The 70,369-nt window shown below is 45.4% G+C and overlaps 2 protein-coding genes across 2 annotated transcripts; both read left to right on the forward strand.

The window, feature by feature from the left end:
- The first annotated feature begins 1,226 nt into the window (after nt 1-1,226).
- On the forward strand, nt 1,227-16,120 carry TNNT3 (troponin T3, fast skeletal type). Its single transcript, XM_075427588.1, has 10 exons — nt 1,227-1,302; nt 5,310-5,328; nt 6,119-6,164; nt 6,995-7,111; nt 7,453-7,530; nt 7,775-7,888; nt 8,084-8,193; nt 10,035-10,125; nt 10,819-10,859; nt 15,721-16,120. The coding sequence occupies exons 1-10, from the start codon at nt 1,242-1,244 to the stop codon at nt 15,767-15,769; spliced, it is 726 nt and encodes a 241-aa protein (XP_075283703.1). The 5' UTR covers nt 1,227-1,241; the 3' UTR covers nt 15,770-16,120.
- A 1,267-nt stretch (nt 16,121-17,387) lies between these two features.
- On the forward strand, nt 17,388-28,676 carry MRPL23 (mitochondrial ribosomal protein L23). The gene is made up of 5 exons (XM_075426013.1): nt 17,388-17,459; nt 17,559-17,681; nt 18,545-18,627; nt 20,438-20,511; nt 28,327-28,676. The coding sequence occupies exons 1-5, from the start codon at nt 17,434-17,436 to the stop codon at nt 28,489-28,491; spliced, it is 471 nt and encodes a 156-aa protein (XP_075282128.1). The 5' UTR covers nt 17,388-17,433; the 3' UTR covers nt 28,492-28,676.
- Nucleotides 28,677-70,369: the final 41,693 nt, after the last annotated feature.

A 70,369-nucleotide genomic window follows, 5' to 3' on the forward strand; every position in this document is an offset into this window, starting at 1 on the left:
AAATCTGCCCTGCAAATCTGCATTGCTGATCTATTCTTGCTTTGCCAAAAAAGCAGAAGAATGAAATGTAGACCTGCGCAGACTTTTAATGCATCTTTTCTTCCTATGAAGTAATCCGTTTGTAATTATGCATTGCAAAGGGATGTGAAGGACAGCAGTAGATTTAGACAGCCGTAGATCTACAAAAGAGAACTGAGCTTCTTCAGCAGTTAGCTGAAAGTTGATGATGAGTTACAGCAGGTATTTCAGTAGGTTTCTGAACCACGGTGTGTTTATTTCAAATGACTGAAATACTGCTGTAGAAAAGGACAAATCTAATAGTGCTTTGAGACTGCTGACCATGTTCATGTGCATATTTCAAATCAAGGTAAACCTTGGTACACTGTGCTGTCAGGATGTGCTTTATGTCATTTAATGCTTGTAATTTGTTTTTTAAGCACTGCATATTTTCATAAATCTGCCTGTTTCACCTGACTGAATTCCTTTCCTCTCCTGTGGCTTCTGTTTATATGCTATTTCAGAAGTAATTAATTTATTTTACCTCAGGTTTACTTCATAACTTTGTCCTCCTCTCCCCTTTTCCTCTCTGCCCCTCCTCCCTCTTGGCTCAAAAGCTTTTTTGGTGTGTGAAATAACAGGTTTCTCGTTCTCATTCTCTTATTTTCCATCGCATCTTGTTCCATGACACTTCACACCTGAAGTTCATGAGCCAGGTATGTGACATGACTTCTGATTTACTCCACCTAGCTGCAACACAAGAATGTGTGTGTGCGTGTGTGAGAGAGAGAACAGGAGTCCTGGGTTGGTAGAAGAGAACAAAACAAGAGAAACAAATATTAACCACAATGATCACTTGCAGCCCTTTTCTCCTTTAATCTCCACGCTTACTACTACTTTAACCTTACAGCATCTTTAACTCCTGACAGCCTCTCCAGATACCTACCCTCCTTGCCTTAAATCACTAATTCCTTTATTTCCACCCCCTTCATGCATTACCTGGTCTTTTTCTCAGGCTTCCAAGAGCTTTAAATATCTGTTCTCTGTTTTGTTTTTTTTTTTCCTATTTCCTGTCTTTCCATCACTGCTTGCACCATGACACCATCAGAGGAAGCCCATGAAGAAGGTATGTGATGCCCCTAAAGAATCTCATCCTTTTTTCTCTTTCAGTGCTGGGGAAACAGTGTTAAAAACACTGACCTTGTTCAAGAGTAGAGAGCACGAGAGGGAAATGGTCTCTCTGAATGGCTTTGGATGAACATGGAGAAAAGGGCTGTATGTTTGCCAAATCATATCACCAAAAAGGTGGTTTTTCTTCTTGTTTGATCTTTGGAGTGTCTGAGGCTCCCAGCGTGGCAGGGAGGGAGCGGGGACAGTTGTTCTTAGGAGAACAGCGCTGGTTGTGGATTGATTACTGTGCTTCTTCTCTTTTGCTTTTATCCTTCAACCTACAGCTGATGAAGGCGGCGAATACTATGATGGTAGCTCGATGTTGTCTTAGGACAACAAAGTGATCTTTCTAACATCTCACTCTTTTTTTCTGTTTTTGTTTTTGTTCCTCACTTGATTTTAAACTCACAAACTGGGCCAAAATATCTCTGCCACAAAGAATCGCTCACTGTGCATATCCAGTCACCCTTGGGCGGTCACTGTTGTGTTGAGAAGCCTGTACAACCTCAGTAGGATAGCAGACAGTGAAAGCCAAGCTCTAGAAGCTTGCTCTGCACTTGTCTTGTAGCTAGAACCTGTTGTGTCCCACCTCCCATCAGCAAACCTTCTCTATCCCCAACAAATCAGGGAAGTATCTCTTAAATCACAGTGGCATGCTTGAAAATGTAGCTGAGCCCTGCATAGACGTGCCTTCCTTACCCAACTTTGGAAGGTCATGGTCTCCAGGCTTGAATCTGCAGATATTTAAACTTCTGCTCCAGCCATGCACTTAAAATTGTGCTAAACATCAAGCACGTGAATGAATTTATTCAGATTGGTGGGGCAGGCCATGGGCTGAAGACAGTGTGTTTGCAAAACTTGGCTGTGTGGGCACTGGAGTACATGGGTGGGACAAGACGCATGTGAAAGGACCAAATCTAAATGTATGCAGGGTCAGTTGTGCTCTTTTATGTGGGCAGGATAACTCAGGCCCCCTGGACCAAATTCAAAACGAGTTTAAATGTATAGAAAGACTCTCACAGACTTTCACAGGCCTTTGAAGTCGCTTGGTTGTGTTCTGACTGCCCCCACCCCTAGAAAACCCAGCCAGCTTTTGAAAGACAAAGCCCAACGTCAGTTAAAATGACCCTGCATTTTCTGTGTTTCCTTGTTTTGTTTTTGTAGATTTTTTTTTTCCTGTTCGTTTGTTTTAACATTCTTTCTCACTTTTCAGGCTTTTTTCTTATTTAGGGAAATACCCTGAGGACCTTTCTAAGCCCCTTTCTCTCCCTTTTGTCTCTCTTTCCTTTTATTTTTAATGGCATCTTGATTTTTTTTTTTTCAAGGACACATTGTGAATTAGAGATGTTGCTTCTGAGAAGTGGGATTAAGAGAGGGTGTTTAGAGATTTCTGAATGAAGTAAAGGCAGCTCAGATGGATTCGCAGGAAGTGGGAGCACTGTGTGAATATCTCATAGATCAGGCAGGAGAAAGCAAGACTGTATTTATGGTGGTGTGTTCTCTCCCTGTGCTAACCTTTTTGGAAACCAGAAACTCAGAGACTGTATCTCTCATCACCAGGGCAGTGAACTTGGATTTCCAGTGGCTCTTGCCTTCTTTTGGCAGGGTTGTACGTGGGGATTTTGTCACAGCCCCATGGTCCATGGGCAGAATGACCAGAATGTCAGTCAAAATCCGCCATAGGAACAGGAATTTGCTATGACAAGTCCTGTTCGTCAACAAATTTTGGCCCAGTTCCTTGATTCTGTGTCTTGAAAGAAGGGGCATTTCAAAACAAATGACATCCATGGGCTGCTTTGGGTGCATACAGTATGGACCAATGCTGGGTCATGCACTTCAAAGGACAGATAGATTACTGTTCATTTTTTAACAAAGGGTCCTATTTCTTTGTTATCCCCCTTTCTGGTTTTCTGGAGGTATCTTGAAATATTCTAACTACAGTTTCTTATTTCAAGAACAACTAACCTTCCTTTTTCTTTTTATTTTTACAATTGTTTGTTGGTTTAATTAAGCTTAAAGTGCTGAGCTGGTGGCAGCCGAAACCAAATTCACACAGTTATTGACAGACAGGTGTCGATCCTGGCAACGAAGGTCAACAAACCAACCCAGTCATTTCCTGTCTACTTCCCGCCCCCCCCCCCCCTCCCCCCCCCCCGAAGTGTTACTAACTGTCGGTTTTAAGCTAAACACGAATGTTTCTGAAAATTGTCTGGGTATGTCATAAGGGAAGGGAATCCTGTGTGAATAACATCCCTGATAGACTGGTTAATGGTGATTACTTTTCCTTTCTCCAGATAAAAAAAACCCAATTTAAGTAATGTGTTAATAAGCTCACTGGCTATTTGAAAAGAAAAACAATTAAAAAAAGACCTGGAGAAAAACAGAAGTACACTGTTGGCTAATGGTATTTTTCTTCAGGAGTGATTTGTGGCTTCCTTTATATGTGTGCTCTAAAACACTTTTCTAATTACATGCTATTTATTAGCATTGCTCTACCATCTGGAGGCCTCAACTGAGATGTGTTTTGGTAGGCAGTGTTCTTGCAGTAAATGAGAAAATTCTACCCCCCAAAATTTCATTACTGAAATGGGTATGGGAAAGTGTGAGAGAAAGGAAAGGTTGGTTTCTGATCTCTTTCTGATCTCTTTTATGCATCTCTTATGTCTTTTCTCTTAATTATCTCAGTAACCCATTTCCAGCCACTTTCACAATTTTTTATTGTCATCCTTGCAATTGATGTCTCTACTAAATATTTTCCAGTATCAGTTATTGCTACTTTTTTCTTCTTATAATGTTTCATTTTATTTTATCCTACTCTATTCCATTTGCTATTCCCAATTTCCTCCATCAGTCCCAAAACTGCAGGCTGCAAATAAGCATCTGAAAAAATACAATATAATAGCTTTCTGTATCATGATATGGATAGCAGGGCTCATGCACCCACTCCTGAGGGAGCCTGTTGTTACTTTTACTTTACAAAGATGGTTTTTTTTTTTACTAGATTCAATAGGCTGTGAGCTTTTATCCTCAGTTCCTTCCACTGAACCAACATAGGGAAAGTCTTGTAGTGCAGAATCCAGCAGCATCCCTGAAAGTTCAAACGTAGTGTGTGGTTATGAAAGTCAGCCTGGGTCCTTGTGAGACTGGGCCAGAATAAACGCATAGGTTTAATTTACTTCTGTTTGTGAGAGTAACAGTGCTGAACTTACTTGCATTACACTGCAGTTAACTAAAGTTTAAAAAGCATAGCAGGGAGGGGATTTGATCACAAACACAAATGTTAAGCAAGTAACTCGTAAGACAGGACATTTCTGAGAGCCAGGAAAGGTCACTTGTTGCAGGGGAACACTTGTGCCTGCCAGAGGGCCCAAGCTGACAGACTCTGTGATGGTTTAGCCTGCCCATCAGGGCATTAAACCTCTCCTGGAGATGCAAAGATCATTCCCATTAATGCCCATGGGAATCTTGCATGTACCTCAGCAGGAGAGGATGCTGGCTAAGACAGGATGGCCTCTCCAAGCTGGGTTTGAGGACCACCACACAGTGCAGAAGAATAAGCATCTTCCTCGTGGCAGCAATGCATCTCAGGGACATGTGCCCTAAGTTATCTTGGGAGTCAAAGAACTTGGAGAAAATGTGTGTCATGAAGCTTTTTCTTCCTGGCCTTCATGTGAGGCATTTGAGCAAAACTGGCAAAGCCTAGTTATCATTGACACAACTGTGAATTCAGGTTAACTTTAGCAAAAGAAGTGCTTATTAAAAAAGGCAACCTCTTCTTCTACCTTCCAGCCCAGCTGTCCTCCTTAGAGCTTTGGTCAGGATGGTTTGAGAAAAATGATTTTGCATTTACATGAAACTATTGCTTTCCAGATGCTATGTTTAGGACTTTTATATAGTCTCTTGATTCTTTTATGCCAAATTCTCTTTCAAGGGTATAAAGAGATTCACTCCTAGCAAAAGGGGTGTGTGAGTGTGTGTATTTCTTTTGGAAGTGCTTGAGATTTAACCAGTTTGTCTGGATGTTTCCCCCAAGATTAAATTTCCCTTCCCTCCTTTTATTTTAGCAGCTGGCACAATTCCTGTTGTTCTAACTGTTCTCCCTCTTTTCCCCTTCCTGTTTTGCTCCATGTTTCCAAATACAGAAGAGAAGCCCAGAATAAAGTAAGTATGAGGAGCATGGAGTTTCAAAACTCTGGGATCATTTTTCTGATCTAGCAGAAGCCCTTAGATTGTCTGTTAGGCAAATGGTCACTAGAAGCCTTTACCCAATCCTCCCTTGTGCAACGTCCAGCTGTTCCTGCATGCCTTTCCAGGATTTCTGCTTCTGCCAGAGGATGCCTTAGCAGTAGTTACTGGCCAGCATCTTAAGACCACTTCCTGATAGAGTCAGAGGACTCGTGAACTGTCCAAGATACAGTGGTCTGATAGTACCCCAAGATACAGGCAGCTCAACAGTAAATCCTCTGTGAGAGGCTGTGGCTGAGAAAATACGCTTCCATCCAGGGTCACTGACAGCAGGAAGCAAATGTTGGGCTGGGCTGGCTTGAGCTTAGCTAAGGTTTCGTATGGATCTTCTGGCTCTGCATCCCAGCACCTTCCCTTCCCACTCCGCCAGCTGCCCAGAAGGGACTGTGCAGAACTGCAACAGCCTCGTGGAAAAACGTCTTTCTGTGTGGTAGAGAATGACCATAGGCTTTGGGAATGAAAAGGGTTTTTAGGATAACTCCCTGCACTGCATGTCCTTTTGTGAAGGACAATGGTCCTTCCACTGCTCTGGAGTAGTTTCCATTGATTTTCTCTTTCATCCCTCTGTATCTCCATCAACATTCCTCCTCATAAGCATGGTTTCTGAGGGCAGGGCAGGGCAGGACTTGCTATTTAAAAAACTGCCTGTTCTTTAAGATTAAAATCCTTTTTTTTTTTTTTTATTTTTATTTTTGACTCTCTGCAGACTAACTGCTCCTAAAATACCAGAGGGTGAGAAAGTAGATTTTGATGTAAGTATTCCTGGGACTGGCTGTGCTTGTCTGTCTGTACCTGAGCCATACACATGTATGCAAACCCATATAACTCCTCCTGTATTGGATATTGCTGAGAACAAAGTCAAGAACAAAAGTATGGATGCCTTGCTGCCCGTATTTAGTGAAAGGCTGCTCTCTGTTCCCTGAAACTCTCTGTATGCATTAATTGCTAATGTGACTAAGCTAAAATCATGTGTTTCTTTTTTTTCTCCTTGAATCTTTGAAGCCAATATATGAAGAAAGGAGAAAGTAAGTGTTTTAGGAGATCTCAGATCCCCTGTCCCATTGTTGTAAATTGTTTGAAAGTTGCAGGTTGAAATAAAGCAGGCCTATAAGCATCTGTTGCTGAGAAACACTACCTAAAATGACAACAGAATTTTCATAATAAACAGAGATCCAAATACCTTCCTAGAAAGTTGATAGAAAAATGAAGAAACTCTGGTGTTGAAAATCTCCACATAAATATCTGCTTTGCCCAGAAATGCAGGAGTATTTTCTAGGTGAAATTCATATCCCAGAGCAAAGAGGAAGCATCTAAGTATATGCAAAGAGGAGGTAGCTAAGCAAAGCCAGGGATAAAATACAGTGTAGAAGAACGGGAGATGTGGATTATGTTCCATTCTGGGGTCCTGACTGTCACCTGGACGAAGATGTGTCTCACCTGCATCAACAGCCATTTAAACTAATCCCATAGATTTCCATGGAAATCCACAGACACATTCTGCTTTTGTTTCTGTGTGTAGGCAGGTGCTGGGAATGTCCTAGAGTAATATGGGTTTACTTAATGCATTTTCCTGCTCTCCTAGGACATCCAAAAGAAAAGGCAGAACAAAGACCTGATTGAACTGCAGGCCTTGATTGACAGCCACTTTGAAGCCAGGAGAAAGGAAGAGGAAGAGCTGGTTGCCCTCAAGGAGAGGATTGTGAGTCCTTGTACTGCCGTTTCCCTGTACTTGATTGAGAAATCCTCTGTAGATAAGAAGTTGAATCCATTAGTCCACTGTCAGAGTTTGGCAGAAAGCTGTATTGCCATGTACAGAAGTGACTGCTCAAGTCACCACCAAATGGCTTCTTTACACTTCTGTCCCCTCCCGCAGTCTCTTGTTTTACACCTGGGAACTGCACATGAGACCCTTCTGCATGTTCTGGCAAGCGAGTAGGTGGCTCACCGTCTATGAACTGAAGCTCTTGGTGGTGGGGCGTAATACTGGAGGTAGATAAAGCCACAGTGATGTCTCAATGCCTCTGCCACTGCTTCTTGCAGGAGAAGCGCAGAGCTGAAAGAGCAGAGCAACAGAGAATCCGGGCTGAGAAGGAGAAGGAGCGTCAAGCAAGGCTTGCGGTAAGTGTCTTTACATCTCTCTCCTTGTCTCGGCATCAAAGTGGAGATCTCTAGAGACAGAACAAACGCTGCAGGTTCTGCCTGTCTCAGTCCAGAGAAGAAATGAAAAGCAAGGGCAGGGAACAGAAGCTGCCAATTCTCATCAACATGCTTATCTGATCACATTCTGTGCAGTGACACTGGCTGCTGGGGAAGCTGTGAGTCTCCTCTAGAGTAACGTGCTTCTGTATGTCATACTCCACAGGAGGAAAAGGCACGGAGAGAGGAAGAAGATGCCAAGAGAAAGGCTGAGGATGATCTCAAGAAGAAGAAGGCTCTGTCCTCCATGGGTGCCACATACAGCAGCTACCTGGCTAAGGTAAAAAGCGTGGATCGGTGCATGAACATTAAAACATGGGGTTGACTGGGAACAGTCTTTATTACAAGTTGAGAAAACAGCTCAGCTTTCCTTCTTCTGGATCCCTAGCACCTTGTCGTACATGCTCTGTCACTGAAACTGTTTCATTAAGCCTGAATTTCTACAGTCTGATGCTAAATGATGTTCTGAAAACAGGCTGATCAGAAGAGAGGGAAGAAACAAACAGCCAGAGAGACAAAGAAGAAGGTCCTGGCAGAGAGGCGCAAGCCCTTGAACATCGACCACCTTAATGAAGACAAGCTGAGGTAATATGCTTATCCTAACTTACCGAATGTAATCCACTGAAATTTGGTTTTACTGTCCTCGAGACTTCTCTAGTGAAAAAATGAGGTAGAGGAGAGGGCGTTCCTTAAAATTCATCATGGGACAATGTTAAGTTGTGCCCTTCCTTGATCTGGAGAATGGAGGGGAAATGAACATGTGGGGAATTGCTGAAATGGTTTGGTAGCCGTCCAGCCATGCTCCTGGTATAGCTCCGCTAGCCTCTCCTGCTAATGAGGATTACTCATCTACGGGACTAGGTACTAGCTTTAAACCCAGCTCTGAGATTAGTTGAATGAACCTACGAACTGGCATCTGTAGCACTCCCAGGGATGAGTGAGAGCTGCTGAGCTATGAGGACGGATCTCTGCAGAGGCTGGAGGCTGAGTGCTTTGGTGCAGAGCAGTCATCAGATGATAGTCTGGACTCCACAATTTGGAGTTTACATATGAGGCTGGCTCATGTCACCGAATCACAGAATGGTAGGGGTTGGAAGGGACCTCTGTAGGTCATCTAGTCCAACCACCCTGCCGAAGCAGGGTTGCCTACAGCAGGCTGCACAGGACCTTGTCCAGGCGGGTCTTGAATATCTCCAGAGAAGGAGACTCCACAGCCTCCCTGGGCAGCCTGTTCCAGTGCTCCGTCACCCTCAGAGTGAAGAAGTTCTTCCTCATGTTCAGACAGATCTTCCTGTGCTTCAGTTTGTGCCCATTGCCCCTGGTCCTGTTGCTGGGCACCACTGAAAAGAGTTTGGCCCCATCCTCCTGACATCCACCCTTGAGATATTTATAAATATTTATTAGGTCCCCTCGGAGCCTTATCTTCTTCAGGCTAAACAAGCCCAGATCCCTCAGCCTTTCCTCACAGGACAGATGCTCCAGTCCCCTCATCATCCTTGTAGCCCTCTGCTGGACTCTCTCCAGTAGCTCCTCATTGTTCTTGAACCAGGGAGCCCAGAACTGGACAGAGTACTCCAGATGGGGCCTCACTAGGGCAGTGTAGAGGGGAAGGAGAACCTCCCTCGACCTGCTGGCCACACTCCTCCTAATGCATCCCAGGATCCCATGCGCTTTCTTGGCAGCCAGGGCACACTACTGGCTCATGGTCAACCTGTCGTCCACCAGGACACCCAGGTCCCGCTCCACAGAGCTGCTCTCCAGCAGGTCCGCCCCAAGCCTGTACTGATGCATGGGGTTGTTCCTCCCCAGGTTCAGGACCCTGCACTTGCCCTAGTTGAACCTCATCAGGTTCCTCTCTGCCCAACTTTCCAGCCTGTCCAGGTCATGCTGAATGGCAGCACAGCCTTCTGGTGTATCCACCACTTCTCCCAGTTTTGTGTCGTCAGCAAACTTGCTGAGTGTACATTCTAACTCTTCATCCAGGTCACTGATGAAAAAGTTAAACAAGATCAGGCCCCGTACTGACCCCTGGGGGACACCACTAGTCAGCCCTCAAACAGATAAGACTGCATAATGGCAGCTGCTCTGCTCACCTGGGTGGCCTTCAGAGCCCTCCTTCCTTCTTGTCTGATTCCCGTGGACTCTCTTCTCTTATTAAGAGTTAGGGGTAAATCTAAATCTGTAGAAAGTACATTGGTGTGTGACACATGCACGAGTGCAAGTCTAAAAGGCTCTTAGGTGAGAAGGTGAGAAAAATGTGACCTTGAAAATGGTGTGTAGCTTTCAGAGGATGGAAAGTGTTTGCAGGAAGATATGTGAACTCTATTAAATAAAATGTAAAAAGCCTCATTACTACTGATGTGAAAACCATAAAAATATATGATGCAATGTGTTTCTCCCATCTTCTTTTCCCTGTAAACACACAGGGACAAGGCTAAGGAACTGTGGGACTGGTTATACCAGCTGGAGACTGAAAAGTATGATTTTACAGAGCAGATCAAGAGGAAAAAGTACGAGGTGAGTTGAAAAGCCATTTTGCTAATGGCACTGGGTCTGAAATGTAAAAATCTCTGTGACTCCTCTGCAAAAGCCAAGTGGTGACACCGTTTGGGTCTCCAATGCCCTTTTGCAATATTTAAGGAGCAAGACACCTGGAACTGCATTCTGATAATATATATGCTTGGACTGGATTTCACATTTTAGGCTGAAATTGAATAGACCACTCTCAAGTCTTTCCGTGTCCCATGGAAAGGCAATCCCAACAGGAAGTAGACTCCCCGCCCTCTGCCCAAACAGATCTTGTTCGTTCTTCCTTATCTATAGGTAACTGTGGCCAGAAAATTCAGCAACTCTCAATTGGCTCATCTCCATTACAAAGTAATACTTTTAAACCCATCTTTGATTTTACACTTGACCATTGTAAGTTTTATTCCCATCCCAGATTCGCTGTGGACTGAGCTCTCTGGAGTCACTGAAAACTGTCTCCAGACAGGAGCATCTGACTGAAGTGTCATATGGTAACAAAAAGTGGACGTGTTTGCTTCACAAAGAGTCCACAGGACAGGGCTGTACTCACCTACGTCAGGTTTTAGTGGCTGAGAAATCCTGCTGGATCTCTCTCCATCTCGCTCTCCTTTTAATTCCCAATAACACAGACACATGCTGACAGGGAATGAGCAACACCAATGTAATTGTCTCAATCTCTCTTAGATTTTAACACTGCGTTGCAGGCTGCAGGAGCTTTCCAAGTTGTAAGTACAATGAACTTGCCTGTGTAACAGCAGCAGCAAAGGTTACCAAATGCATGAGCCTGCCGCATGGTCAGAGGCCAGGTGCCAGACAGAAACTGGAAATTGGCTCCAAGTGCAGAGAGAAAAGGGAAAACTGGATCTTGTGTCTCTCAATTCACTTCCTTTTTCTCTCCCCTTCCATTCTTTGAAAACAGATAAAGCGGTACGTTAGGAAAAGTCAGGGTCTAACAGGGATGTTGCTCAAGAACTGAGCACATAACTCACTCAGAATATCTCTAAAATAATTCCCTGTCCAAACCTCTGGTATTATGTGTGTGCGGGAGTCCCCCGATGCACCTGAGATAGATGCAGAATCTTAGGGATGCATGTGTAATAGCTTGGACTTCACAGAAAAGAATGTTATGGGGTTTGGAAAGATTCTCCACCTTGTGGCCACATGCTTATCCAGACTCAAAATACTGGAGAGGGTTAGCTTCAGGATAACAGGTCAACTGGATGTGGAACAACAGGAATTAAGGCAGTGCCAGGGGAGACGTATGTGCTATGGTAATGAAACCTCTGCATAAACAAAGAGATGGGTGGCTGCTGATGAAAAGCAATCAGAGAAAGTACAGATTATGAGCAAAGTAGAAGGCAAATGCACAGCTGAAATGGGAGAAGGAAACTGGAAGAACAAAGGGAAAATGATACCAGGAAAAAAGTGATGAGAAAGGTAAGTGAAAACAGCAAAGGTAATGAAGTGAACAGAAGCAAGGATGCAAGGGAGAGACAAAGGAAGGAACTGGGACACACAGGAGTGGAGCTGTTATTCAGCTCTAGTGTCTGTTGCTCTTTGGTGCTTCATTGGAGAGTGAGTGTTACAGTCACTATCATGTTATCAGTGAAGGTAAGTCTTAAGTCCTTAGGTCAAACTGAAGACAGCTGGTTCTCCTCCACACTTGGGAAGAACACTCAATTGCAAAAAATAATTTAAACCGCTGCTACAGATATTAAAAATTCCACGAGTAAGTACAAAAGTAAGTGATTTGCTGATCTCTCCTTCCTTGTCTTGTCCTGTTCCCACTAATGTTTCAGTCTCTTGTTTCTGTTTGCCATGGAAAGACAAGAGCCAGAAAATACCGGTTGTTGGGCCAGCCTGAATGTATGACTTTTTTTTTTTCTTGTTTCACACATGGGGAATGTCAAGTGCCACGTTAAATATTCAAATATTGGTTCATCAGTTCTTGGACCTGCAGAACCAGTGAAAAACTTTGAATTACACCAAAAGCAGAAGCAAATCATATGTCTTGGCAAGTGCATTTTTCTACCCCAGAAAAACTAGGTAGAAGCTTGACTTGGTTACAAATGAGAAGGTGAAGGGGCAAAAGAGGCCTCTCTGTCACATCCTAGTTCTTGTGGGCTTTTCCAGTACCTAAGCTGGAAGAGTCCCACGATTTCAGTAGCAATTCCAGGGCTATGGGCCAGGACTTAGGTGCTAAGTCAGGCCATAAGCTGCTTATCCTGTGCAAGGTAGGTGTTTGCTTTCCTATGCATCATGTTGAAACATGCAGTTCAGCCACAGCTAAGCAAAGAGGTGATTTGTCTTGTAGGACAGACTTTCTAGTAGCTTGCACTCATCAACAGAGCTTGGGAAGGTATTCAGAGCCCCCACTCCAACTTTTTCCTCTGTGGGTGCTCAAGCTCTCCTTGAATATTTTCTTCTTCAGTTCCCTTAAAAGTTTTTTTTCTCTTATTAGATGAGTGGTTGGGAAGGTGGTGACGGCTGCAAGCTCCTCACCTCCTGCTCTTCCAGCCAACAAAGGTACTCCAGCAGAACATGTGATCCCTCTTCTGTTCTTGAGGTCCCCACCCAAAGTCCACTGAAGCTCTTTGAGCTTGTACACTTCCTAATGTGTAGGAGTAGGGGAGGAGTGAGAAGATGAGGCTGACACATACAGGTGGATGGGGCCATGCAAGAGCTTCCCAACTGACCAGGGTGACATCCATTTCAGTTCACTTGCCTGCAGTTTGACATGTGAGTTCATAGGAGACTAATTTGTATACACAGGATCTCTTCTAATAAGTTTTACACAATTCTAGCTCTTCTTTCCCTTGGCATATGAATTTGGCTTGCAGATTTATTGCCAGGGAGCAACATTTCTCTCCTTCAAGCAAGGATGCACTTTTGTTTCAAAGGAAGTATTAATCTCTACCATAAGCTCCTGTTTCCAGCATTTCAGCAGGTAGAACTCCTCTCTCTGTAAGGGAACAAGGTTTCTTTGCCTCTAAAAATCCTGGTCATGTATGTTGTTTGCAGATTGTCACCCTCAGGAACCGGATCGATCAGGCTCAGAAGCAGTAAGTACCTATATCCCCTCCCTAGCTCCTGGCTTGGGGATATCTTCTCAGTGTTCAAAGTAGTCACTTCAGCCTCAACACCGACATTTTCTTGTTGCAATAAAATGATGCTAGAGATGGAAGGGCAACTCCCATCCTGCTTCACATTGAGAAAATGACGGGGAAACTGAAGTGAACGTAACAGCTAACAAGAAAAAATCATGTGTCTTCATATCATGTCTGCAAAATTTCCATCTGCTTATTGCTGGGGTTTTCAAACACCTGACTGAGGTGCTTTGAATACTTGAGGGAATACAACCCTTGTTTATGAAGGGTAAACAAGTGGTTGCTAAGATTATAAGGAACGGTGTGTAACAAGACTAACATCATGGGATTACTGTTGTGAGTTCTTTCCACTCATCATCTCTCTCCCACTTTCCTTCCCCACAAGACTTCTATTTTATTAGATTTTTTGAGTCTTATATCTTTAACTATTCTAGGTGTTTACAGTGACCTTAAGAGAGACCAGGACTAGGCAAAGCCTAGGGCCTATGGCATGTAGAAAACTGACAGAGGCAGAGAAGAAACTACACAGAATCAAGGGAGGAGAGCTCTGCGCGGTGGGGTTTAATCTTCACTGTGCTTCTGTATCTTCTTAGCAAAGTGATGCCGGGAATGAAGTGGTGGCCTTTGGTGACATCTTTGAATGATACGAGTCACCAGACACTGCTTTCCCACTTCCCCAAGCCACCCTGTCTTATCAGATGAATGTAACACTGCAGGCTCAGTTGTCTGTAGATGTCAAACGGAAGGCTTGACCTTCCCGTGGTATTTTCTGTACAAAGCTGTAGGCTGATAAACCTTAGCAGAATGTGCAGCTGCAGAAAGATGCCATGGGTTGTCTGGGTGTTGCTGCTCTTCTGAGGGGCACTACCACACCACCCACAACAGGCTGTACCATCACGACATGCTTGTTCCCCCAAAAGACATGATCGTCTCTCAAGACACCATTTGAAAAGGTTGCACTCTTGCACTCGGAAACCCACAGATCATGAGGTTTCTGTGTACTTAAAATTTCTATCCACACTAGACTGTATCATCCTAAAGCAACGTCTGCTAATGTGTTATACAAGGATCAGGTGATCCTTTCGCTTCAGACTTTATTAAGCCTCCTTACACACACTTTAAAGGTTAAGCATAACATTAAACATCACAGGCGCTTGTGGAGGTAAAAGGGCGCTGCCTTCCTTTGAGGAGCTACACAGTTCCTATACTGGGTTTTGAACCTGCAGAAAGGCTGGCAAAAGGGACACTGAGACGAATTTAAGACAAGCAGAAAACACTGCTCTCTCTCATGCGAAAGGTCAATTTTTCAAACAGACCAAGTCTAACTTGGTCAAAAGGTAAAGTATCCACTATGTGTACGTCTGTGTCACTGTGCTATATAATTCTGTAAATATGGTTAGTGCTCTTGAACCAATCCATGGGGCAGCACCACAAAAATCTCCCCAGATGTGTCATCCACATTTTTTTCTGCTCCCTGGAGGAACCGGTGGTTCTGAAGAAGGCCTCTCTGTTGATAGCAAGGCCCCACCACGTTCTGCTTGGCCCCCGACCCCGTGCTCTGCCATGTCAAAGAGCTGCCCCCGGTTTGCATGTGCTTTGGTTCAAGAAGCAGCCTCACCATCATGTGTGTGAGATGGAAAGGTCTGGTGGTGTGCTGAGCCCCAAAAGCCAAGGTGATGCCTACGGGAGCCAGTGCACAGTCTAACTCAACTAACTTCACGCCTGGGCCCTGTCTGACTCCAGGCGTGCCTGCTCCTCAGTCAGAAGGTAAGTGGCTTGCATGTAGGATTGACCTTCTGTGTGCAAGAAAATACTGTTTGGAGAGAGTTTGCCTCAGGTGCTTTGTGTGGGGAGTGTAGCTGGACTGCTCCACACACACCATGAACAAGACAGCAATGCTGATACAAGGGGAGGCCTAAAAAGTTATTTGGATGGTTTTGGAGGCTCTTACTCTCATGATATAAGGAAGAAGCCACTCTACCTTTGCTACAGCAAAGCAGTTCTTAGTTGTATTTAAATCATTGCTCAGCTTTTTGCCTCCACTACTAGATGATTAGAGCACCTGGGAAATTTGACCAGAGCTCCCTGATAATGAGGAAAATTTCTCCAGAAACAGCTCTAAATCCTAAAATCCAAGACCATAGCAGATTTGAATTCAGAAAGCATCAAGTCTGTGGCTGGACAGGCCCGTCACTTAGTTTTGAGACCACCTGGACATCTGTCCTGATAATACAGAAATCTGGAAGGGCCCCCATCTTCCAGGCATGCATAGTCTGGTCTTTCATTAAGAGCCTGAGGAGGAATCTCCTTCCACAATATCAACAATGTTTTTCTCAGGATGTGCTCTATGGCAGGTGTGCCCAACATGTTAGAAGTGAAAGCAGTTTGATCCTAATCTGAGAGTCAGAAATGTGCAGCGGTCACAGAGCCCCACAGCTTCCATCAGGCTCATATATTTTTCTTTCCTTTTGTATTGTAGCAGCAAGAAGGCAGGAGCCAAGGGCAAGGTTGGCGGGCGCTGGAAGTAAAGAACCAGGCAGGATGGCCCTTAGTGGCATGCTGAAACTCTGCTGGTCTCCTCTTTCTTCCTTCACCAATCACTTGTGTTCCCACGCCTCGACGATAACAAAAATTGCAACATCAGCCTGCGTTGGCTATTGCTGCTGCTGTTCTTCTTTTTCTTCCTGGAGGGGTCTGGCGGCTTCCTCTGTCAAAAGGAAGCAGGTTCCCTGCGGAACTGAGACGACACCTTGCTGGCATCTTCAATTCCTGCTGAGCATGTCCTTTATCCTCCTGATACCAGTCCTATGCTATCCTATAGATTGCTGTGTACAAATCTCTGGATTTTGTAAATAAAGCACGACCAGTACCCACTCCAATGACAGCCCTCTGGAATGGTGTTTCCTACTTTATCTAATGGCATCCCATTTTGCAAGGATTTGGGAGTTGGTCCAAATCCTTGTTTAATATCATTTGATCCAGCTCCACAACTGGGTATGAGGCTCAGTATCATCAACAAAGACCCAGGACTGGGGGCCTGTTTTGTAGCCACCATACAGGCAGATAACAAAAGCCAACTGTTCCCGGAGAGCTCATAATCTGGATACCAAATGCAGTTGAATTGACTTAAAAGTTTGAGTGATGAACGGAATCAAAGACTTGGGAATAAAGGAACAAATCCATTGAAGTGGTAGTTTTCAGCACACAGCGTTTCTTCAATGCAAACAAGTCACAGTGCAATATAGAGCATGATTCATTCAAGTTACTATATTAAAATGTTTACTGAGGCAGTTAGCCTACATGTAAGACGTGTGAATTACTTGGTTAATTCAGTGTAGATGTCAAAGCACAAACGACTGTTACTAAATTTGGGATGTGAGCTATTCTGTTGGGCCTCCTGTCTTTTCTAACCCTTGAAATGCCCTGTTGGAGGGAAGACCACCAGGGATAGCGGTTCTGCCCCTTGTTTCCAAACTTCTGGCTGTTTCTGGTGCCTACGTTCACAGTCTGGCTCTGTTAGCCCATGCTGTGGCATTGTAGATTCGTAACAGTGGTTTAGGTGGGAAGGGACCTTCCAAGATTACGTAGTCCCAGACCCCTGCCATAGGCAGGGACACCTTCCACTAGACCAGGTTGCTCAAAGCCTTGAACAACTCCAGTGTGATGGGGCATTCACAGCTTCTCTGGGCAACCAGATCCAGCATCCCACCCCCCGCATCATAAAAAGTTTCTCCCTCATGTCCAATATAAACCTACCCTCTTTCAGTTTAAAACCGTTGCCCCTTGTCCTGTCACGACAGGCCTTGGTAAAAAGTCTTTCTTCTAAGCCCCCTTTATATACTGGAAGGCTGTTATAAGGTCTCCCCGGAGCCTTCTCCTCTCCAGGCAGGACCACCCCGTCTCCCTCTGCCTTTCCTCATGGGGCAGGCGTCCCAGCCCTCCCACCGTCCCGTGGCCTTCCTCCTGGACCTGCTCTCACGGGCCCCTGCCCGTCTTGTGCTGGGGACCCCCGAGCTGGACGCAGCAACTCGGGGTGGGGGGGGCGGACAGACCGCCCCAGCCCTCCCCCCCGCCACCCACACCCTGCCCCGCCGCGCTCCTCCGCTCCAGTAGGGGGCGAGTGCTCCCCCCCTCGCCCCGCCGGGAGCCGCTCTCTCTCCGATCCGTGCCGCTTCCGGGCTGCGCCTCGGCCATGGCGACGGGCGCCAGGAAGGCCGTGTGAGCGGGCCGGGCTGGGCCGCGGCGGGAGGGAGGGGGCCGGGCGGGCTCGGTTCGGCGCGCTGGTGCTGGTCAGTCAGTGGCGTTGTCTCCCCGCAGGTACCCGCTGTTCCAGCTGGGCGGCCCGCAGCTGCGGATCTTCCGGCCCAACTTCTTCATGCTGGCGGTGCGGCCCGGCGTGCCGCAGCCCGAGGACACCGTCCAGTTCCGCGTCTCCATGGAGTGAGTGCGGGGATAGCTGGGGACGGGGCACGGTACGGCGCAGCCCCCCGCAGCGGGAGCCGTCGTGGGCCCGGGCCTGCCCCGGGAAGGGCTCGGCGCCGCCCCGGCGGTGCAGAGCGGCCCCCGCCGCTCGGGGAGCGCACGCCCTCCCCCCAGTGCCACCCGCCCCGGGCCGCTGCCTCTCGTCGTCTCCTTCTGGGCTGCAGCTTGGCTTATTAGCTGGGGGGGTGGGAAGGCCAAGTGTCGGATAGCGTCCTTTGGGCTGGGGGAAGGGACTTCTGTATCGGGGGGACCTTTTAGAGGGCTGCGAGGGCACTGATTCAAAGACGAGCTTTCCTTGGCTCCTCTTCCTGAGGGTTAGTGAGGCTCAGCCTTCCCAGGGGCGGGCTTAGGAAGAAGGAAGTGCTTGTGGACATGATCCAGAGGAATCAAGGTGATGGCCAGGTATTTCTCAGGACTGTTTCAACCTGACCAGTCTGGTTGCACACACTAAAGCCCACAAGCCTGTGGCAGGTCCTGAAAAGGTTCAGAACTGCTGTTCAGAAGATTAGAAGGGGTTCTCTGCTCGTGCAGTGAGAAAGCTTATCTACACTTGCTGAATACAGAATATGTCAGGGGTTTTGACTGTTGAGGCTACGGAGAATAAAATGTTTGTCATTGTTTATGGGTAATGAATTGCTGTAGCAGGGTGTGATCTATGTTGAGTTTGTACTTCTGTGCAGTAAAGCTACCTTGCTTAAAAGAAGAAGGCTTATTTATTCCAGAGTATCAACCAGTCTATAAATATTCTGGCTTTGTTTTATTTTATTTAAATATTTATACTTTTGCTTCTTTCTTCCCCAAAATGTTTTTGTGTTGTCTAGAATGACAAAAGTGGATATCAAGAATTACCTTGAAAAAATATACAATGTGCCAGTAGCTGCTGTGAGGACCAGGATACAGTATGGTAAGTGCGGTTGAGTAATCCAAAGGGATGAATACAGCATCCCTGCGCAGCCAGAATAGACTTTCTTACTAAAAGGTCCGTTAGATTTCAGCAAATTTTGGTTCCAGGTGCTTAGCTGGTGAAGTCTGTCAGCTTACATGTTTTATTTGTCCCTTCAAATGAATATGCACCAATTCATATTTCAATGTTTTGATTAGATTATGGCATAATTTTAGTTTTAAAAGGAAAAATCTGAATTTAAAAAGCCTTATCATATTGACTGTTGTCTAGCTTGTGCTGTATGCTTTTGTAGTGGTACTGTTTCTCTTTGAAGACGAGTAGGTGTCTCACTTCAAAAAGGAATTTTTTCATGTATTTTAATAAGATTAGTAATTGAACTTAATTGCAGCCATAGCCTTTTTTAAAAAAAATGTGTGAGTTGAGATTACCTGACATGCACACAGAGGAGGTGTTATGGTCTAACAAAAGGCATAGTTTGTAGAGCAAACAAAAGTATTCTATTAGGCTAGTAGATAACGTCAGAAAAACATCTTGACAAACTTTCAGTTTTTCATCACCTGTCATTACCACATTTCTGCTACAGACTTGTATGCTTCTATTCATGCTGTTTCTCCCCTGTGCCACCCCTACAACAAAAAAACAACATAAAACAAACCCAAGAGAAAAGGAAAAAAAGTTCCTAGTTTAAATTATGCTGAAACTCTGACTTGGAGCAGAGGGATGCATCTCTAACTGTAATAAGCTAAATTTTTGTAACATCACCTTTACATATGAGTCCTTTCTTCCCCAGAGCTTCTCTGACTGCATTTTGGATGCAGTGCAAAGCTAGGAATATAATTTTCACATTATTTACTTGTTTGATCACCAGTCATTGCATTAATCAAATGGAGAGTGACTTGTTGGTTAGGATGTCTTTGGTGGCTGGGTTTTTCTTTTTTCATGCAGTGACGAGCAAAGAAATTGATTGATGTGTTTATAATGGTAAGAGCTGGGATGACTTTAAAAAAGGTGTAGGAAAAAAGAGCTGTAATAGTGAAAAATGGATAAAGAAAGCAAAAGCTTCAAAATAAGGTTGTAAAACTCAAAACACAGAAGAAAAAGAAAACAGAAAGGTCATCTGTAATATGCTTATGTGAAAAGCAGAATTAAATGAAGCCTTGGATACCAAACGCATGCATGTCCTTATAACTATTTTGTTCCCCACTGCTAGTGGAAGTGATGGTGAAATGTATATATTCAGGGATAAAAGAGGAAAGGGGGTTAGAATGTCTAATGATTTGAGAGTGTTAATGTCTGCCTAACATGCAGGGGATAAATTGAACTTCCCACTCAGTTGTGACCAGCATACTCGCAGAAGGTTGAGGTGCTTTAGTTTTTTTGGATATGGAGTGTAATTTCCTGATCTATAGATCCAGCTCATTAGCTGGGTAGTAAGAACTGACAAGTTTGAAGCTGTTTAGTGGTCATTTCCTCCTTGTCTTCCTAGACCTGTTGATGTTGGGAGGACAGTTTTATCACTCCTGACCCCCTACTTGGGAGACACATCTCCTTGCTTTTTTGCAAACTTTGTGTGTGATGTGAAGGTGCAATGGCTGTCAGCAGCCTGAGTCTGATGATGCCTCGATTCCCTGCTTGTAAACGAGGAGAATAGTGTCTACCAATTTTCAGTACGTCTTAGTAATTGTGATGCTCTGCTGGTACTGAAGAAAGAGTATTCGTCTTAAAAATAAATCGGTACTAGTGAAGGTCTTGCTCTGGGGAACTTGGAAGTCCTGGGAGGTAAAAGGTGGGACTCTCTTCATTTCTGCAGGTGCAAACAACAGGAGGAATCATAAGAATCAGAGAGTGAAGAAGCCAGACTACAAGGTTGCCTATGTGCAGCTGGTGAGTTAACGTGGATACTTGTCGGGAAAGAGGAAAGGACTGTTAACCAGCCAAGCTAGAAGTAATGTTCAGTGAATTGTCCAGTTGGCTGAATATTTCTGCCAATCCTCTAGTAATGACATTTTCAGTAATACATTCCAGAATGTATGAAGAGGTGTAAATGACTTAGTCTAAAAATCAAATCAAATGCAAACAAATGGTTAGTTTTGAAGTTGCATATTTGTTTGAGGTCTGTATGTAAGTTATGGTCTGATGTCATATGGTGCTGCTTTGCCAGTGAGTTTCATGCTGACCCTGTACTCTGTGTGCTGGAAGGTTCATGACTTGTGTGGTTGATGACTGAGATGTCCAGTAAGTGAAAGAATATATTGTAAGGGTAGAGAACTTCTTATTAAAGCTTTTTGGAGTTCAGAGAAGACTAAGGCATATTCCTTGGAGAGCTTCTAGTCATGTTTAACAAGCGTGCTTTGTGGTTAAACTAAGTTCTGAAACGTATGTTGGTTGCCCAGTGGAAAAGAAGCTTCATGTTCTTATGGGTTTCTTTCATAACAGGAGCATATTGTAGTTTAGAATTCTCTTGGGCTTACCTGTCTCAGTGTAAAAAAGAAATGAAATCAGGGACAGAAAACTCCTTCACGTACCAAAATTACGTTAAAGGAATGCTATTTATGGTTGTAAAACCGTAAGCTCAAAATTGCTGTTGGCAACACAACTTTAGTGTTACTCCATCCTGGGACAGGGATTCCGTGGGGGGGGGGAACACTGTGTGATCTTAAAGACTGCATAAGACTTCATGTGGACTTTGGGTCAAACCAAAGAGGCACAGGCAGTGGGAAATCTGATGTTTTTTTAATTTTTCAAAGTTTAAATGTGCTTAGATGTTTTTTTCTAAGCCCCTTCTGGGAAAGGGAGTGGAAAGAAAAGTCAGTGTGTTTTTCTAGACAGCCCTTACCTTTAAAAGAACAGTATAAAGTACAGTGTTAGTAGAAAGTAGCAGAGTTGTATTTAGATGAGGACTAACCTTGATTTACTGTGCTGAAGTTAAAGGCAACCTCATCTCCATGAGGATTTTGCATTATGATGGCTAAAAAACACATCCCTTTTTCAAGGAAGAGTCTCTGCTTTGGTGGGCACATTCTCCCTCCTGGATTGTCTATGCTAGGTTTTTGTCTGTGAGAGATCAGGTGTAAATGATTCGTTAAGAAGACAGCTGAGGAATTGAATGCCGGGAGCGAAGTCCTATCTTACAGGTTGCTCTGTGAGTGTTATTCCTTGGCAGGTAATTGCAGGCACTTTTCATTGTCACGGCCTCTTGCCAGTGACTTCTTTGCTTTTAGAAACTCATTTCCCAAGATGGAAGCAGACATGGATCTTGAGCAAGCCGTGGTCAGTTCTCAGTTTTTGTTTCACTGTGTTTTATGTAGTCTAGTTTCTTTTGTCTGCTGAGTTGAGAAGGTGGTAGTCTGCAACCCATAGAAACTCGGGGGAAGGAGTGGGAAGCAAAATGCTGCTGCTCGGTGGAGCAAGCCACTGATTTAAGGCAGTATGTTTGTGCATTTATTTCACATCAGACCTCTGAACCTAGAATAGTTGCCATTGCCTTAAGGGTAGCTCTGCAGTGGAGTGGAGAATTACCCAAACTAGCTTGGCACTAGAGGCAGTTGCACAGCAGTAACTGGTCGTTGCTCCAGCCTCTCATTATGTCTGCTGGGCAAATGAGCCTGCGCAGAGCCCTGTGGTACTGTGGCTGAGGACTGCGCTTGGTACATTAGACAGCAAGTGACCCTTACTGCGCTGCTGTATACTATGTCGTAAGTTTTTGAAGAATGCCATGTTTTCTGTCTGACCTGTGAACGGGATGGGGGACCACCTTTTGGTGCTGTATTTCATCTCACCTGAGGGAATCCTGACTATTTACTAAACTGTTATCGGTGAGACCTGGTCTGTGCGTTTTCCCCTCACCTCACTTCTGGTCTCTTTGCTCTCTTTTTTCCTGTTGTTGGTATCTGTTAATTCCTTTAACATGTAGGTTTGTCTGTCCTTTTTGTTTTTTTCCCCCTCTTTGCTTTTCATTACTAGCTCTGATGTCTCACAGTGAGCTCCCAGTTCTGTGTTCACACCAGCTTTAAACAGTGGGTGAGGCCAGAAACCCAATGTCATTTCTTGATACTGAAGGCTTTGCCTTCATTCTAATTCATGGTGTGATTTAGGCCGTAACAGGCCCCATGCAGTCCATTGTTAATATCTGCCTAATTTAGGAAAGTCTTTGGTAACCACTGTAAAGTCCTTATTTTCATGAGAATTAGTTTGCATCTGCCGTGAGTCAGAGTAGCTGGGCTTTCCCAGCATTTTTACCAGCTGTGTTTTCTCTCATTAATCCAGTTTCAAGTTAAAACTGCTTGTGACTGGAAAAATAGGATGGGGTTTTGGAAGATCTTGGGTTGATCTTTCTGTTTCCCACTAGGTGGAAGTATTGCTCTTCCCAGCATGACTTGGTAGCCACTGTGCTGTGGTTTACCTGAATGAAATTGAGTATATTCTCATGATCAGTTACGCTTCCCTGCTTCACAAAACATCACCTTATGTGTCCCAGCGCAACATACATATCCATTGCAGTAAGCGAGTGTCTCAAAGGTGGAAGGTATATCAAGCCATAGTCAAAATACCCTTAGGTGTCAGATCAGTGCCCCAGCTGTTCCACATGTAAGAATTGTTGCCCTTTCTTTTCCAAATACTATTTCTTGGAGATTCAGAGCTGTTTACTTTATTCTCAGGCTGTAACTGGACAAATACATGATCTGTCCAAGCATAATATTTTCACACTAAAAAAATACCTCAAATCATAGAAGGCTGTGGATCAACAATATCTTGCCATTCCAGAGCCTGCCTGCCTTTTTTCCTCTTTTGGAATGTGGTGAGAAAGGTTTAAGTAAGAAACTTATGGCCCTGGGTATCAAATGCTACTTTTTTGTTACACTTTTTTTTTTTTTAAATTAAAACAAAAGATATATATCTTTGCAGAGTAGATAAAATGAATGTAACACAGCACCCTTTCTCCTTGCTTCAGTACAGTTATAATTAACCCAATATTATTACCAAAAAAAAAAAAAAAAGGGAAAGAAGAAATGAAAGCCAGTGGGAAACTAAACTTTACAGTTGCATAAACATCAGGGAAATTAAAAAAAACAACAACATCCCCTCCTCCTCCTTCAGTGTTCTCACTGGTTTAGCTCAACAGGTGTTAGCACCCGTGGGAGCACAGCTGTAGACAAGCCTCTGAAATCCAGACCTATTTTTAATTAAACCTGTTTTGAGAAATCTAATGGAGATGGCTGTAAAAAGGAGTCTGACCTTGTCAACATTAGGACTAACACCTATTTAGCTGCATGAATGATGGCACCGGTGGGAACATTTTTGAAAATGCTTTCTCCTCAAACCCTGTTTAGAGTGTCTGGTGCATTCATAGTAATTAACCTGTTTGCACATCACATATGACAGCAGTTTTCTTTTGACATGTGGTGAATTCAGAGCAAACTTGCACGCTCCGTACGCTATGTCATTCCTCTGTGGATTTTTGAAGTTGCTTTCTGTGCTGTTTTACCATATGTTTTAACAGCAGATGTTACCATTGCAATAGTAGGAGAATTGTTCAAATGCACTGGATTATTAAACTTAGCTGCATTTGCTGCTGCTGCTGGACCAAGTCCCGTGCTGTTGGGAATCCAACATTTTTTTAGTTAACGATACTATAAACATCACTTTTCTTCTAATTCTGAAGGACAGTAGTAAGTGCTTCAATTATCTAAATAATCAGAAGATCTCACAGTTGTTTACATGATCAGTGTTTGCTGCGTCATTCCTACACAATAGTATCTGTGCTGAGCTTCCACTCCTAAACTTTTCAAGGGACAAAAAGGTCAGAGATGTAGAAGTGGGTTTGTGATGGATAATCCTTCCAGCAGTGTTCTGACATGAGGCTCAGCAGTGGAAAAGCTAACACTTGACTTTGTAGGCCTAATTATGGTCACTTAACCTCTCATTAAAATGAATGGAGGCAATTTGTACCACTGGATGTGATAACTCCTTCTACAGACTCAGAGAACAAGGTGTGTTTTCACTCTTTCTAATAACAAAGGCTTGAAATCTAAGCAGAAAATACGTTTGATGCTTAGGTCACTTTTCAGCTTGAAGGACGTTAGCATTTAACAGATGAATCCTCATAAGGCCTTGTATGTAAATCAGTTTTACATGTGGGTAATGCTGAAGCAAAGATTAGTGTTGTGCAAGAATAGAAGTTTAATGGCTACCATTTCTGTTATCTAAGCACTGAACCACACATCTCACTTGAACGTAACCTTAGAATTTGTAGAAAAAAGGGAGGTGTCTGGTAAAACCCTAAACTGAGAATAGCAATGCAGGAAATCATCACATTGCCTTTATTTTTCAGGTGTTTTCAGTACCGCCTCTCTGACTTGCTTTGGTTTTTTTCTTCTTTTTTTTAACATTGAAAGGGCTCCCTTAGAGATGAGAGCATGTGATGGTACAGCTTATCCTGACAAATTCCAGAGTATCTGTATCACCTCACATTGGTAAAAAGGTTCTTCTGCTGGTAGTGCAGCATCCAGTTCCATGACAGACTTAAGTTATCCAAGCAAAACTATTTTTTTTGCCCGTGTCTGTCTTTTTTACAGGATTTTCTTTTAGCACAGCTGTGTTGGGTAGGAGGGTGTTCTTTTCTGCCACTTTCTCTGTGCTGCTAAGTAAGGTAATTACGCTGGCAGAAGTTCTGAAGAAGGACCAAGCCCGAGCCTTTTTAGAGCTTATTTCAGTTCATGTGAATTGGTAAAACAGTTAACATATGCAAGGTTTACAAATAAGCCAAAGTTTTGCTTTCTGGCTGAATATGCCAGCATTTCATGTTCTAGCAGTTGCAAACCAGATGAACTTGGTAGAAATTTAGTTTGCTTTATTTCAGTTAGGATTTCATTCTGAGGAAGCATTTATCATATAGTTGTCAAATTGTTGCTGTAGAGAAGAGAAAACTTTTACAAAGGAGACGTGCAAGAAAAAGCAGCTCTGTGTAAGGGAGTGATGATCCCTTCATTCCTTTGGTAGACTTTTTTTGAGAAGGTGGCATATGAGCTTGAACCTCAGTAGCCTCTGGCATCGTGCGGAAGATGCACTGAATGTAAATATGACTGGACAGACTCACAATCCTTTATGTAAGTTGATGCCTTTTGGAATTTTTGAAATTTTGAAATACCCAAGATACAGGCTTCTTCTGAAAACTAGCTACTGAGCATGCACAACAGCTATTTTTCATACAGCTTTCATCACTCCAGAGTTTTACAGTGCAGTATTACTGCATAGTATTGTTACTTAAGATTTATCAACCTTCAGTTCTCAGGGTGTAATGCCTTGGCTGTTTCGAATCGTGTCTGGCTGCCAGCCAAAATCAGAATTTCTTCACAAAACAAGAGCTGGAAAGAGCCAGCTTGTCTGTGCTGATTTTGATTTATTAAAAGACTCCAGATACAGATTGACATTTTCAGCTCCATATTTGACTTTTGCCTGCCTTGAAATGGGAACTGTGAGCACTTTGATAAACAGCTGAAAGGATTGTCTGGTTTTGCTACAGCCTCTGTGCATATCTTTTTTTTTCTGGGTTTTTTTTCCCCTCTTTTAAAAATAATAACTGTTTTGCAATGCTTAGTGAATTGCCATGGATGTTGTTAGTATGCTTTAGGGGCAGCTTTCCTTCATTCTCCAGTGAGAGAAGTGTATTGGTGCTGAAAGCATACCAGAATGGAAGTGCTGCATAACAAGAACAGTCCCTTACTACTGTTACCAATATAAATAGTTCTCAAATTTTCAGTGTAGGTGGTATGCCTACCATGTTAGCCTGAATTGTTTTCTGACTTGTTTAACTAAAATGGCTTCTTCTCTGGGGCACACGACTTCTCAGAATCGGCTGTGTCTGTTCTATAGGTACCACGGGGCTGAGCGACCTGCCCGCAGTGCAGTTAAAATGCAGTGATTTTTTGTAATGTAAACAAATTCTTTTCCAGATGCTTCACTGTGCTAAAATCTTGGGCAGGGCTTGGCCTCGAGGATGCTTGCTGCTAATCCTACTATAGGAAGAGTTTCAGTAGGCTACAGCTTTGGGATCGCTCAAGGGCATTGATAAGGCCAATTTCTGTGCCTTGAAATGGAGCTGTGATTTAACTGTCATAGGACAGCTATTATAAGCATAGCTATTGGTAATTTAAAGGTACAAAAGAGTTGAAACCCCAGAGTGTACACTGTGGAAAGGAAAACCTTGGTTTGTTTCAGTTGATCTTATCCAGGCTGGAATCAAGGAAAGAGCAATGTATACAGCAGCTCCCTTGTTGTTTTTGTAGTATAGTCAAGCTTTTAGGAAACCCCCAAGAAGTGTGCACTACAGAAACAAACAGAGCATTGCTGTGTATGAGTTGATATTTCCTAGATTCTAGTCTGGATAAGCTCAACTGGGATAAGTCATGTTTTTTCTTTCCAAAGGGTATGTTTGAGGTTTAAATTCTTTCACACCTGTAAATTACCAGGTTGAGTGTATAAGGCCGAATGAAACATAGCACACATTCAGCTGGGTCAGGGACATGGTGACAGGTTTTTTTTGTATTTAATCATGTCACATTTCTGATCCCAAAACGTAGTATAGGTAGCCGTGTTGTGGAAGGCTCCTTTCGTGTCCTTTGTGGAGCAATTTCATAACTGGGCCTCTTATGTGATTGTATTTATTGCACAAATGTAAAGAATGGCTGATCTGGAAAAAAAACCCTGTTTTCATCTGAAGCAATTAAATACTTTTGTAAGAGATTTCTGTATGTGGTATTCTGCCAAAGAAGTTAATGTATCGTAATGTTTGTAAGTATTTTAGAGAGTAATTTTAGAGTTACAAGCTATCAGTTATGAGTTTTATTATGCAAAGTCCCATACAGAATGGAAGGGCTGATACTGTTGAATTTAATGAAGTTGTGCTTAGTGCAAACACCAGTAAAAAGTAAGTAGGTGATGTTAATAGGATAGAACATTTCCGCAGAATAATGGTTTCCTGCTGTTAGGTAAAAAACAGAGAGCAAGCAAATGTTTATTTTCCAAGTGGGAGACGTAGATCTGATGATGATGTTTCCCTAAAATGACTTGTCTGTTAGGTGGAATGACTGATACAGGTGTAATCACTTTGATCTCATTAGTGATGTATTAGATTGTTCCCACTGTAATTGTTTTACACTGTAGTGTTTATTCCTGTTGATATCTGTTATTCTGTATTCCCACATTACACCCTACAATAACAGCGGTTAGGACTGTTATCTCTTATCCTTAGCTGAGGTTTAAACAACTATAACCACTACTCGTATCCTGAGTGTTAACATAATCAATGCCTACTCCACCATGTATTTCCCTGGTGGTATTACTTTAATAAAATCACTTATTTTGCTCATTGTGCTTTTACTGTATGACTCGTACAACATCTCTGAGGTGGTTTGAAGTCTTTGAAGAGGTGTCCATCTCCTGACTATTCATCTGGGGGGAAAAAAAAAAAGTCGGTGTCTTAATTAGCACACAAAAGAGGAGAGGCTGAAAGTTAGCTTTTTTTTGAGGGGTGGCATATATGTGTATCTTGGGTAGAAGGGTGGAAAGAGATCTTGGAAGGTTAAGAGGAACCATTTTGCACTAGCTGAAACTTCAGGGTGGTCTTTCATTGTAAGTGTATGCATCATAGCTACTGCAGAAAGTCTGAAATGTTTCTCTGACCATTTGTTTTCTCTTTAGGGCCAAGGACAAACCTTTCAGTTTCCCAACCTATTTCCAGAGAAAGAACAAGACACAGAAACTCGCTTTTTTGATGACTTCAGGGATAAATTTATGGAGAGAGAGAAGCAGAGGCAGAAAGGTGATCCCAGACGAGGTGGAGTCCCCGACTGGTTTGGACTTTGACGCAGCAAGCCAGCTGCCTGCCTTTCATGTCAGAGGGATTTTGATCAGCAGAACTTGCACTCTTCCCTGCTTGTAATGACCGAATGTTTTGTTCTTGAGCAGCCCTTGCCAGTGTGTCTTTTTTCCTGGCTGTTTGTGCACAACTACAACAAAACGGCTCTAAAGAAATAAAAAGGTAAAAAATCTGACTGCGTCAGGTCTTTCCTATGAACTTGTGAACGATTTCTAAAATGTGAAATTGCTTGTTGTAGTTTCTGACTATGACAGTGTAATTGTGCTTACCTTCTTCCTGCTTCTACGGATTGTTCTGAGTAGCAGTAGGAGATGTTTCATTTCCCAGGATAAGTGTACTTTGCATTGAGTAAAATGTCTGAAAGTCAAGAGAAGTCAGTTGGAGGTGGATGTGAAGGTGTAGGTGGCTGTACTACAGACTCAGGACATAGACTTCCCTTATTGTCAGTTAGTGTGTCCTACTATCCTATGCATTGCCATACTTGCAAAGTGACGCCTCCTTTCCTGGAGATGTGCGCGTGATCTGATTGCTCTTCTTTTAACGGTTGTGTGGCATTTTGGAGATAGGGTTTATAGAAGAGGCTTGTGACCGGACACGTGTGCATTTGATCCCCAGAAGCATCAAGGAACAGGCAAAGCTGGTGCACAGCACAGTTTCTGCTTGCCACTGCGCAGCGCAGGTAGTTGCCTGCTGTGGCCAGCCTGCCCTAGGAATGTTTACTGGCGTGGTTGTGCTAGTACTCCTCTCCCTGTCTGCAGCTACCTTGCAGTGCTGGCAAGAGTCTTGTGTGGACACAGTTCTATTGGCATAGAAATGCTCCTGCCAGTGTAGGCTGTTTTGTGCTCAGGATTAATAAAAAGACTCTTTTTACTTTCTCTGGTGCAACTCCTTCTGCTTCCAAGTTGCTGATGCCAGGGCAGTGGTAGAACTTTTCTAGGCCTTCAGGGCTGCCACGTTCAGGTTTTTCATTTCTTGGCTCTGTGACTGTTTCTCCTTGCTCTGATGAGGATATTTCCTCTTCTCCTTTGTCAAGTAATGTGCTGTGCTGTTCTGTCAGAAACAGCAGGGGAAAAGGAGGGCTAGGAAGGGCTTCACCACAGATGAAGGAGGATGTGTTTCTGCAGGCCATTGGCTATAGCACCAGCACTTGCAGGGTTAAACGTATGGCTAATGTTTCCCCGGCTTTTGAATTCTGCCACTTGGAGCAATTGGCAGGGTAGTGAATGAGCCCATGCCTTGAATGCTTCTACCCGGGTGCTCTCCTTTGTTGTTCTGTGCCTGAACTTCTTGTTTGGACAGCTAGCAAGATGTTTACAAGGAAACAGCTGTTCCCCAGAGAGGCAATCCAAGTAGGATTTCATGCACTCCCTTCTGTTCATTAGTCACCTCTTTCCCTTTGCTACTTCCCTTCTGCACGACAGTCCATCTCCTTCTGTGGTTTGTTGCTTACAGCCCCAGTGGCTCTCCCACCCCCCTCTTTGTCCATTTTCCAAGGGGGATTGTTCGTGATGATCTAAGTTAGCCGGTGCTTACACAGAGAGATGCTCTCAGAGAGGAGGGAGATAAGGGAGGATTTGCTACTCCCAGCCTGCCAGCAGATTTACAATAGTAGATGTGGAAAAATACTGACTTCGCTGAGAACAGTTCATATGTTTGGCATATCTGCAAAGCCAACACTTCCAGAATTTTGTAGTGACATGTGAAACTCCATGTTAAATCAGGAGCTGCCCTGCACTATTAAAGGTGCATGACTGAATTTGTCTAGAAGCAAGGGTCTCTCCTCTGCTGTACGCAACCTCTCCCTCCCCCGCCTCGTTTTTTTAATATATTTTTTAAAGGCACTGTTTCTCAAACTCCCAGCTCAATGTGGAGCTGATCCATACTGGGGCTGGGGCTTTGTTCCTACATTATAGTGTTACGGAGTTTGCTATTTTTTCTTCACTTTCCTTTGTGGTCACCTCCAATATAGGTAACTCCATCTTCTCCACCATGGTGAAGATAAAATGAAAAGAATTCATCTAGTGCTGCCAAATATCTTCCTAACTGGTTGGTCAGCCTTGAGCAAGCAAACAGTTAGGTATGTGATAGTTCTGGATAAATGAGGCGGTATTCCATGTGTTAGGTGTAACAGCAAGAGATGCATGAGCTGTCAGCCTCTCTGCCTTCCCTGTTACAGTCCTCAGGAGAAGTTGGAGACACCATCTTCTGTACTGATATTGAGGACCCAATCTGAGAGGAGTTTATTTGCAGTTCCAGATATGCTGTAGGCTGAGTGGGTATCACAGAATCACAGAATCACAGAATAGTAGGGGTTGGAAGGGACCTCTGTGGGTCATCTAGTCCAACCCCCCCGCCGAAGCAGGGTCACCTACAGCAGGCTGCACAGGACCTTGTCCAGGCTGGTCTTGAATATCTCCAGAGAAGGAGACTCCACAACCTCCCTGGGCAGCCTGTTCCAGTGCTCCGTCACCCTCAGAGAGAAGAAGTTCCTCCTCATGTTCAGACGGAACTTCCTGTGCCTCAGTTTGTGCCCATTGCCCCTTGTCCTGTCACTGGGCACCACTGAAAAGAGCTTGGCCCCATCCTCCTGACACCCACCCTTCAGATATTTGTAGGCATTTATAAGGTCCCCTCGCAGCCTTCTCTTCTTCAGGCTGAACAAGCCCAGTTCCCTCAACCTCTCCTCGTAGTGGAGATGTTCAAAAGCCCCTGGGTAGGTCTGCCATGCTCAGCTACTATGTGATTTCTCCATGGGTGATTAATTTCGTGTTCAAGACAGGTTTCTGTCTGGAGTGGACAAAAGGGAAGAAATAGAGAGGTGAGTATACCCATATCTGTATGAAGTTGCTGCAACCAGATTCTGGCAGATACTCAAGCTGCTTAAGAGAGCAATGTTACCAGCTATCTCTAAAATAGCATTCCTGTGACATTAAGGTAAGATTAAAGAAAAGAAAATTCAAAGCCTCTGATCCACTATTATTTTGCTTTAATGCTCCTGATTGCCATGGAAGTGGGATTAAAAAGATCGCGAGTCTCTCCCAGTCCCTTGTTGCCAGTGATTCTGAGGAAGTGCCAGTGCTTAATAAGATCTAGTGCTTCACTGCTTCACAAATCCCACCCCTCAAACTGTACAGGCAGGCTGAAAGATAACAGAGATGATACTTGAATGTGGAGGCAGATATTGTATCGTGTACCAGCAAGAAGTACAGTGAATGAGTGGTGAAACTAGGACAAGGACTCAGAATTACGTAGTTTTGTTCACTACATTGTGTTCCCTCCAGCACATCCTGATGTTTGAGTGGTGCAAGGGATCAGCGGATCCTATAAGGTCACATCTAGCCGTGCTATCAGAGGTGTAGAGCTGTCCTTGGCTGTGTCGGCAGCCATACCTGTGGGCCAAGGATTTGGATATACATGTGAGTAACTTCTCCAAGGACCGAAGTAATGACTTGGTTGAAGAGGCTGATGTTCGCTGTGGTGCGGGAGAAGCCACGTCCTGCACTTGGCGTGTACAGCTCTGCAGCTGCTGGCTTCTCTGACGTGCAAGGGAGACGATGAATGCAGTTTCTTTCCCCTCTGAACGTGTGCAACCCCCCAAAGAGAGTAATGTGCTCAAACTGCGTTGGCGACTGGTGGAGAAAGGCGTCTGGCTATGACGAGCATTGTCCCAGCAATACCAGTGCACGTCAGAGGGAACAGGCGATAGCTTTTTTGTTTGCTTGTGTTTATTGTTTCTTAGAACAAATCAAAATGAATCGTGGAGACAGTGTGAGTGGCTCTCCTAACATTACAGCTGAAATGAGTTTTGTGTTGTGGGTCGTGCTTGGTTGAGTGGTAGGGACAGGTTCCTTGTTGGTTGAAGTGGATCCCATAAGAAGGTATGGGTGTCTGCAGGTGACAAAATTACCGTGTCTTGTAATCTGTACTACCTCTTGTTGCTTGAGCCTTGCTGTGTGACCTGAAGGTGCAAATGTTTGTCTTCACAGTTCCCTTGAAGTAGGAAGGCTAATAGTTCAGCTCGGCTGGTAAGTAGTTAGATACAAAGCTGTGGTAGCTTCATCTGCTGTGTGTTAGCCACACTATGTCAAAGATTAAGTGTGGCCTGCACATTAGTGGCCAGTTTTACGGTCCTGTGCATCATTCCCTGTTTGTCAGGCTACTGGTGGTTAAAGCAGAAAAGGCTAAATAAAATAAACTATAGGACAGAAGCAAGTACAACCTTGTGGTGGATTCCCGAAAAGGTATATGCTAATCCATTTAGTGACTATTCCTGCTATGTGGAAAGGAAAGCCAAGTCACAAGGAGGTTAGATGGCTCGCTTTCGTGGCTGAACGTGCATGAGAATGGGTAATCCAGAGTTTCTGATACCTGCTGCCGTACTGGGACCCCCAAATTATGCATCTGGTGACAGCAAGAGGCATTCAAAGATCTGATCCATTGTTGACCCACTGTCGTTAGCACTTCTTAATGAATGAAACACTAGGAAAGTTTTGCTTACTTTATCCAAGGCCATCTTGCTGTGGAAAATGTCTTCATGGCTGGGGAATTCCCACTCCATCCAGTCTGTCCCCGTTACATTAAAGTTGGGGGTTTTTTTAATTTTGTGAAAGTTGTTTCACTTACTTGAATTTTCAGGTTGCTTCTTCAGACCATTGCTTCTTCAGCTCTGGTGTATTTGTGAAACAGCTTGCAGAGAGCAGTAAGGGTTGGATAGAGGACGTCTGCTTCGTATATGAAACGGCGAAGTACACAAGGCAAGTACTATTTGTGCTAGGAGGGTTGAAAGCTGTAAAACCATTATCTTGACAATGCTGCTTTCTCCTAGAGTTCAAGGACTGCTCAGAGTCCAATTTAAAGCAGTTGTCTGAGAATGGCTTTCCAGGGTGGCTTATATGCCAAGGCTCGTAGGTACCATGGCTAAAAAGGAACATTGTGATAATCCCTTTTGACCTCCTAAATAACACAGACCATAAAATTTCATGCTGTAGTTTCTGTGCATAGGCCAGAAGCTTGTGGTTGAATGTTACCTGGAATGGATTTCAAGGCTTGAACTTGACAGGCGTTGCAGGACAAAGTAAGTTTCCTTGAATAAGTTGGGTCCAAACAGCATGAAAGTCAGCAACACGTTGTCATCGGTTCTGTGAATTTCTTAAAGTGGTTGTAATGGGGAAAAATGAGCATTGCTGTTTAGGCATCATATGTTTGTAGAGAAGAGAGGTAATTTTTATAAATATTATTTTATTTAAATGCAAAAGGTTTTAGACTAGCTAAGATGACATCCTGGCCGAGCCATTTGTTTTAGAGTGATTTATGGCTGTTTAGACAGAATTTAGCTCTTTATGTATAGTACGGCTTATCAAAGGGTGTGCTGCTGTTGTGGGCACACCCAGCTCGCAGAATTACTGAGATACCCCACAGTCACTTAGTCTGTGGCCTGAGAACACAGTAACTAGGGCCTGGTGCAAAACTAATTGTTTTTAATTACAAACCAGGACTAATTATCAGTTTCTTAACCTTTCTGGCCTTCAGCTGTTAGTAAATGCTGCAAATGAACAGTGATTAAAATTTTAGAGTATTTGTGCAATGCGGAATTAGGCATTACATTTTCTGCTGTGGTGACTGCGACTTTAGACACAGTATTCTAGGTAGATAGGTCTTGCTTGGGATCTGGCCCTTAGTGCTATCTATGTTTCATTTTCCAAAGTTCTTCACTTAGGAGTCAGACCAATGTCAGTGATTCAAGGCTTGGAAAACTTCCTTTCCTAAAAAAAGGCTTGGGAAACTCCCTCTGTTGAATCAGTGTGGTTTAGAAGTATTTTGACTGTTATCTGTCTGTGTGTACCTGGAAAAGAAAAATTTCTCAGGGGGAGAGCATAGTTTAATGTAGCTAAGCAAGTGAAATGAGCCGACTAGAAAGGGAATGGCTGTGGAGTGGGCAGGTGATATCCTCGTAAGTGGAGGGAGAGGCCAGGGAGTTGTTCTGGATCATGTGTTGCATTTCCCTTTCCTGTGAGCCTGTGCTGAAAACATAGAGCTGGTGAACACCTCTGAAATCATGTAGTCCACCTCCTAAAAATGAAGAGAGCCTGCTGCAGGTCGAGCTGTGCCAGTGCTTGCACACATGGCAAACCCAGCGTGTGGTGTGTCACAACAGCTGTCAAAGACTGGTCGTCATACCCAGAGTCTCTAAACATCCTGTTTATCCTTGCAAGGAGGAACACTTGATTGAAAGATAAATACCAGGGAAAAAAAACACCACCCCACACCCAAAGCCCAAAACTAGTGCTAGGAACAACATTTGCCCTTGGGCTAACAAACCTGAAAACAAAAGAAAATAAACATAGGATGGAGGCAAACACATTTCCACACAAGGCCAGATTCTGAAAGGGATTTAGGAGCTTAGCTTGTTTTGGCATGCCTGGAAAAGAAAAAGCCGTCTGGGTGCCAGGATTCTTAGGGCTCCGTATGTGTGCATGTGCATCAGGGGAAGAGCATGGGGAAAGATGGGGGTGTCCATGGTGATGTGAGGGGGGAATGGAGGACACTGGAGCTGCCAGAAAGCTTTGTGCAGGGTCACCCTTGGGGCATAGCTTGCACATTTTAATTTTTTTTTAAAATTAAACATGCCAAAAAAATAAATCTCCCAAGTTGGCAGCGAGATTTTTTTTTTTTTCTTGTTTTCTCCTTCCCCCTCTGTTGTTCATTTGTCACTGCACAGGAGGTCTGTTTACTTTGCTCAAGAGAATGAGGGACCCAAGAGATGCTGCTGTGCATGCAAAGCTTTTATGGAAGAGGCTAGGAGAAGAGGAGGAACTTCCAAGCCTTTTGAAACAGAGCTGAAAGAGTGTGTGGGCTGCTTCTTTTGCTTTTTTGCCCAGTGCGTATTGGGCCTGATGTTGCTACTGCCTATGCAGACTTAGCTGGGCTGTGGACTTCAGAGATGAATCCTGCTGTTAAGGGCTGATCTGGCAAATTTCTACAGGGTGAGCGTGAGGAGGCCTGAGAAGCCCTAAGGCTTGATGTCGAAGCTCTGAGTAGCTGTGTGCATGGCAGTGACCCCCTGCTCTGCCCCTGGGATCTCTCCTGGTGGGTTGCTTTCAAACTGGAGGTGGTGCTGCTTGCTCCCACCGTCTCCCAGTTAACTGTCCTAAATGAACTGGTCCTGAAGTTAGGGGTGAATTCATCTGTGCCATGAAGATACTCCCATGGTTGAGCCAATGCAGCCCTGTGTTCCAGGGGTTTAGTGTTTTGAAGGGGACTTTTGCAGAGCTGTGTGGCAGCCGGCTGCTGCTGATCATTCTTGCTTTAGATGACTCAGTCAACTTTTGAATGCTTCAGTTTCCCCAGCTGGGCTTAATAGTGATTGCAACCCAACTGGTTGAGTTCAGGAGAAGGAGGGGAAGTGGAGATCTGCATTACTTTAGCTGGCCGGCATCTCAGTGGATGAGGCAGCTTTGTCCAGCCGGTCTTCCTCATGTCTTATGATGCTGAAACAACTAGAAGTGGAGAGTGGGGAGAAAAGTAAGGGTGCTGCGCGAGGCGGGGTGAATGTCTTTAGATTGACAGATGGGCTCATCCGTGGGGATACTTCTTTCGTGTGCAGTCTTCTGGGTTCTGGGCCGTGAGAGTGGTGGCGTGTGGCAGGCAGCTTCCTGCAGTGTGAGGGAGGTCAAGGGAATGGCTGATGAAAGCAATGGGTAATTCAGCTGGAGCAGACTTTGGAGCCTTGCGGTGTTCTACCATTTGGAGTTTTCTTATCCTTTTGACTGGTGAGAGAGGACAGGAACTGATGGGTCTGCCTTTGGCCTCAGTCTTGTGTTCAAAGCGGCTATTTTCTAACCCAAGTCGGTTGTATTGTACTGCCTTAATGTACAGCCCAACAGAGACATTTCACCTGGCAGAGGGAGTTGACTCCTTTTACCTCCATGTTTCCTGTTTTAACCAACAGGAAGGCTGCTCAGCAATCCCGGGAAGTCTTTCTGTACTGTAAAGGATCCCTTAAATACTGCGACACACCATGTTGTTTTGGCCACTTTGTCTCCAAGAGGAGGGGGAGTTCAGGAGCCAGCTGTGATTGTGGTTAAGGAAACAAAAAAAGACCTCTTGTGAAAAGAGATTGAAAAACCTGTAAATATTAATTCTAGAGGAGGGAGGAGTGAGAGGCAACATGATTAGAGATGGGCTATCCAGAAGTACCTCCCTTTTATATGTATGTGATTGGGGACTGTCAGTGAAATGAAAAAGAGGGCAAGACAGAAACTGACACAGAAATGTTTTCACTCGACATTGGGTTAGATTAGTGTTGTGCAATTCTTTGCCACAAAATATCGGGGCCAAGAACTTTGCTGGATGCAGAGACACTCTGGCTGTTTCTGTGGATAACCAAGATATCAAAGAGCTAATGGTAATATTAAAAGAACAAGAGTTTTGGGAAGTTGTCAGTGCCGCATGCGTCAAGGCACAAGCTGACTCCAGCAGATGGAGGTGGGGATAGGAAGAGATTTATTTCCTTAGGAAGTGAAATAGCCTACAAGCTGTCTCTTGCAGGGTTTCTTTTTCTGACCTCTGGATCAGCCTCTGTCATGTTGCAGAATCCCAGCCGAGATGGAGCCTGGGAAAGATGGCAAGTCTGGCAGCTGTCTCGGCTACAGTACGTCTAGTTGTGTGTTCGACCCTGTGGGAAGGTAGAGCACCTTCTGCATTCTTCGGCTGTCAGTTGTGAAAGTCTTGATTTCCCCCCCCAAAAGAAAGCTCATTTCAGTGGCCTGGGAATCAGGAGAGTGAACTTAACTTCCAAACTGTGTTCAGCTGAGCTTGGGTCAACTCCTTAACCTCTCTTGCTGTCTTTGTTTTGTGTCATAGAAACTATTTAGGAGTGATCACCTTCCTCTGCCCCTGCTTGTCTTTCTGGCTAAGATCTAGGGGTCCGTAGTGAAAAGTGCCCCCCTCCATTCGTTCTACGGTTGAGTATGACACACTACACGCTATACTGAGGTTGAAGGCTGGTTTCATAATTTTCTATTTTTTAATCAATCTTTTAACTATCTGGAAAAAGTAGTATGGGAGCTTTGAACACCTTAGCTGTAGAACTATGCTGTTGAGTAACAACTCCTCAGTAGAAGAGCTGTTTATTTTTATGGTGTTTTCTTTTCACTGCTTTTAATAGCTATAAACAAGCTCTGTGTGGAGTGTGTCTTGAAAATTGTGACCAGCTGAATGAGGGGGCCTTCATATCAATTTCAAGCCTGTGGAGAGGAGAGCATAACAGGTCCCTGACTGCTCCAGCCACTTCCTGCCTGCCAAGGAATGCTGGAAACAGAGGTCGTTATTGCACAAGTAATTAAAGATTCATCAGCCCTACCTCTCTGATTGCTTAAGGCCATTGTAGTAAGGGACAAATACTCCTGCTTGCCCACTGTTATTTGTTTTCTGCTTGCTCTGTTTTTCTTGGCTTTAGAAGAGGAATTACGAAGACTCTTGAGTAGGATCTGGGAGTGCTGCGATCTAATGCATTTGGCTGTGGCCCTGGATATGTTGTGGAACACTAGTACTGAGAAGTGGAGTGTCTTCAGGGCCCCTTCTCTTCCTGCTTCTCCCCCAAATCCAGACACCAGGAGATGGTTCTCAAAAAGCAGGTCCAAGTTGCCCAGGCCCTGGCACAGGGTGGGCAAAGAAGAGGCCAGGCTTGGGGATGTCTGTAGAGCAGTGCCTCTAAATGGCTGAAGTGCCTTCTGCCCTTACATTAGCAGATACAGGGATTTTACTACTGCTGCGCTGGACTCCAAAAATGTGAGATTGGCTTATACGGGAGGGTTTCCTATGGATTTTCTTAAAGGGATTCTTTTCTCTTTCTGTGGTTTGAACTCTGAAGTTCAGATTTTTGTATGTTTTCCTCTCCGTTATTGTATGCAAGAAATTAATTTGTCTTTTAAATAGACACTGAGACTCACATATGGGCAGAGGCCTCTTGGAAAAAAGAAGGTACCAAATATTGTAAGTCTTTGACAGAATCACAAGAGCAGGGCTGACTGAGCCACCCACCCTTTAACCATCTGTCCCTGGAGATCTGGAGAGTCTTTTATTGCTGGGGAGCACAGCCCACAGACATGGAAAGTCATGTTGCTGTCCTGCAGTTTTTCCTTCTGTGGATGAATGATCATCACCACCACCACCAAAGAAATGAGCCCCCATTGCACTGACTCTTCTTGTGCTTCGAGAGCAGTGGAAGAAACAGCTGAGAAGGAAGAGAGTGCTGCCTTTCAGCTGGTCCAGTAACATCACGAGTGAGCCTCATGAGTGTGGCAGGTAGAGGGTGGGCATTTCCCTCCCTGCTGGGAGTGTAAAAGGGGACCGAGCTTGGACTGCGCTTACTTGCTGCCTGCACCCCAAAAGCCTCCTTGTTGCTAAAGAGGTTTTGCCCTGGAGAGCCTGGCTGCAGTGGCTTGGCCGTAGCTCAGGAACAGCTTGGAGGGCACATGTTGGGTAGTCAGATGGAGCGGGTGATGGAGATGATCTGCTGAAGAAGGGGAAGTGTGGAGTGAAAAGGGGAATGATAAAAGGACAGCCGCATGGATAACCCTGTGGGGGAGGAGGAGGGCAATAACTCATCTCGAAAGGAGCGAGGGGCCAGCAGCGAAATTGCCTGGAATAAGCGGCTGAGGCAGAAAAGGGCTGGTGGAATGATTAGGTCTGGCAGACCTGAGGTTATTCTGTGTGTGTGTCTGTGGGGGAGTTGAGCAAGTTCTTGGTCAGTCTGCAAAGGCTGTCTAATCAACGGCCCCAGTGCTGATTGCAGCCCGGGATGCTCCAAGGTAACACTAACCATGCCGCAGAGTGGAGGGGCATCTCCAGAGGTCCCAGAGGCACTGGGTCTTGACACATGAATGCAGCCCCCAACACGGCAGCCTTACAACAGACACTGCGTAATGGCCTGTTTTGAATTTGTATTTCATTTGCCTCCCATATGGGATCAGTTTTTCCCTTTTCTTTATTTTTTTAATAGTGTTTTTCCTAGTCATAATAATCAGTGTTTCCCTGCCTCCCCCCCTTCATTTTTCACAGCTGGCTTTGATTGGTTTCAGTCCTGCAGATGCTCCTTCAGACCGAGAAGAAGGGGCAAAGGTTCCCTTCCTTTTCAGCACGAGGCAGACAGCCTTGCTGGAGGGGTGGGGGAGGCCGGCGTGCTCCCGGTCTAGCTGAGTCTTCGCTGTGGCCCCAGCCGGCCTCTTGTGCATCTGGTGAGGTTTGCCAAATTGCGAGATAATTTCTCTGCTGAAGGCCTGGAGAAGATCAAAAGTTGTTGATGGTGTGCATGCCCCTTTCACTTGCGCCGTTCAAAAACAACTGTTCTTGTAAGTGAGAGGGGCAGAATCCCCAAACGCCTTGCACTCGCAGGCTGTGGGTACAAAAGGCCAGAGTGCATCTGTGATCTGCAAAGAGTGCGCTGAGACTGACTCAGATTTCTGTGTCTGTGTGCCATCGGGCTTACAGCAACCACAGCCCCATGTGCCTCACTCTGGAAGGTACGTGGTGCTCCGTACAGGGCATGATTAAACTGCACAACGCTGTGTAGCGCACTACCAAAAAGAACTGGCAAATACGTGAGTGGAAAGCACCACGAGTGCATGAGGTGGCATGGGAAAAAAATAATTATCAAATGGACAGGCAGGCTTTCCTGATTTTTAGGGCATGAGTCAAACAAGAATCGCATAACAGAAAGGAGAAACCTCCCTCGGAGGCAACCTAATCCACAATTGCCCGGTGTGGGGTTTCTAGCAACTTCCTTCGAAGCAGCTTGTGCCGGTCACTGTCGGAGACGGACAGTTGAGTCGACAGTCACTCGTCCGATATGTTATGGCTATTCCTGCATTCCAGGCACCATCCAAGAGAATGAGACATAGCATTGCACAAGACCAAAAGAAAGTAAATGTTTACAGGCACAACGCACATTTCAGCTTGTTACATGTTCCTGAGCAGTGAAAGAAATGAAACAATAATTAAAACAGGTCCCAAGTCTCAGTGTGTATCTTGGCTCGCAGTGCAGTCATCTTGGAGTGCTGCCTCTGCCTCTGATCCCAGGCTGAGCAGTACCACTGGGCCGTTGCATCCAGGTCAAGGTCTTTCCAGTTACTGCAAGTACATCATCTTTCTGAGAACAGCAGAAGCCCTTTGGTGAGGTGGCTTTATGGCTTGCGATGGATTTGGGTGCTTGGTGTTTTGCCCGTGCATGGCAGCAGTCATGCAGGGATCTCCCCAGCTGACTAGGAGATGTTTACCTTGGGTATCCAAAGTGCCAGTGTGGGGGAAGTTATAGATGGATTTATTCCCATGGGAGGAGGGTGGAGAAGGTAGAAGAACAGAAGAGAAGTGGACATGTAAATTGTTTCTTCCCTGAATTATCCCTTTTTAATGGTCTAGCTTGTGTCTGTGTGCACTCAGGGAAGCAGTTAGGGTGTGAAGAAGCAGATGTAGTGAAGGGCTGTGTCGGCACACCCGATAGCTGTGGCAGGCAGCAAGCATGAGTAGCTACCTCTGATCTCCTGCTCTGAGCACAAGGTTGGTCACAGCACAGCTTGAAGGCTGACATGTCTCTCTGTGGTGAGCCGGATGGGTGGAGGAGAAAGGAGGACCTCTGCTCTGCCTGCTCTGCTCCTTCTTTTTCCAAGGAGGAAAATGGAGGGACGTGGTGTGGGGAGCTGTTTTGCGTGGAAGGATGAAGCAATGAAGTCTTTCTCCTTAGGACAAAGAAATAGGGAGAGAGTGTCAAGGTGACTGAAACACCTGCTCCCCAGAGATGCTTTGTGGGTGGTGGTGCCTCCTCCCAAGATGTGAAGCTCTTGTAGCATTGTCTTGCCCTTCACACCAAGAGGAGAACTTATGTCGGTCGCCCTGAAGGTTAGTGCCTGGCAAGGAGAAAGGCTTTTTTAGCGATGATCAGCCCACTATGCACATGGCACAGGAAGACAGACCTCCATGTGTGTGTTACACTGGTCTCAGGCGTAAACTTAATACCCACTTATGAGCAATAGCCCTTGCTGCTGACTCACTCCCATCATTTTCTTGGTTCTCTCACTTGAGCAGTGAGCTGGCCAGATATTATTCATTTTAGTTGAAATAATAACTGAGATGTCTAGTGAAGGTATAAATGTCTAGGCTTCCTGTAAGGAACAGAGTGGAGTTCAAAAAGCATACAGTAACTTGTGCAACAGACTGCCTTCAAAGAGCACACCTACAGCAGCGGCTAGTGACCATATATCAGGCAGGACAAATTTCCACAGCCTTTGCTGAATCTGCAAATAGGTTGGATTTGTTGTTCAGTTAGTAATATAAAGGGTACTTTTAAGAGGTGGCAGCTACATGGCCTCTTGTCTTATGTGACTGAGTTATTTAAAGATCTTGTTGTTATGGAGAAATGCTGGGTTTTCTGTAAGGCAAGTTGCAGCCTGCTTCTATGCAATGTTCTGTTACAGCTTTTCTCTATCCTTGGGAAAACCAGGTTCAATTTGAGACTTGCTAGACTATTCTGAAAGCAATGATAATGTTTGAATGAAGTCAGGGGAGGAAAAAATTGGCCAGTGTGCGTGTCAGTCACTAAGTTATGAAAAATTATTTTGATTTAAGAATTTGATAATTTGTGTTCCTTCTGCTCAGAAACAACTTATCATCAGCTCTTCAAAGTTTTCATGTAGTTAAATCTCCTTAATAACTTGGGTAGCAGATAAGCGCCATTATAAACACTTATTGTTGAAGAGCGTGTAGGGAGTCTAGCCTGGGAGTTAAGGTCCCAAACCTAGTCCCACTGATGGGAAGTTGTTTTGTCTTCTCTTTTCCACTAAAGTTTCTGTGGATATAGTACATAGCAAAACAGATGGATGTGATGACATTTCTCTGACTGAGAACTATCAGAAATCTTCCTGTAAAGATTATCTGCTCTGGTCTTGTTGGGGTAGTAAAGGCTTGTGTTTGTAAAGCGGAAGAGACAGCTTTTCAGAAGTCTGTTTTTTTTACAGAATGCTTGACACAAAAGCCATAATTCTGGGATTTTGGTTCCCTTGCTAAGTCCTCATGCTTTCAAATTCTTGGAGCTAATTTTCATTGACAATAGGAACATTCCTTGAAAAATGCTGATGTAATGAAGTACGTGCTACTTGAGGTTAAAAGATTTATTCAGTGACTCCTTTCTGAAACTTTTGCGAAGTGTCTTAACATTTTTATGTTTCTCCAACTGCCAACAAAATCGCATTGCACCACACAGTTTGCAACATTAGTCAGATTTTGACACTGGCTCACGCAAGAGGTAGTTTTCACAGTCAGGAATCATAAAATGTTAAAGAAATTGCCATTATTTGAAAACTAGGCACAGTTCAGTGAAGCAGATGGACTTGCTAACAGTGACTTAGGAGGTCTGTAGCGCAGCTGTGTTGACACGGATTAGAGACAATCAAAATTGTATATAAAGTGCATGCCATAGCTTTAGTTTTAAGCATATTGCTAGCATTTAATGAAGTATGTAACCTTATATGGTTTATATATTTTTGTACTGTAGCTGCTAAGGCCTTGACTAAACCTTCCCAGAAATCTCTATTGCTATTTGTAATGCAGGCAGACAGATGGAGAGTGCCAATAAGCCTTTGACTGAATCTTGATTAATGTAAATATGCTAGGTCTGTAGGTGCCATTCCAGCCTAGGGAGCTTCTTACAGCTCTTAACCATGTCCACATCGGAGTTAGAGCCCCTTTGCTTCAGATAATTTCCAAAGACCAACTGGAGAATGTTTGGACTTGCTTGTGAAGGCTGAGGGATAAAGACATTTCCTGAAGCCCCTGGCTGGCTTATTTGCAACACCATCCCAATAAAAATTAAGGCCTCAGACACAAACTTAGGAAAGAAGAAAACAGAATTCTGATATGTTTCACAACCGTACTCTGATCCCAGGAGAAAGGTTGGGTAAGAAATGCTGTGATCTTTCTTACATGCCTTTCAGTCTTCAGAGTTTTCAGTGAGTTCTCTTTTATTAGTCAGGTCTCTTGGGTTAGGTGAACAAGTTGCCTAATTGTTTCAGTGCATTGCTTTAACTAATTGGTTCCTTGTCTAAGCCAGCACAGTGTTGGAGCACAGTGTGTAACCAAGCAGAAAATGGGATGGGTGGTGGTGGGAGGAAGGCATCACGAAGCGTGGTATGCTGCAGTGGGAACTAGATGGGCGAGATAGATCAAAGCACCGAGTTCTCCTGACTCTGGGGCATGATAACATCTGGTGCCTTGGTACCTGTTTTGGTGGCAAAATTTGCAAAGTTTGCCAAGGAAATGTGCTGAACATGCATAACTTCTCCTGTGTGTGGAATGGGACAAGGCAACTCCAGCATGGGGACTAGCTTCTTTCAAAGTAAATCTTTGTGGGAATAACCCTCCTGACCTACATTGCTGCCAGCACTTACTAGGAATTCTGCCACTGAGCAAACAGTAAGTGCAAAGGCACATGATGAGAAAGGAGGAGTAACAAAAGGAAAACATCCAACAGCTTTTGTTCTTCCCGCTGCAATAATGTTCTGCGCTGTCTTCTCCTTGTAGATGGCTTCTTCAAAGTGAAAATAGTGGACCTGTATGCAAAAGAAATTACTTTATCCCCTCCCACACCTTTCTGTCTCGATTCTGTGTGTTACAGATAACCACAGGAGAATACTACTGCTGTGACCAGGAGTCTGCCCTTACTTACCATGAAGGGAAGGATTTTAATCTGTCATTCCCTGATTTTACCTGTGGACAATTCCACCTCTTAGTGTTCTACAGATGTCTGATCTTTCCCACCTCCTGCCTGCTCCAGGTGTTGTTTTGGTGGCCTCTGGCTTAGCATTCCCTGTGCTTTTATCTATGGCATATTTTGGATTTTCTGTTGTCAGCAGTGTCTGAGCATTGTCCATCTGGCACAAAGTTTGTGCTGGGCTACCTGACTGCTAACTTCTTTACCAGCGTGCTTTTCTCTGACTTCCCCAGGTGCCAGCCATAGTCCAGACCCTTCTCAGAGGCTTAAGCCTCACTATTTCAAGCTGAGTTGTTTAAAGCCATGACTTCCTATTGATTTGCACAAATGGACAGATCCTCAGGAAGGCTTTGTCTAAACCCCTGTTTTTCCAGAAGGCTTTTTTTTTCATTTGCTCCAGTCTTCCGTATATCTTAGTTTTGTTTCAGCTGTCGTATTGCATGTTGTGTGGTGTTACTTGGAGCCCAGGAGACAGGGAGAGCCTACTTCGCTGCTCGACTTCTCAAGAGCTCAAAATAGGCCTGTGCAACACGAGCCTCTCTATTTTTGATGGGGCCTGTCCAAGGTATGGTTTCCGATCATCATCTGGCCTAACTGGGTCACTGTTACACCTACTGGTATAACAGTACTGCAAACACTTGTAGACTGATGCTATTACTGCGTGATGACATTTCTCTGGCTGTCCAAATATTTCCTCTGACTTGTATTTTCTGTAACATCATTTTTCTCCAGTTTTCTGTGGCTTACTGTATGTTTCTCTGCTTTCTTTTTCTTTTTTTCCTGTTCTCCAACCATTCTTGCGACATATGCAAAAAAGTGCACAACTGTCAAATATTATTGTAGGACTTGCTGTGACTACCTATCCAGTTTGCTACAAATACGATAGTTCTCTTCACGTGCCTTTTCAAAATAAAACTATTTAATCAAAGAAGAAATCTTATTAAAAAGAGTAATCCTGTTAGCCTTTAAAACACACAGTGCCTTGATTTGTGGTTCCCATAAAATCGCATGTCTTCAGCCAGAGTTAAGAGACGAATTATTGCCTTAAGTGGCAGAAGAAATGAATAATACTGAAACCTTGTCTCCCTCTAATGCATATGGTCTAGGGGTCACCAGTGATGTCATACCTGCGGCTGTGTCTCTGTGGTCCAAGCTCTTTATTTTTAAGCAGAAATATTGTTTCCTAATCTCAGTAAAACATTCCAGACAGTGCATTGTGGTATAATTACTGTATCTTTCCCTTGGCTGCAGTTGCTGGGTTTCTGTCACTGGGCATAGGAGGACCACCTTGATAGTTTTACACTTGCTTGGGTACGCTCTGCTGGTTGATCTGCTACGTCATCACGGAGGGCCGGCTTGTCATGATGCCTGTGGAGGATGATGCATGCATATTTTCGTGCTGATGCTAACGCAGGTGTGTCTTTATTTTGGGGAGAGAAAAAAAAAAAGGCACATGAACCAACAGCCTAAGACTATTGCAGAGTTGATGCTGCTGCAACTGGAAAGGTATCTGATCATACTTAGTCTAATAGCGTAGCAGAGTTTGCTCAACATGCCCCAGCTCCTCTGAAAGATTTACTCCATGGCATAGTGTAGGCCAGGCAACAATGCTTTTGAAACCTTCCTGTGCAGTAGCATTGCATCCTGTACCAGGGATCCTTAAAGAGTAGTCATCTCTGGATCAGGTAAATTAGAATGGTAATACACAGACTAGCAGAGTGTTGATGAACTGAATCATCCTGTATGTGATCTGTTCTTCGCCTTTTCTGCCCCATTCAGTGTAACTTTAGCATTTGATCTGATCTCCTCTGTGGCTTATAAAATCATAGTAAGAGCTTTAGTGATGCCTCTCTAATTAAAGTTTTTCAACTTTAATTGAAGTGAATTTTGCACTTCAAGCATGACTTAAACATTTATTACTTGTGAAAACTTGTACCATATCCTCCCCAACTTAGGCCAAGCATTCTTTGAGTACCAAATGATATTTCTGTGAGATATTTTTTGTTGTTGCTTTTGCAAGTAGGAATTGAAAGAGAACTGCTATGCAATCCATGCATGCAGGGACAAATTTTAGAAACAGTTTTCCTTACGGCACTAAGAAAATGCATCTGTAAACCTTCTCTCACTGTGGTATCTGTCCACTTCCTGGATTTCATTCAAAGCTTATTGACTGTGATGACCGCTTACTGACCACTTATTGACCCCTGGATGAGGGGATTGAGTGCTCCCTCAGTAAGTTTGCACATGATGCCAAGCTGGGCAGGAGTGTCGATCTGCTTGAGGGTAGGAAGGCTCTGCAGAGGGATCTGGACAGGCTGAATCGATGGTCCGTGGCCATATATGAGGTTCAGCAAGGGTGAATGCCGGGTCCTGCACTTGGGTCACAACAACCCCATGCAATGCTACAGGCTTGGGGAGGAGTGGCTGGACAGCTGCCCAACAGAAAAGGACTTTGGGGTGTTGGTGGACAGCCAGCTGAATATGAGCCAGCAGCATGGCCCGGTGGCCAAGAAAACCAACAGCATCCTGGCTTGCATCAGGAATAGTGTGGCCAGCAGGAGTAGGGAGGTGATTGTGCCCCTGTACGCGGCACTGGTGAGGCTGCACCTGGAGTACTGTGTTCAGTTTTGGGCTCCTGACCACAAGAAGTACATTGAGGTGCTGGAGTGTGTCCAGAGAAGGGCAGCGAGACTGGTGAGGGGTCTAGAGAACAAGTCTTCTGAGGAGCGGCTGAAGGAACTGGGACTGTTTAGTCTGGAGAAGAGGAGGCTGAGGGGAGACTATTGCTCTCTACAACTACCTGAAAGGAGGTTGTAGTGAGACAGGTGTTGGTCTGTTCTCCCAGGTAACTAGTGATAAGATGAGAGGCAATGGCCTGAAGTTGCATCAGGGGAGGTTTAGAGTGGATATTAGGAAAAATTTCTTTACTGAAAGAGTGGTCAGACATTGGAATAGGCTGCCCAGGGAGGTGGTTGAGTCCCCATCCGTGGACGTGTTTAAAAAATGTGTAGATGTGGCACTTCAGGATATGGTTTAGTAGGCATGGTGGCGTTGGGTTGATGGTTGGACTTAATGATCTTAGAGGTCCTTTCCAACCTATGATTCTATGATGGGAAGGCTCCTAGTTACTTCACTAACTTTTGGTTAGGAATTGTTTTGCATTGTCCTGCTAGCATTCAGCTTTTCTTTGCTGAAAATAATGAAAAATATTGTGGAAGGAACTGCTCTCATTTCCTAGACAAAATCCAGCTTTTGTCTTGAGTTTAGATTCAAATTGCTGTGTGAGCAGGTACTCATTCAAAGTAGCCAATGAAAGGCTGGAGAACCAGGCTGTTTGATTCTGAGATGGACAGTGATAGGGCTGGCAATGGACACAAGTTCCTAAAAGGGCAATTCCTATTAGATATTAGGAAAAAAACAACCCAACACTTTGAGGATTGTGGAACACATGAATAGTGACCCACGGATGTTGTGGGATTGGCATCCTTGCGGATACTCAGAACCTGAATGGGCAAGGTCTAGAGTAACCTGCTCGGAGTTGACCCTGCTTCAAGCAGAAGGTGGGACTAGATGATTTCCAGAGGTCCTTTGTGACTTGAAATAGTCTCTGATGCTAAGGTGTACCAATTTTTGAGGTAGATGAGGGGAGAGCAGTGGATGTTGTCTACCTCGACTTCAGCAAGGCTTTCAACGCTGTCTCCCATTACATCCTTCTAGGGAAGCTCAGGAAGTGTGGGCTGGATGAGTGGTCAGTGAGGTGGATTGAGAACTGGCTGAATGGCAGAACTCAGAGGGTTGCCATCAGTGGCAGTGAGTCCAGTTGGAGGCCTGTAACAAGTGGTGTTCCCCAGGGGTCAGTACTCGGCCCAGTCTTGTTCAACTTCTTCATCAATGACCTGGATGAAGAGTTAGAGTGCACCCTCAGCAAGTTTGCTGATGACACCAAACTGGGAGGTGTGGTAGATACACCAGAAGGCTGTGCTGCCATTCAGCGAGACCTGGACAGGCTGGAGAGTTTGGCAGAGAGGAACCTGATGAGGTTCAACAAGGGCAAGTGCAGGGTCGTGCACCTGGGGAGGAACAACCCCATGCAATAGTACAGGCTTGGGGCGGACCTGCTGGAGAGCAGCTCTGTGGAGAGGTACCTGGGTGTCCTGGTGGGTGACAGGTTAACCATGAGCCAGCAGTGTGCCCTGGTTGCCAAGAAGGCCAATGGGATCCTGGGATGCATTAGGAGGAGTGTGGCCAGCAGGCCGAGGGAGGCTCTCCTCCCCATCTGCTGTGCCCCAGTGAGGCCCCATCTGGAGTACTGTGTCCAGTTCTGGGCTCCCCAGTTCAAGAAAGATGAGGAGCTACTGGAGAGAGTCCAGCAGAGGGCTACGAGGATGATGAGGGGACAGGAGCATCTGTCCTGTGAGGAAAGGCTGAGGGATCTGGGCTTGTTCAGCCTGAAGAAGAGAAGGCTGCGAGGGGACCTTATAAATGCTTATAGATATCTCAAGGGTGGGTGTCAGGAGGATGGGGCCAAGCTCTTTTCAGTGGTGCCCAGTGACAGGACAAGGGGCAATGGGCACAAACTGAAGCACAGGAAGTTCCGTCTGAACATGAGGAAGAATTCCTTCCCTCTGAGGGTGACGGAGCACTGGAACAGGCTGCCCAGGGAGGCTGTGGAGTCTCCTTCTCTGGAGATATTCAAGACCCGCCTGGACACGGTCCTATGCAGCCTGCTCTAAGTGACGCTGCTTCGGCAGGGTGGTTGGACTAGATGACCTACAGAGGTCCCTTCCAACCCGTAACATTTGTGATTCTGTGTAGAGGAGAATGTGATGAGACTGAGAATAGTAGTTAATTTCAAAGTTATGCAATGTTGGCGACACGATGAATAGGATTAAATCGCTTGAGTGCTGGAAGGATATGAGGGAGAGGAACTAGATAAGCAGGTTTTCACCTGCGTTTGAAAAACTTAGTCTGGGGATGAAAGGTTGATAAGAAAACTAAAGATACTGTCTGCGAGTTTCCATTTACTGTGCAGAAGATGTGTCTGCTGGAAAAACCTTTAGCAGTCAAAAATTGCTGAAACATATAGTAGGACTCTTCAGGCTGGGAAACAGTGAGCATGGTGATCCAAATGACCTTGGTAAAGTGACGTGGGGGTGGCTGTTCTTATGCACAGAAGAGAGAAGGTACTTTTTTCTCCATGAATATGTCTCTCCCTGGTGAGTCTGTGGTTTGACTGTGGGGACAGGCAGTGGAGATAAGAGTAGAAGGTATGATCTTGTCTGGAAACACATAGCCCAGGAAAAATGCTCAGAGCTGTTTATCTTATAGGTGAGACTCTTTCATGTTCCTTATTATTCGTCTTATTGGTGAGACTCATCCATGTTTCTGTTTTGGTTTTACCTTGTCAGTGGGGAAGCGTGAAGGGAACTTCTCTGGTAGGGCCAGGCAGACCTGGATGCAGAAGAGAACCAGGTTACTAAAATATACATGAATTAAGCATGGCGGAGAAAATGCAGAGTTAATCTGCAAACCTTAAGGATGAATTACTTTCCATTATTTCTGTTATTTCACTTTGTTATCATTGTGTGCCCTTCTTGCATTTGGTCTCTCCTTTTAAAAAGCTTGTAAATTTTTCTAGTGATCTGGAAGATTTTTTTTTTCTTTGAAGAAAGTAGTCTGCAGAATAATCTTCTCTCCTAGGTAAACAAATGTCTTCTTCAGAATAAAGTAAGCATACAGAAGAAAATTTCATTGAAGTGGGGGGGGCAAAACCATACTTGGCTTGGGCCCCTCTCAGCATTATGTGGTATACAGTATTATTTGTCCTTAGATGGTCTGTCATTGTCTTCCTTCTCCTGAGCAACGTGCCAGCAGCCATATGTGTGCAAGTGGCTTAAACAGTATATTGAACTCTCTGCTGGCAGACTGACAGTGTGGTCAAGTGGATAGCAGGTTCGAGTTGGGTGCAGTACCTGGCTGTGACTGACCAGCTGTGCAACCTCAGGCAAATGAGCCCGTGTCTCTTCCCTTTCCTTTCCTGTTTAGACTGATCCCTCGGAGCGCCTCTACCCCGTGTGATGCAGCGCCCTGCAGAAATGCCCAAGGTGGCTCCACTTGGAGGGATGTAGTCATGTCCGTGTGATACCGCAGCTGAGCCGAGCAGCTCTGGAGGCTGGCTGGACTTGGCTGCAGGCCGTGCTGAGATGGCTTTCCTGCTCTTCAGAATAATCTAGTCTCTCCACACGGGCCTCTGTCACACTGGCTGGATGTCCCAGCTTGTTTGGAGTCAGCTCAGGGAGTCTCTGGGACGAATTGGTCCTCCTGTGAGCTGAGCATGTGAATCCCTGGGGGCCAGTGTGATTCTCCTGGGCTGTCCATTTCTTGGCTCAGTCTTCCAGGCACCTGTACATGCTAGGCTTGATGTGCCTGGGCCCATCTTTGCCACATCTGCATAGCAGAGAGCAACATCAGAAGGGAGTGTCAATTCCCTTTACCTCTACAATAACCATAAATCATACTTGAGCTTTCTCTGTGTGCCTGTTTTGAAAGCTTTGGTCAAACCTAGGGCAGCTACTTGCATTAAATAGACAGCTACGTAGAAACATTGGCTTGTATTGATAGTTAGTGCAGATCAGCACCAAAGATGGTGGAACAACAGCAATTTGTCCTAGCCAGACACTTGGCAAAATCTGTGTGTTAAGCTGTGATGGGAAGAAGTGTAGCTACTGTCACCTAAAATCGCCTAAAAATGATTTTGCCTGTATTTCCATGATATCCATGCAAAATGATTAAGAGACAAGCAGGGGTGTTTAGTGTTTTGTTGAGCCTGAATCTTTATCCCTCAGAAGCCATTCTTTTTACTGATACTGAATCATAACGGTGCGACTTTGCAAATGCTGTGTGTGCACATAAAATGCTGGAGCGGGGAATGATCTCTTTGAAGTAGATCCTCGGCTATACCATATACAGCAGAGCTTCCTCACCTTTAGCTAGCCAAGGACTTGTGTGGAGTGACATTTATGCGTGCACTTGCTTCTTCATGGACTCGTGCTGGTGAGGTCTTTCCTCAATGGCTGCAGCTCTGAACCTGCAAAGGCCTTGTTAGTCTTTCCCAGACACTTCTGTTAGCTTCCTGCCTTGGAGCAGGGCTAAGGCCCAGGCCCAGTAAGATCTCTGCTAATTACCTGGCAAATAAACCGTACTCGATTTTATGCTAGTAAATTAACTGAAAAGACAATTTTGCGTGTTTAACAAATGGCAAAAATGCCTTGAGTACTGGATCGCTTTTATCGGCCTGGCTTGAATTCAGCATTTTCCAGAAAACAAATTAAATCATCCAGTGCCACTGTTGCATGGTTGTGTTGGTTCAGAAGAACCCGCTGGCCCCTGCTTTCAGGGAAAGGTCTGAGGGTTTGTGCAAAAATGTTACACCACACTAGTTGGGCTGCTGCTTTTAAAACAATATGATATCTTGCCATGATGAAGTAACGCCAGTCTCTCACTGAGAGTATGGAAGTGGTCTGTGCATGCTCAGGATGCTGTCTTTATACTAGAAACACATCTGCGCCAGGGTATGCAACATACAGAGATCTTCCCAGTCCTGACCAAGCACTGGTGGGATTTGTTAGGTGGAAGTTATTGTTCAAGAACTCAGTTAAATCCCTGCGTGGTAATCTTCAGGTGAATCAGAAAGTGCCTCAGGCCAAGTTGACCCTGTTCAGATAGGTCTTTTCCCTGATGCAACTGAATCAATGTGAAATTCTGCGTTAAGTGAGATTTAGATTGATGGCTAGACCAGAATATGTGTGACCAGGTTTGAACCTGCCTAGAAAAACAATGAAGATAACAGAGTACTATATGAAATTTCAAAGGTTTTCGACCCATTCAGCTTTGTACCCGTGTTGCGCTTTCACCATGCTGGGACTCAAGTCCAGTTGGCTTTGCTTTGGAGCAAGGGAGGTGGTTAAAAGTCTGTCTGCCGTGTGTGTAGAGGCTGTGAAATTTAGTGTTCCCTGTGGACAAAAGCTGCCAGATAGAGCTGAGAGCAGAGTTGCCCAGTTCAATGAAGGCAGAGATGATTTGGTCAGGGGAGGTGACCATTCTTGGTATGCCCGGAGTGCAAGGGAAGAGTGCGGCACAACTCCATCTGCTTTTGCTTATTTCTCCCTTTCATATTCCATGGGGTTTTGGTTGCTGTTCATTGTTCCCATCGTCTGGCTTTGTAAGCACCAGAGATGCCCCTCTCTCTGTGTTTGGAGATGCTTCTCTTCTTCCAACTGGGAATGTGGCATGCTCCATCTGCTGCAGCTGGGATGAGACCTGCAGCTCTGCCGGGGACCGGCATCTCATCCTTGAGAAGTGGTCCCATGTGGACCTCATGAGGTGCAACAGGCCAAGTGCAAGTTCCTGCACTTGGGCTGGGGCAAGCCCTGGTATCAATACAGGCTGGGGGATGAAGGGATTGAGAGCAGTCCTGCAGAGAAGGACCTGGGGGTGCTGGCTGATGAGAAGCTCAACATGACCCAGCAATGTGGAAGAAAAGAAGGTTATCAGGAGTAGTCAGCATGGATTCACCAAGGGGAAATCATGCCTGACTAATCTAATAGCTTTCTACGATGACATGACTGGCTGGGTAGACGAAGGGAGAGCCGTGGATGTTGTCTACCTGGACTTCAGCAAGGCTTTCGACACAGTCCCCCATGATATCCTCCTAGGCAAGCTGAGGAAGTGTGGGCTGGATGAGTGGTCGGTGAAGTGGATAGAGAACTGGCTGAATGGCAGAACTCAGAGGGTTGTCATCAGCGGCTCTGAGTCTAGTTGGAGGCTGGTAACAAGTGGTGTCCCCCAGGGGTCAGTACTCGGCCCAGTCTTGTTTAACGTCTTCATCAACGACCTGGATGAAGAGTTAGAATGTACTCTCAGCAAGTTTGCTGATGACACCAAACTGGGAGGTGTGGTAGACACACCGGAAGGCTGTGCTGCCATTCAGCGTGACCTGGACAGGCTGGAAAGCTGGGCAGAGAGGAACCTGATGAGGTTCAACAAAGGCAAATGCAGGGTCCTGCACCTGGGGAGGAACAACCTCATGCACCAGTACAGGCTTGGGACGGACCGGCTGGAGTGCAGTTCTGCGGAGAGGGACCAGGGTGTCCTGGTGGACCACAGGTTAACCATGAGCCAGCAGTGTGCCCTGGTTGCCAAGAAAGCCAATGGAATCCTGGGGTGCATCAAGAAGAGTGTGGCCAGCAGGACGAGGGAGGTTCTCCTTCCCCTCTACACTGCCCTGGTGAGGCCCCATCTGGAGTACTGTGTCCAGTTCTGGGCTCCCCAGTTCAAGAAAGATGAAGAGCTACTGGAGAGAGTCCAGCGGAGGGCTACAAGGATGATGAGGGGACTGAAACATCTCCCCTGAGGGAGCTGGGCTTGTTCAGCCTGAAGAAGAGAAGGCTGCGAGGGGACCTAATAAATGCTTATAAATATCTGAAGGGTGGGTGTCAGGAGAATGGGGCCAAGCTCTTTTCAGTGGTGCCCAGTGACAGGACAAGGGGCAATGGGCACAAACTGAAGCACAGGAAGTTCCGTCTGAACATGAGGAAGAACTTCTTCCCTCTGAGGGTGACGGAGCACTGGAACAGGCTGCCCAGGGAGGTTGTGGAGTCTCCTTCTCTGGAGATATTCAAGACCCGCCTGGACAAGGTCCTATGCAGCCTGCTGTAGGCGACCCTGCTTCAGCAGGAGGGTTGGACTAGATGACCCACAGAGGTCCCTTCCAACCCCTACTATTCTGTGATTCTGTGAATGTGCACTCACAGCCCAGAATGCTGACCATATCCTGGGCTGCATCAAAAGAAGCGTGGCCAGCAGGTCGAGGGAGGTGATTCTGCCCCTCTGCCCCACTCTGGTGAGAGCCTGCCTGGAGTCCTGGGTCCAGCTCTGGAGCCCTCAGCACAGGGAAGACATGGACCTGTTAGAGCGCAGCTCTCCTGTGTGGACAGGCTGAGAGAGCTGGGGCTATTCAGCCTGGAGAAAAGAAGGCTCTGAGAACACTTTATGCCTTTCAGTACTTAAAGAGGGCTTGTAAGAAAGACGGGGGCAAAGTTTTTAGCAGGGCCTGTTGTGATAAGACAAGGGATAACTGTTTTAAACTAATGGAGGGTAGATTTAGACTAGATGTAAGGAAGAAATGTTTTAGGATGAGGGTGGTGAAACACTGTCATAGGTTGCCCAGAGAGGTGGTAGATGCCCCATCCCTGGAAAAATTCAAGGTCAGGTTGGACGGGGCTGTGAGCAACCTGAGCTAGTTGAAGATGTCCCTGCTCATTGCAGAGTGGTTGGACTAGATGAGCTTTAAAGCTTCCTTCCAGCCCGATGATTCTGTGATCCTTTCCCCAGGAGAGCAGCCAGATTACCTCCTCTCTTAGGGGCATCTGGGGATGGCAGATCACTCCCAAAACCACAGAGAAATACAGGTTGGTCTTGCTGTTACTTCTGCATGAGTCCAGTTCAGCGTAACGCTCTTCCATTTTTCTCCCTACTCCCAAATCGAGTGAGTCACTTGTGGCAGCCATGGATTCATCAGGTCGTTGCTTGCTTTGGGGTTCTGTTCAGGTCCCACTGAAACCAGTGGAGTGCTTTCCATCAATGGAAGCCTTTTCCATTGACAGTGATAGGAACTGATTCAGGCGTTCAAGTAGCAGTGCCAAAGCCAGTCATGGGATAGCTGGTGGGTGCTTTTGAAAAATAAGATTGTCCGTATGCTTTAGTGAAGTGAAGAGAGAGCAGTGAGGGGGTGGAAACATTTTTGTAATGAATACTAAAGGTCTTCCCCAGATACCAGCTCCCTCATCTGGGATGAGGAGACCATCTAGGAATGAGGAAGTTCTCACACATCGCCAGAAGCAGAGTTGAAATGTGATGAGCAGCCTGTTTCCAATCAAGGTCTCACGCACTCTGGCCCAGTTGCTCTTGCAGGATGCAGAGGCTGCCTTCCATTGCAGTGTGTTTTGCGTGGGCGGTTGGAGGCAAAGGGTATCAGTAGCTCTTGCTCTTTGTGGTCAAAAGTTCTTGCTTACACTGTGGTCTCCACTGAACCGCCCTCTATCACATGGCATACTTTCCTAAAGCATGTATTGATTACCTGCTGCGTGTTTCCAAGGTGGAGGTTGTTCAGTGCCTGGGCTTAGAAAGGCAGGTGAGACTTTCAGGAGTCTGAAGACTCTTGTTGTGTCCTGTCTCCTGAGGAGTTTCTCTTTTATGATGGACAACACCAGTTTCTTCAAAGCTTTCCTTGTGGGTGAGGTTTTCTTAAACCTTTGATTGCTACCGTTGCTTTTCTCCAGGCTGTTTCCAGTTGGTGCACATCTTTTCTGAAGTTTGTTGTCCCGAGAGTAGGTGGAACACTCTGGCTAAGGCCTTGCCATGCTGACCAGAACAGAAGGGTTACTCCACATGGTTTACAGGCTGGACTCATGTTGTACAACCCAGGACAACATTTGTCCTTTGTTTGTAGCAGTGAGACATAGCTGACTGATGTTCAGCTTGCAGTCCACCTCAACTCCTTCCATAATTTTCTGAGGAACTGTGGACAGTTTTTCTGCATCCTTATCTCTACTGAATGGGATCCAATTACTTTTTTTCAGATGTTTTCCCCACTTTGCCAAGATCAGAATTCAAACCTCTCTTCAGGCAGGCCTGCTCAGTTCCATAGCAGCTGTGTATTTTACAAGCGTGCAATCTATCTCATGGCCCATGTTCTTAGTGAAACTTTTGAAGAGAGCTGGACTCACAACAAACACAGTACAACTCTTCTGGGTTAATCCCTCCATTTTGACAGTGACCCATTGATAGTTAGCGTCCAACTATCATATTTCCAGTCACTTTTGCATCTGCTATGTGAAAGTTTATTTGAGACCATTTATTTGATGTCTTATGAGGATGTTATGCATCTGAATCTTTACAAGTCAAGGCATGTAACCTCAATGGCCTCTCTGCTATCCACGCGGCCTGTCACAGAGGGAAATTAACTTGGTTGGATGCAGTTTGTTGCTGATTAAATCCATATTAGCGTAAGACTTTGCTTTATTATCTTCTGCGGTTACGAATAGTTTGTGGTATTTATTCATTATTTATTTATGTTTCAGACTTTTTTCCTGGGAATCATAGCTAGGCTGACTTTTCCTCCTTCTGCAATCCTCAAACTTACTTAATTTAGGGCATGAAGTTTTGCTTTGTTCTCTCTATTGCGCATCTTGGCCATGCTTGACAAGAGATGCATAGGTAATTGCTAATTGTTTCAGCCAGTTCTCTAAATCCTGTGAGTTAAAGTTCATCAGGTCCTGCTCCTTCCCCATTTTAGGTTGAGGTACTACCCCTCTGCCATTTGATTTAGCTGTGCTTCTTGTATCTGTTTAGCAATAGCTGCTTCTAGAAGTCCGCACGTTTCATTGACTCATGGATGCCGCGTGGGGAGAACGTTTTATGAAAAGTAGCACAAAGATGGTGCAGTGCAGCTCATTATCACAGTGTGGAAGTCAGGCAACAATAACAGACTGGAAAACCTGTCTTGGAGCAAAATGTGCATAAACAGCAAGTAGCAGCCTCTGCTTACCTGGGAGGCTGTCTAGGGCACTTATTCCAGTCCAGAGAGCAAAGTTGAGGCCTGAGATTCCAGAATGGGGGATGGACAAACAGAGATGACCTCAGTATCTCTTAGAGTAAAGCTGTCCTGGCTTCACTGAAACTTTCCCCAGTGGAAAGACTGTCCCTAGGTTTGGTCTGCCTGGGCACTTTACTGATTGCTACAGTGATCGGAGGTCGTATCTAGCCTGGAGGTCTTGATCATAGCCCTTGATTGGAAGGGGTTGTTAACCACGGGGGCAGCAAAGAGCACCTCCTTTGACTTGGCTTGCTCCCTGAATTGGCCTGCAGTTCCCCACCTCCTTTGTTATCCAGGTCATGGTAGCTGGAGCCGGATCTTTTATTCAACAGGGAGTATTTGTGGGGCCAAAAACTGGATCTAAAAAAGATGAATAGACATCAACAGAGCTCCAGCTCAAATGGTTGTCTGGGGATTTGCACTACACCCGCTCTCTTAGGAGCTGGAATAATATATACCCTGGCAGGCTGTAAATCAAAATTCTGCACAAAGAGAACCCTACGATGCACTGTCTCTTTCTTTTTGTAGATGCAAGGACTTTTGGCCTCCTTCTTGCACTTTCTTTCTCTTCTGTGCAGTTGGTGATTTCTGTCTCTGTTCTTTCCCTCCACTGCCACGTCCCAAAGCCATCACTACCTGTGCTGCAGCCAAGCAGAGAACAGCTCCAGCAGTAAGGTGTAGAGTGGCTTTTCTGGCTGAGGTCTCACAATCCCTTCCTGTGAGTTTGAGACCCATCCCCAATCTCAATTCCAGTTTTTGGCCTGGCTCCAAAGCCCATGGGTAGGGGACAGACATGCAGTTGTTGCAAAGCTCTGGGTCAGATAAGCCAAATAGAGATAACCATTCAGGAAAAAATTAAATAGAAAACAACTAAGTCCCCTGATCAATTTTGCTCTGGGAATCCCCATAGTCTTAGGTTTCTAGGCCTGGCCTTGTTTCCACTTCATCCTCCCTCTCTGAAGAGCCCTTTTGTCCTTAATTGCAACTATAAATAAATCATCGTAGCCAGAAGTAGTATTTTTCCAAGTCTATAACTCTAGTGTCCAAACCCTTCAGTTTCCAGGAATTTCCTTCATCTTACCCAGAACTTGGGACAAAGATGTGAAAACTGCATTCAGCCTTTATAGTGCTAGCTCAAAGCTAGAAAGTTTTCCTCCAGGTCCTTCTGTCCTAAATCCAGACCTGACCTGCAAAATAGGATGAAGACTAGTGCATTAGCACTCACCTGTCTCCTTGGGCCAGCTGCGCTCAGACCTCTCCCAGGCAGCCCTGCGCGTGTGTTCAGGTCTCTCTGCACCTCTTCCCTGTGAGCACATCCTCAGGAAGCAAACAAGCATTGACCGTATGGGACAGTCCACAACAAATCAGCTGAGCTGAGGAAGGACCCTGCCCTTATGCTACCTGCGTCTGAGCACATGGGCTTCTGGTAAATTTAGTTTCTTGCCCACTATTAATTAAGGTGATAAAGGGGGAAGCAGTGACACAGAGAGAACATGCAGTCACAGCCCAGGTACAAAAATCTTCAGGTGGCCTTGGACATGTCCTGGGTAGCACATGCTAGTCTGTGCTGCTCTTGTAATCTGCACTGGCTCAGGTGAGTCAAAATTTGTAAGAGCTCTTCACTTGGCAGTGCAGGGTGCGCTGGGCTGTCGCAGAGGACAGCCAACCTCAAGGAGCTAGTCCCAAGGGAGGCAAACTGCCCTCCCTTGGGAGCGAGTCAAAAAAGGGTTTTGTTAGAGCTCATAGTGCAGTCTTCAGTGCATGAAGGTCAGTTAAGAGATCCAAGACGTGCCCCTGCAATGCTGCTGAAGCTCTGCTCTGAGGTTAGCCTTCCCCAGCCCAGAGGAGAGTGGTGGGTTTGTACAGTGGGCCAGACACAGCCCAGCTGTGCTGGGAGCCAGGGAGAGGACTAAAACCCTTTTGTGTGTGGTAGGTGAGTGTCTGCGTATCTGCAGGACATGGAATAAGCTGGACTGATACTGGTCGTAAGTTTATAAACTGCCTTCTTTTCTGCTGGCAAAATACTTCAGCTTCATTGATACATAAAGTTTGCCTGTTTGTGCAAAGAACTCTTTAAGTAAAGGGGGGAGCAAACTGGGAGTGAAAACTGCCTTGTAAGGATAGTATGTTAGTCTTTGTTTCAGCCTAATTCCCTCATTGTCACAGGAACATGTGTGATGGTGGTAGTCATCCTTGTGGATTGTCCTCTTGTTCTTCAAAGATCATTGAACACAATTACAGGAAAAGAGATATTTGTTTCTGAGCAACACTCAGCTTTTATGTAAGTGTTCCACATTTTCTTCAAAATGCTTTACCAATTGTAGCTAATTTTAACCGTTTGGTTGGCATGAATGTAAGCCAGCCCTCTTCTGCCTACTGATTCCCATTTGTTTTCATGGGACTCGAGTGTCTGGATCCTTAAATCACCTTTGAATATGCCAGCCTCAGATTGCATTCGCTTCATGTGGCTTTCTTGCTGCTTAGTGTCTCAGGGTGAAAAACCTCCCATTTTGTATAGTGATGGTAAATTCCTAGGGGCCTCTATGAGGGCTGAATTTTGCACGTCTAAATGGAGAGAGGCTCTGTATTAATGAAACCTATCTCCTTTCCCCATCTCTGCTGCTGGTCTCCTAGTTGACTGTGGATGAGCAGTTGCACCTCTGTGGACCTCAGCTGGTCAGTGTGTGAAGGGGAGTGGGACTGCCTTCCTTTGCCAAGCGGCTTTCAGATCCTGGGGGGAGATATATTTTGGGAAGGACTGGGCTTGGTGGCACAACAAACGGAAGATCATAGGGAGTTTCAGAACCAGCGGCAGAGGGAGGCATGGTCCAGGCAGGGACTGGATGAGCAGAGTCAGCAGCAGCTGAGGTCTAACTCCGATTTGGCCCTGCGGCTTATATATGTCAGGGTATGGACCTGTTGCCTGTATTCATTTGTAAAGCACATTTCTGATCAGCGGGGTTTTTGTGATGGTAGTGTTGTCCAACAAAGGCCTCTGTTTAGAAGATGAGGACTTTCTAAGCTACTAGAGGCTATGAAAAAATAATAATGAAAAGGTATTAAAAACCTGGTAAGGGAAAGGGAGGCAGGGCAGAACTGGTCGGAAAATGGAAAGTATTTCCCATGATGAATTATGAATGAAAAGAAACGTGTTCCTGTGCTTTGAAATTTCTGCAGCATTTGTTTCCCCATCAGAAATGCTAAAACCTAAAAGAATTTAAGTTAACAAGAAATAAATAAGATCTTAAGCAACTCCTTCCTCCAGGAAATGAGCTCCACCGTCTCTCTTTTCTATGAAAATATGTATTTAGAAAATAAACTGTTTTTCTGTTTGAAAATAAAACAAACTATCAAACATAAAAGGTTGACCAGCTCTAGGAAAGTCTGCTCTTGCGCTTAAGGCACTGATTTTGGACCGAGAGACCTGGGTTTAATTTCCACTTCTGCTACAAACTTTTCCCGCCTGACCTTGGACTAATCCTTTAATCTCACTTTGCCTCTGTTCCTCGTCTGTCAGATGAAGCTATGACTTCCCCACCTCACAGGAGTGTTATGAAAGTAAACACATCCTCTGTGCCCTGCGCCTCACCTTCCAGCTCCTCTCCTGGGGCAGGGGAAGGGAGGACTATGGTCCACGCTTTGGGAGCTACTGAGTTCGCTCCTTCCATGGGCATCTGACAGACTGGTGAAGGCAATACTGAGTAGGATCCCCAGCAGGTCCTAAGTGTCCTTGGGGAGTGAGGAATGAGGGAAGAGAAACACTGAGCACATGAACTGTGGGAAGGAGAAATTTGTTGTCTTTCTGTCTTGTTTTTTTTTTCCCCCTAAGATTTCCCTGTGCTTTTTTCCACCCCTGAACCCAGCGCTCATGAAGCATCCGTAGCACTCTTAACGGCACAAGAACCAGCCCTGTGTAGGGCTGGCTGCTTCCTGAATTAGTCTCCATTTGCAGCAATTACCTTCTTTCCTCTCTAGCCAAATGTTTCTCTGAGCCTGAGGCCCAGCTAATTTTTTTTGTCAGCTCTGGTTGCGCTGGGCGGCCCTCCCTTCCATATGGGAAATATAGAGATGCCATTCAGGCACCTCTAATCCCGCTTTCACTGCTGTGCTCGTTAAAACATTCCTTTATTTATTTTAATTTTATTCTCTCCTCCCCACCACCTTTTCTAAACAACCACTTGTATTATGCTTTTAATTGCCTTTAGATTTCCCTTGTGTAACTTCTCCGGCGTCCGCATAGCCGTAGGCAGAATGCGCAGTGCTAGGAGCCTTGCACATGGTCTGTGGGCTCGCTATTGACTCAGTGGCGTGCTGTGAATGAGTCAAAGATCCGTGGGGATCGCTGGGGGTGGACAAAAGGACGGGAGGATCGAAAGCAGGGGTGGAGGGGGGACGAGAGGGAAAAGCCAGTGAGACAAACACACTCCGCTCTCCCTGCATGTCAGCGGAGCATCTTCGCTCGGCGCAAGGTGAACAACTTCAGCCGGGGACTGCGAAGACAGGCTTCCCTGCCAGGGTTGAGGGGCAGCGATGTCTGCATCATGGCGCCATGAGCATGAGCTGTAATATGGCATAATAGAGGCATGACTTCATCTGTTTCTGTAAGATTGCTTTCTCCCTCTCCCTTTCTTTGGCTGGTAATTGAGAAACGCATGAGCTCACCTCCTAGGAGCGGGAAATGAGAACCGCAAGAGGAAACGAGCTGGAAAGTATACATGGGGCCAAAAAAAAAATATAGATTGGGGGGGGGGGAAATCAGAGATGATATGGAGAAGAAAAGGGATTCCTTTTGCGTGGGGTCATCGCCATAGAGGGCTTGCAGCACCTTCCTCTGCACTGCAGGTGAGGGCAGGGCTGGGGCAGCCCCTTTGACATCTGTATGATCGTGCTTCAGCCTTGAAGGCATCCTCTGGTCATGAAGGACCCAGAGCCAGGGTGAAAGGATGGTGTAACATGACAGTGGTATCTCATCTGAAGTTTCTTGGTGAAAACACAACCTGTCTCTTCCAGGTGGTGCAGCTGATGAGACCTGCTCTGAGGAGGGTTGTAGCTCAGGTGTAAATGGGAGCAGAGGATGAACCCCTCCAGGTGGAGGAGCTTTAAAGGGCTTGGGGGAGAAGGGAGGGGCAGAAGAAGTGGTGTTTTAGGTAAAGTTAATCTCCTGAGTGAGGTTTTGCCAAGGATGGCAGACCTCGTGGTGAGGGCTGCATGTTACTGGTGATGGGAGAGCTGCACTTGGGTCTTGCTCACAGGTAGGTAAGCAGCAGCTATTACTAGCTTCCTGTCTCTTTTTCTTTTGTCTCTGTTTTTACCTAAAGCAAACTTCAGAATGAGGAGAAAGAAAATGCCTCTGGAGGTGGGCTCTTCACAGTTTGACTTCCATCTGGTTTCTTGTGGCTTTCTTGGCTTCTGAAATGGAGATGTGTGATGGAGGAGGTGGTTTAATGTGATCAGATTGGTGAGGAGAGCCTTGCCCCTGCAGTGATGTGTTTTCCCTGGTGCCCACTTTTCTCTTTGACCACGTGTCCTCTGCTTGTTTTTACTCCTTGCCTTAAGGATGGCTCACGCTTTTTCCTGCCACTGCTTTTGAGCTGCAGTTTGGGAAGAGACTGGCTGCCTCCTTAGATAGGGTTAGTTTTTGAACCTGAAGGCTTTGTCCTCTAGCTGGTGGGCACTGATATAATGTCACCAAACTGAATTACTTGCCCTGAGGATGGGGCCCTGAACTTGTTAGTTGTCACCCAAACACAAATTGTTGCAACCAAGGCACAACAGAAGAAAGAGGGATGTAAAATGAATGATGCTAATTATTTGCAGAAAGATGGCCTTTTGGCAGTCCTACTTGGAGCCAAGTGCAGCTCGAGGAATGGATAAAGCTGATGAACCAACTGCAGGATCCGTGAAGAGTTTGTAGCATGTCCTGTTGATGCAGAGGGCTGCTGTGATTCACCCAGGGAAGTCTGAGGGACTTGAATCTTTGCAGATTAGCTCTCCGTTCTTGATCTATGTGACCCTGATTTCAAAGTGTAAATCAAGACAGATCAGAGTTTAGGACCAGCTGTCCTTGGCATGTGTATCCATCTCTTTTAACCTGTTCCATTCCTGTATGATGATTCAGGATTTTTATTTTTCTTTTAAAGTATTTAAATGAACCTCTAGCTGAAGGGAAGCCTGTGTAATGTGTTAGGGCTTAGAAGGTCTGTGCTGGCACAAGTGGGTGCCCCATATACATTATATGCTATTTGTGTTTCCATTGGATTTTTTTCCCCCTCTCTACACCTTTTTTTTTTTCACAGTTTTTCCTAAGTGAAACACTAATGCAGCAACGTTCAAACCCACAATGTTTGAATGGCCTCTAAATTAGGCAAAACAAGCTTGCCCAACCTTAGCTGAACAGACTGGACTCACTTTCTAATTCATACACACGCTGTTCATTTTGCCCTAATAATTACATTTCTGTCCTAGACTGGGAGCAGTGGGGGGACCTTGGAAAGTTTGGCATTAGCAGAAGAGGGGCAGGTGACCAGGGGAGAACAGAAGAAACTGCATTGGTATCCACAATGCATCTACATGCCTAATAGGAAGGGCCGTATATCTCGGAGAGGTGTTGCTTTCGAAGAAACCCATGTTGGAGATTTGGTAAGAACCATCCAGGTTCCTTGGATGTTGCTCCTGTTTTTCAAGGGCTTGTATTTCATTGAAGAAACACAGAAGGTATTGAAACTACAGCTAATGAACAGCAGAGCGTTCTGGTGGGGTTTCTGAGAATTCATTGAATATGGGCTGAGTTTTGACCCAATTTTAGAACACAGGTCTAGTTTGCATTGGACCTAGTTGCTTTTGTCCTTAGTGCAGGGTATCTAAACACTAGCAAACTTGTTCCCTGCAGTGCAGGCCACTATTCCTGTAAAGACTGAATAGTTTTTGTTAAGCGGAGTTCCTTGGAACTCTGAAAAGGGTGGAAGTATATGGACTGCTGTTACTTACTTTTCCTCCTAAATATGGGCACAGTTGTAATTAGGCTTGTAGCTGTGCCTTGCAGCCATGGCTGATCTTAGAAGAGGCTCACATCCCTGACAAAGCATCGTGTCCATATACCTAAACTGACCTACGGATGCTACTAGAGCTTCTTGTATTTGCTGTTCTGCTTTGTGCAGGTTACTTGAAGTTTGGGAAGGTCTGTAGTCCAGACCTTGCAGTCCTCTTTTCTGCTGTTAACTTGGGAGCAGGCCATGAAAAAGACAGATGATTTTGGCAGTGGGAGATCCCTTCTGACTGACATCTATCCCAGGGAGAGAATAGACTATGCATCTGGCGTATTACAGAAGTGCCGCGAGTTCACATACACACAGAGTGAGCTGACTGTGTAGCATACTCAGTCTCATTACAGAGCCATGGAGAGGCCGTTGTATGCACCAGTTTTCTGCCGTGGGGAGACATTGCATTCTTCACCTAACCCGAAGGGTTCAGCAATGATCACAAGTGTTTTTTAGGGCTCGGATTCTCTAATTCTAGATATCCAGTCCTCTGAGAAGGAAACTAAAGTGCTCTGTCTCCCTTGACTTAGAAAGTTAACACTGGTCAGTTATTGCTGTGCAGCTTTTTATCCAGTCGTGGCTTGTGTGTGGGACTCTTGCTGGAAGCAGCAGGTTGGCGTGTCCTCAATGCTAGTCAGGAAAAGTAGTTACACTCTGGAGCCGCTTTCTCCAGTGGCCTCCCGAGGAAGCAAGCACTACTTTTTATAGAGTAGGGTACAGGTCTGTGGTGTAGTCACTACTTGGTGTTACCAGGTCTAGACTGACGATGAACCTGTTTGCCTCTGTCTGGGCTCATAGTGAACAACTAACCTTTTCCAAGAAGCACGCTAAATGATAGTATGGCCTAAAATAAATACTGATTTCTGCCTTCTGTGCCTGCTCACCCTGCCTTTCTACCTTCAGGCCGTAGGGTATGAATCAAAATCTTTGCTTTTCTAACCAATATCTCAATACCTCCACTTTTGTCCTGCTTTCCTCTTCTTCCCAGCCCAGCACGTCTCCTTTTTTTTTATTTTTTTGTCAGGCCCTTTACCTGGAAAAAGCAGGCTGTGCCTTCTCCGTTACACACCTGCCCTCATCTGTGTTGGCCACTTTGGTATTTTAATTTCTTTTTCATTGGCCCCTCGCATGTGTGTTTATCGGCTTCACAGCTGAGGTCAAGGAATTTCCATGTCGTACTTGGAGAGAGGGTTTCCCCTTCACAGCCTCTGCCTCAACCAGGCACTGATTCATGTAGAAATAGCTTGGCCACTCTTGGAAATAGGTCTGTGTGAAATAATATTGTCTTTTTGAGGTCAGGAAAAAAAAAGTCCTTTTATACAGTCGTGTATACACTCTTAAAAGAATTCCACAAAGCTTCGTCTGTTCCCCTCTCTCACACTTTCCTCCTGCCCTACCTTTTTCCTAAAACACTGGAGAATTCAGTTTTGGAGACTGACGGCACCGAGCATACAGTATGTACTGTGCCTTTTGAAATGCTGGCCACACATAAAAGCCTTGCTGAACACTGGACTTTGTTGCATTATTATGTTGTGCATACAGTATGTTCGTGGTGGGGTTTCCCACTGGCAGACCCGTGGTGGGGAAGGAGGGCAGGCGAGATGAGGAGTAAGAGGTGTGGAGAAGACCTGCTTAGGCAACAGGCGATACCTGCTGTGGGTTGCTGCGCTGGGGCTCCCGCTTCCCGGGCTGGGAGGGGAAGCTGAGAGGCAGCTTGATGCTGAAGGTTGTGCGAGTAGCTGTGTGGTTGTTTGGGGGTTTTGCACCGTTGTTGATGGGTTTCTTCTGGTTGTGATGCTCTGTGCTTCTTGGGAGAAGGGTGGATGGAGATGAATGTGTGGTGAGGAAGGCGGAAAAAAGGTTCCACTCTCCTAGGGCCATAGGGCAAGTTCTTACCCATCTGCTGTTTCGAAGGGGAAAGATTGACAAGAATCACCCCTTTGGACGTGGATGGTCTTGTTCAAGGACAGGGACTGTTGCTTGATGTGCACGTGCTTGTAAATCCACTGCCATACATCTGTGCCTGGTGATACGTTTCCAGTCTAGGCCTGTGGTGCTGTGCCTGGGTGGGCGTCCACACCACCAGGTGTGCACAGTGGAGCGAAAAAGCCCATTGCCAGGCCTGTATAAGTGGAAGAAAGTCCTGTTGTGGACATTCCATGGGCACATTGATGGACAGAGGAGCAAGTGACCTTGTGCTCCATAATACATGTGGGCAGGGGGGTTGGGGCTAAGTGTGATGTTGTGCTTTAATGCTTCCTATGTGCTCATATTATCACCCCAACCGCTTATGTTACTGCACCTGGGGAGAACCTGGGGGAAATCCCTGGACACAAGGGAAAAATTGCTCTATTGCAGTGGCTATAAGGGTGTTTTTGCCATCCTTGTCCATACACTTGTTCTTGAAAAGGGGGTCAGAGCCATGTGCAGCTTGGGCTGACCCTTATAGCAAACACAGAGCTCGTTCTCTGAAAAGGTTTGTTGGCCCTTGTAGTTAGGTAACTGGTTGGATTGAGCACACTGATGTGCAAGCTCTGTCTTAACAGAGGTATCTGCTGGCACATGCTACTGCTCCGTGCTGTCACGAGTCACTGCATGGTGGAGGGAAACACGGCTCTGTACCCATCAGATATGCTCAAGAGGGTCTTGGATGGTGGAACTGGAGGCTCTGTAGGTAACCTATAAAAATTTGGGTTTCCGCATGCCGCCCAAAATGCGTACTGTGGCTTCTGGCTAACCCCACTTGCTGACCAAGTGCTGAAGCGGGTCTCTCTATGTCAGCCTAAAACAAACTGTAGACTGAAAATACACAACAATGCCTGAAATTTCTCCCTCTGCAGGATGTTCAGATGTTGCCTGTTTGTTTTGGAGGTTTGCATGGCGAACGGGGATGAGAAGGGAAAATGCAGTACCAGGGGATGGATCAGGATGCTGATGTTCAGAGCGTGTTGTGGCAGTGTTGAATGGAGCAGCTCTGTCATGGCTTGGCTGGTCTGTCTGCAGCCCACCTAGCTGTCGTTGTAAACATTCACCTATGTGAGCATTTGTCATCTCTCCTTTTATCCAGAGGACTGGGGTATGTTGCTCTGACACAGCCTAGCAGCATCTTAATTTCCCCTCTCTCACATGGAGAGAGAAGGAGGAAACCCCACAAAATACCTCCCTTACCTTTTTCCAGATTTTTATGAGTTTATCTCCCATTTTCCTCTTCTAAGCAACTTTTTCTCCTTCAACCTCGCCCTGCGGTCCTGCCAGTACCAGGTTACTGCCTGGCTTGCTTCATTGCCTTTGGTTACTCTGTGTCTCTTCCTAGCCCCAGGAGCTGAGCGGCTGCCCAAGCACATATGTATTGTATACGTTTCGTTCCTTCGTTCTTGTGTGATGGCAGTGTGGTGAGAGATGGCAGACCCTTCTCTGGATACCAGCTTAACTCTCAGCCTGGCACCTTGTGGCAGCAAGTCCCATGTGTTGACTTGGCAATCTGCAAAATGCTAGTGATTTTTTTCCTGTTTTAATAACATTTTTTGAGTGTTTTAGGTGGCCACTATTCCTTTAGAGTAAGAAAGGGCAAATGGGAAAACCTTCATTGTCTCACTCATCATTTTATACACTTTTAGTGCAAGCTATTTTGAACCATTTGGACCTTAATGTCTCCTCCTGACAACCTTGGAAACCTTCATGTGCTTCTAATGATTTTTTGGCAGCTTTCTCTGGCCTCTGTTCCTGCTATCCCTGCTCTGAAACAGGGCAAGCAGACTTCAGCTTACTTCTCAAAGTGTGAATGTCATTGATTTATGTGGTGGCATTTATAACATTTTTAGTATTGTTCTTTATCCCATTCAACCTAACATTTTTTGGTTCCCTTTTTTTATTTTTTGATGGCCTCTGTGCGTGGAGCAGATGTTTTCATTGAGCTGTCTGCAGTGACGCCTAGATCTCTTTCCTGAGTGGTCACAGTTAATTTAAAACCCATCAGTGTATTACCTCAGCAATCCCTTGATGTCACTGGTTAGAAGATCCCAGCTGGCTGCTGCTCTTAATTCTGTTGCCTGTCTGTTTCCTATTATTTTTTATTATGCTTACATTTACTTGCATGCTGTGCCAGTTTTTAAAGTGAGGTGGGCACAGTCATTTACAAGTGGCTAACGCAGGCTCTCAAATTCTTCTGTTCATGTACATAAAAGTAATATTTGTGCTTAGGTGTTTTCACAGAATATAAGTGCTTTTCCTTTAGCAGATACTCCTGAGTTATGCCGGTAAAAGAAAACAAACACGTGGCATATGTTTGTACATGCTCATCTTTGAAAGCTCACCTCACTCACTGCAGAGCAATGTGAATCCCTGCATGAAAGAGCAGCTTGTATAGCGTGCCCTTCTGCATCATGCCAATGAGCAACCTGTGCTGGGCAGCCCGGAATATTTGGCGCTATGTTCTTTCACGTAAAATGGCGTGGCCTCAGTGAACTAACAGGGAAGGGGAGGAATCCCGGATGCACAGCAGGTTGAAAACCGTCGGCACAGGCTCAGGCAACCAAACAGTGCCCTTTGAGAACTCTGCATATGTGTGCTTTCATTGTTTATCTGTTGCACAGTTTTGAAGACCTTTGAAATACAGTATAATATTTTCCGAAGTGTGAAATAACCTAAAGAATGCATGGAGTCCTACGGTGCTAAAAGCAGCAAACCGAGGGGGTGCTGTGGCCTGATGTGGTCTCCAGTGAAGTCAGGTACCCTGGAATAGGGCATACAGGGTCATTGCACCAGGTTTGCATTAGAAAGCTCCATCCTGGAAGCCAGTGGAATTTCACTCTCGAGTCCCAGAAGAGCAGTAGTAAACCGGTGTTAATGAGAGATACTGGGAGACCGCAGGAAGGAGCCAAATGCTGTAACTCTGCTTAATGATTGGAAACTTTGTCAAGTCCCTTCTTGCTTTGAATGGCTTTGCAAACAACATTTGGCAACAGCCATTTTATCTCCTGTTTTGGAAGCCATGTGCCTCAGCTACTCTGCCACTGAGGACAGAGTCGCAGGAAGACGGGATGGTTTAAACAGGAAAACAGAAAGGCAGCTGCAGTATGTCCAGTTTCCTACTGCGAGGAAGATGAAACCAGTCTAATTTTGCTGAACTATGACTCAGTTCAGTCCAGAGATTCCAATACCATGCAGTAAATGTTATAAGCTCCTTTGAGGGAGGAAAAAACCCCTTCCGATTCAAAGTCAGGGGGAGGAAATGCCCAGCAAGAGACAGAGATGAAATTGCCAGTAATGATGGATGAGGAAAGCCCAGTAGGGTACTGCTGAGCAGGACCTGAGAGCAAAAGAGATGAATGGCCCTCGGTGACCAGTCTCCGCTGAAGTCTGTGTGATGTGGGTAAGAACAAAAGCCAGCCACACTTGGCTCTGTGTGGCGGGGAGGGGATGATGACGCGCTGTTGCCTCACTCTGCAGAGCTCCTGGGTGGGTGATGGATGGTGTTCTCGAAGGATGAAGCCGCAGTGGATTCTTTGGTTCCTGAAAGCAAAACTCCTCTGGTCCCTCCTTGTGAAGGAGAGGTGGCTTGTCTGGCTGCATCAGTGCAGCTCGTGCCAAAAATGATCGTGAGCAGTGTGCTACGCCCCTTAAACCTCGGTGGAGAATTAATCTTAAGCTAGGGCAAGAGCAAAACATCTGATATGCCAGCGTGTAGAAGAGATGAACTGACTGAATGCATACGTGTAATCCTGAAGAAATGACGTATCGGTGCTGTGCTTTGCAGCTGAGCTTTCCAATGGGATGGGGCTAAGCAGTCTGGGAACAGAAACAGATGCGAAGGTGTTTTGCAAGCAAGCACTTCAGGCCTTGATGTGCTCCAGCACATTGCTGGTGGTCATGGCAAGTTTTGCTGAGTCATAATAGCAACCCAGAAGAGTGGGAAATGCTTTCCCAATGCACTTAATGCTGGTAAACCTGACAAGCGGGTCTATGGTGTATGCAGTGAGGACATACTGAAGTGTATTGCCTGAGCTGGGTCTTGGATGCCAAAAAGCTGGAAATGGAAGCAAGGGAGGGAATACCTGCTGCTACAAATGGTATAGGATTATGAGGAGGGAGTAAAAAAGCCCGAGATATTCTGGAGTGTTACTGAAGTGGCAAGAATGTCACTGAAGAGCCATGTGTCACAGAGGTTGAAATGTCTTGGTCTTCTGTAAGGAAGGAGCAAGAGTGACTGTGCCTAGCAGGTGAAAGAGGGAGGAAGCCTGACTCTGGCCGCAAACAGATGGACCAAAGAGCACAGGAATAGTCAGAAGAAATCCTCTTGCTCTTCCTTACAATCATATATCTCATGTTTTCACTGCCCAAGGAAAACTAGGCTGAGGCTGCAATGGCCTGAGGCAGCAAGGCTGTCCATCAACAGGGATGATGGAGGAACAGAT

This window comes from Opisthocomus hoazin, chromosome 7 (genome assembly GCF_030867145.1).
Source record: "Opisthocomus hoazin isolate bOpiHoa1 chromosome 7, bOpiHoa1.hap1, whole genome shotgun sequence".
NCBI lineage: Eukaryota > Metazoa > Chordata > Aves > Opisthocomiformes > Opisthocomidae > Opisthocomus > Opisthocomus hoazin.

What these genes read in the sequence shown, in the direction of transcription:
- TNNT3 (XM_075427588.1), top strand. Translation starts at nt 1,242, where the DNA reads ATGGCTTTGGATGAACATGGAGAAAAGGGCTGTATGTTTGCCAAATCA. An exon ending in TTGCCCTCAAGGAGAGGATT is followed by an intron (nt 7,112 to 7,452) that starts GTGAGTCCTTGT and finishes TGCTTCTTGCAG; the next exon opens with GAGAAGCGCAGAGCTGAAAG. An exon ending in TCAAGAGGAAAAAGTACGAG is followed by an intron (nt 10,126 to 10,818) that starts GTGAGTTGAAAA and finishes AATCTCTCTTAG; the next exon opens with ATTTTAACACTGCGTTGCAG.
- MRPL23 (XM_075426013.1), top strand. Translation starts at nt 17,434, where the DNA reads ATGGCGACGGGCGCCAGGAAGGCCGT. An exon ending in GAGGACCAGGATACAGTATG is followed by an intron (nt 18,628 to 20,437) that starts GTAAGTGCGGTT and finishes TCATTTCTGCAG; the next exon opens with GTGCAAACAACAGGAGGAAT. An exon ending in AGGTTGCCTATGTGCAGCTG is followed by an intron (nt 20,512 to 28,326) that starts GTGAGTTAACGT and finishes TTTTCTCTTTAG; the next exon opens with GGCCAAGGACAAACCTTTCA.